The sequence below is a fragment of the Talpa occidentalis genome, unplaced genomic scaffold (genome assembly GCF_014898055.3).
Source record: "Talpa occidentalis isolate TD23 unplaced genomic scaffold, MPIMG_talOcc4v2.1 talOcc4.5, whole genome shotgun sequence".
NCBI classification, from domain to species: domain Eukaryota; kingdom Metazoa; phylum Chordata; class Mammalia; order Eulipotyphla; family Talpidae; genus Talpa; species Talpa occidentalis.
In genome coordinates this window covers 115,285,365-115,357,453 of record NW_023604861.1, presented here as the reverse complement: position 1 = coordinate 115,357,453, position 72,089 = coordinate 115,285,365, and the positions used below count along the sequence as shown (strand labels likewise).

Below are 72,089 nucleotides of genomic sequence, written 5' to 3'. Positions count from 1 at the left end.
TCATGTTTACCATATTTTTGATGACATGAAGCAAACAACTATGTTTAGACATACATCTGTTTCAAATAACACAAAATAGTGCTATTGCTAAAAATATTCTTTAAGAGTACACAGGATTCTGAAGAACATAACTGTTTCTTAGAATTCTCAACACAGCCATCTATCTTACATGTTATGACCTGCCATTCTGACTTAAAAAAACTTTTTTGACTTCATGCTTTCCCAAGCATAATAACCAATGACATGACTTTTCATGATTATCATCATATCACTTCACCTACAAGGAAAAAAATCATTACATATCCAGTTACTTTATTTTCATCATCAGATATGCCTAACTTAGCTTTATGATTCTCTGCTTTAAATGCCAATCAGGAATTCCCCTGTGATTCCTATATGAGGAATTTAGAGGCATAAGATCATGGCAAATTCTTTGGACTAAGTCATTTGGGGGTTAGTTACCAAATTCACTGACTTAGAAAAATTTTGTTAATTATTTATATACAGACTTGGCCTCATTTTCATTTTTAAGTGACTTCTTGGAGTACACACCTTTGTGATTTTTTTTTAATTTTCAGGATAATTGAAGACTCTCATCTTTATTCAAGAAGATACATGGAAGTTAGTGGAATTCTGCCATGGTGTACAAATGAAATTTAACCTATCACTATATAAGAAGAAACTTATTGTGAACCTATTTATTTAAAGTTCTCCAAAATTCTTTGTAAGATAACAAGAGTTCATATTTGTTTGTTTTTTAAAAGCCAGACAAGCCATAAATCAGTCCTCAGATTAAAAAAAAAAATCGTCCTTCAATAAAAGTAAAAAAGGTTTTAGCTGTACATTCATTCATTGGGGAATTTTTTCTTTTCATCGCTGCCATATTCTTATTTCAATTCACATTCTCCCACATTTTTCTAAATATTTCATAAGTAGCCAATCTTCAAGTTAAGGAAAGCTTCTATGTGTGCATTAGTTCACACCATCTGCTATTGGTAGCATAGAGAAGGTTAGGGGTACAGGAGCCCCTTCTTTACATGCCCTTTTGAAAAAGTATTAATTTTTATTACTATTAACTTCTATAAGTGTGATGTAACTGTGTAAATGACAGACAAAAGAGAACCACATTTTTATTGCTAAATACTGATTAGATTCAAATCTATATTTATAAACTATGTAGCTATGTATAAGGAAGAAAGGATAACAATATAGTGAAAGGCTCTATACCCACAACAGTGTGAAACAGAGGCCCTTGCCTTTACCTTTTAAGGGCACTTCGCATGCCTCTCTAACATCTACTTTCCTCCTTACTGCATGCAATCACTATAATAATTTTTATCACTCCCTTGCTTTTAAAAACATTTTGCCACATTTATGAATCTCCAATCAAGATTTTGTTTCATCTTTTAATGTTTTCATGTAGGATGGAATATTTTACTGCATTTTCTGCAACTTCCAAGAGTGTTTAATGTTAAAAGCAAAAAAAAAAATACTGTGACTTATTTTCACTATGACATAGTATTTTATTATACAAATAAACCAAAGTTTATTTATCCATTCCACAACTGATAAGTCCTTTGTAACTGTTCCAGAACTTGCTATTATAAACCACAGAGTTATGGATAATCCAGCACAGATTCCTGGCACACATATGCCAGCATTCTTAAACTATTTCATATGATGAGCCATTTGGCAATTCTAGAAATTGATCATCCTTTTTCCTAAAAATGTTTTGAAGAATTTATACATTTAAATATCAATAAAACATAATACATTATGGTTAAAATCATTTATTTGAAAATACAATTAAAATAATTTCTTAAATGTGTTATAGTAATAATTGTTTTATTAACCCATTCAATAATAAAATCTAGCAATGGTATCACTGCTGACATAATTTGAAAGACATGAGCAGTGTAAATTATATTTGTGAATTTTATAATAACTGAAATGTGATACGACTATAATTTCTTTGGTGAGAAATCCTAGCTATTTCTAATACTACTGCGGAGTGTTTCTTTTACCCATAATTAAAGAAATGCTAAATTTCAGTTAGAAGTTAATGAAAATAAAGATGAAATGTTTTTCCCATTTAAAGAAATCTATCCATGTACCTTTTGAGTATATATGAACCTCAGTTGCAAAAATCTCTATGAAAAGAATGTTACTAAATATTCTAAATTATTTTCCAAAATTATCCTTAATTTTATACTCTCACAATTATTATATAATAAGAGTTAAGAGTTTTCATTGTTTCATATCACTTCAACACTGGTTATTGTCAGACAAAATTTTTAACGATCTCACTGAAGTAAAAGGAATATTATGATGGCTTTAATTTTCATTTTTTATTTTTATGATATAGGGAGTTCTTATTGCATGTCTATCAACCATTTTTCTATCTACTCCTGTTCATGTTTGTGCTCATATTTCTTACTAAATTGTGTGAGTTCTTTATATTCTCTGGATTTTCATCCAAAAATCAATCATGGTAATTCACCACATCAATAAAAGGAAAGGTAAAAATGATATTTTCATACCAGTGATGCCAAGCAAATACTTGGTAAGATTCAACATCCATTTATGAACTACTTCTTGTCAAACTATTCTCCTATATATTTCTCTTTTTTTAAAAGTGTTAGTCTTTATTTTGTGAATACTCAGTAAAAAGTTGTTTTGGGCTTCCCCGGTAGCGCACCGGTTGAGCACTGGGCTGCGAAGCTGCCCGTAGCCTCTGCAGTGCCGGTTCGATCCCTGGCCACCAGCGAGGGTCCCACATGGTGCACAGACCGCTCCTGCCACCCGCTGCTCCCCTCAGCAGTGTATTTCGTCAGTCTGCCTGTTCTGCTCTCCGCTCTGGCTCTGGTGAATTCTCTCACACTCCTGCACTTCTGACTGTACCCAGTGCTTGTATAAATAAATAAATAAATCTTTTAAAAAAATTAAAAAATAAAAAATAAAAAGTTGTTTTGCTTCTGAAAAGTTAATGTAGTGTAGTTGTAAATGTAAATGAGGTTTAATTGAATGAATGTGAGGTTAATGGCTATAAAGTGTAATATTTAAAAATGACAGGTAAGCAGGCTAACTATAAACAATTCATTAGTTATGCAGTGGCTTAGAGTGGAATCAAAAATTTCACTGAGTAAAAGCTTACTTCTCAAATGCCAATTTCTGGCATAACAGCACTTGTTTTATTCCTGATAGTCCTTTTGCCAAATCATTTGCATATCTTTCATTTACCACTGTCCCCAAATGTAAGGCACTCTTCTAGAATAATGATTAGTCTGTCAATTTAGAAGACTACAGGAAGACACAAAGTGACTTTATTTACTTCTAATTGTACAGTCACACATGAAGCTTTGTGATGTCATCACCTTATGCTGTGCTACTCCACACATTCTGAAATATGCTATTTAAGTTAACATTGACAGTGTTATTCTATTCTTGGTATAATATCCCCTCAAACATTCTTTAGCTATGAGATTTCTAGTGCAATATATTCTTCTAAAAAAATAAATAAAGGACAATGCCCTTATATAAAGTTATTAAAGATATTCTAACAGTCTCTAATGGGCACAATCCTTTTGCACACTATTCCCAGAATCTCATCTTGCTTTGTACAAAATATAGTGAGATATTGTTCAAATACAAGACTTGGTTATATATAAGGTGTTTAAAAAATTACCTTCAGTGGGCCTCCCCGGTGGCGCAGCGGTTGAGCGCTGGGTTGCGAAGCTGCCCGCGGCCTCTGCGGCGCAGGTTCGATCCCCGGCTGCTCCCCGGCCACCAGAGGAGGGTCCCACATGGCGCGCAGACCTCTCCTGCCGCCCGCTGCTCCCCTCAGCAGTGTACTTCGGTCCTTCTGCCTGCTCTGGTCCCCACTCTGGCTCTGGTGAATTCTCTCACCCTCCCGCGCTTCTGACTGTACCCAGTGCATGTATAAACCAAAACAAACAAACAAATAATAAATAAATAAATAAGACATGCCTCTAGAAAATTAAAAAAAAATAAATAAAATAAAAAATTACCTTCAGTACTTGAATTACATAAAATCTAAGATGATTTATGACTTGCTGTATCTGTTCAACAATGTATTTCTTGTTGTATATTATAGTGATGTTCCTACTCTAAAATGAGGTTAGGAAATACTTTAGAGCACTTTATTTTTCAAAGATAATTGCTGACATTATATACCATATCAGCTATAGAATTGCCCTAGTTTAAGTATTTATTCCTGTGCAAACTTCTCATTGTGCCCATCGGATCATTTACCTTTGTCAATGATACCACATTTACATTTTTAGTAGCAGTATGGTAGAGTGTGTACATGTATTGAATTCTTGCTTTTTGGGAGTTATTTCATGAAATACTCCCAAGAGTCCTATGACAACGTACTCTCATTTTTTTTCCATAGCTTAAAAAACTGTTTCAAATCTAGTTCTCTTACACTACAGAGTCAGAGCTTCTTCTTTTTTTTTTTTCCTGGTTATTATTATTATTATTATTTATTTTTTTAAAGATTTATTTATTTATTTATTAATAAATTTTATTTTTATATTCCCCATACAATTGCAATCCCCCCATTCTGACCCCAATCCCTCCCCTCCCGCCCCCCACCCCACAAAAAGTGTCTCTGGTTCATAGTTTTTGTTGATTTTGATTTTCACTTTCTTATAGTTATTCATTTTCCTGGTCCCTTATTTAAGTTTTCTAGATTCCTGCTATGAGTGAGACCATCCGGTATTTTTCTTTTTCTTTTTGGCTTATTTCACTGAGCATGATCCCTTCCAGCGCCATCCATGTTGCTGCAAATTGCATGTGTTTATCTTTTTTGAATGCTGAGTAATATTCCATGGTATATATGTACCACATCTTCTTGATCCAGTCATCTATTTTTGGGCATTTGGGCTGTTTCCAAAGCTTAGCTACTGTAAATAGTGCTGCTATAAACATAGGGGTGCAGGTGTTCTTTGGAATTGATGTTTCTGTGTTCTTTGGGTAAATACCTAGGAGTGGAATTGCTGGATCCTGTGGAAGCTCTATGTTTAGTAGGTCAAGAAATCTCCACACAGCTCTCCATAGTGGTTGGACCAGTTTGCACTCCCACCAACAGTGCACAAGAGTTCCTTTTTCTCCACAACCTTGCCAACATTTGTTGTTGCTAGTTTTTTTAATATGTGCCATTCTCACTGGTGTGAGATGGTATCTCATGGTAGTTTTGATTTGCATTTCCCTGATTGCAAGTGATGTTGAACATTTTTTCATATGCCTGTTGGCCATTCGCATTTCCTCTTCAGAGAAGTTTCTTTTTAGCTCCTCTGTCCATTTTTTGACTGGATTATTTTCTTTGTTGTTGTTGAGTCTCATCAGCTCTTTGCAGATTTTTGTGATCAGTCCTTTATCATTAGTGTTGGGTGCAAAAATGTTCTCCCAGTTGGTGGGGTTTCTCTTTGTTTTTGTTATTGTCTCTTTTGCTGTGCAGAAGCTCTTTAATTTGATGTAGTCCCAGCTGTTGATCTTTGCCTTCACTATCACTGCTTTGGGTGATGTGTCTGTAAAGATGTCTTTGATGTGCAAATCCCGTAGTGTTTCGCCTATATTTCCTTCTATGTATTTTATGGTTTCAGGTCTTATGTCTAGTTCTTTAATCCATTTTGAGTTGATTTTTGTATATGGTGTGAGGTAGTGGTCAAACTTCATTCTTTTGCATGTAGTGACCCAGTTTTCCCAGCACCATTTATTGAACAAACTTTCTTTGCTCCAATGCATAGTCTTTGCTCCTTTGTCAAATATTAGTTGACCATAAATCTGTGGGTTTATTTCTGGATTTTCTATTCGATTCCATTGGTCTGTATGTCTGTTCTTGTTCCAATACCATGCAGTTTTGATGATATGGCTTTGTAGTAGAGTTTGAAGTCTGGGAGTGTGATACCTCCATTCCCTTCTCTTTTTTTCAGGAGAGCTTTGGCTATTCGGGGTTTTTTGTGATTCCATATGAATTTCATCAATAATTGTTCTATTTCTTTGAAGAATGACATTGAAATTTTGATTGGAATAGCATTGAATCTGTATATTGCTTTTGGTAGGATGGCCATTTTAATAATGTTTATTCTCCCAATCCATGAGCAGGAGATGTTTTTCCATTTCTTTGTGTCTTCTTCTATTTCTTTTAACAATGTTTTATAGTTTTCTTTGTATAGGTCCTTTACCTCTTTTGTTAGATTTATTCCCAAATATTTGATTTTTTTTGTTTCAATAATAAAAGGGATGGGTTTTTTGATTTCTTCTTCTTCAGATTTATTGTTTGTATATAGGAAGGCTACTGACTTTTGCGTGTTGATTTTGTATCCTGCCACTTTACTAGACCATGAAGGCATCAAACTAGAAATAAACCATAAAAAGAAGGCAAGGTACTCTCCTACCTCGTGGAGATTGAAACCCACACTACTGGAAGTCCACTGGACTAACGAGGAGATAAAAGAAGAAATTAAAAAATTCTTTGAATTGAATGACAAGGAGGACACCAATTTCCTAAATGTATGGGATGCAGCAAAAGCAGTAATAAGAGGAAAATATATAGCAATAGATGCTCACATCAAGAAACAAGAAAGAACTCAAAGAAACAACCTAATCTCGAAGCTCAAAGATCTAGAAAAAGAACAAGAAAAAAACCCCAAAACCAGCAGAAGAAAAGAAATAATAAAAACCAAAGCAGAAATAAATGAAATAGAAACTAAAAAAATAATCCAAAAGATCAATGAAACCAAGAGCTGGTTCTTCGAAAAAATAAATAAAATAGATAAACCCCTAGCCAGGCTCACAAGGGCAAAAATGGAGAAAACACAAATAAATAGGATAATAAATGAAAGAGGAGAAATCACAACGGACACAGCAGAAATCAAAAGAATAATTAATAACTACTATGAACAGTTATATGGAAACAAGTTCAACAATCTAAAGGAGATGGACAAATTCCTACAAAGCTAGATAAAGAAGAAATAGAACACCTAAACAGACCAATTACAATTAGCGATATTGAAATGGTAATCAAAATCCTCCCCAAAAACAAAAGCCCAGGACCTGATGGATTTACAAATGAATTCTACCAAACATTCAGAGACGAATTGGTGCCTATCCTTCACAAACTCTTCCAAAAAATTGAGAAGGAAGGTATAATACCTAACACGTTCTATGAAGCCAACATTACACTAATACCAAAACCAAACAAGGACAACACAAAAAAAGAAAACTATAGGCCAATCTCCCTAAGGAACACTGATGCAAAAATCCTCAATAAAATTTTAGCTATCAGAATCCAACAGTGTATCCGTAAGATAATTCACCACGACCAAGTAGGATTCATTCCAGGGACACAAGGATGGTTTAACATCCGAAAATCAATCAACGTTATCCAACACATCAACAAAAAGAAATATAAAAACCATATGATAATATCAATAGATGCTGAGAAAGCTTTCGACAAAGTGCAACACCCATTCATGATAAAAGCCCTTGAAATTCTTGGGATACAAGGAATGTACCTCAACATCATAAAGGCCATCTATGACAAGCCAACAGCCAGTATCATTCTCAATGGTGAAAAGCTGAAAGCAATTCCATTAAGATCTGGAACAAGACAAGGATGTCCACTTTCACCACTGCTTTTCAATATAATACTGGAAGTCCTAGCCAGAGCAATAAGACAAGAGAAAGACATCCAAGGAATCCAAATAGGAAAAGAAGTCAAACTATCACTCTTTGCAGATGATATGATAATATACATAGAGAACCCCAAAAACTCCACAGAAAAACTAATTCAACTCATCAATCAGTTCAGAGTCAGAGCTTCTAACTACAATTCAAACACTTACTGTGTATATGTAGTATGAATTTAGAGATTTACTAAGAGTTTTACATATGTGATCAATTTCCTCAAGAGCAACTACCATTTGATCCTTTCTAGGGCCTAAGAAGGAGAGAATTGTTATCCATAATTTAGAAATTAGCAATAAAAAAAGGTCAAAATCAAACAGGTGGGGGGATTGACCCACAACTTATGCTTTTGACCACTATCTTCCTTGAGTCACAGACTTTCTCATTAACAATTTCATTAAATGGAGAGTGGCATAATGGCAACAAAACTAGGAGCCAGCTTCTTATCTTTTTAGAACTTAGTTAATTGTTTATGAACTAAGGGTAGACCAGAAATCTCTAAAATAACATTTTAACACTATAATTTATACTTATAGGTTTAGATAACTTCAATAAAAATTAAATCATTAAGTTTTATGTATTTTCAAATGCCTTTGTTATGTAGTAGAAAGTTTGTTACTTTCCATTTTCTTTGTTTCAGTCACAATTCTTAGCTCATGTCCATCATCATGTCCTCCAGGAATTTGAGGATTTTTATCATACTGAAATAGTCAAAATTTAAAAAGCTTATCTGGATTATAAAAGGCTAGACAGAAACCATTGTAACATCAGGAACTTCGTTATTATAAATATTCATATGCCCTTTAAAATAGATACAGCTAATCATTTGTGTCCCAGTCATTTTCCAGCTCAAATTCTTATCTTCAATATTATTTAATTCATATTGCATTCTTTAAAGCATGAATTGAAGCTTTAGTGGCTTTCTAATCTAAACAAAAGGAATTTGGTATTAACACCTACAAGAACTCTCTACATTGTACTTGCCAATATCCTATGTTAGGTATAACCAGATAAAATTTCTCCCATCAAATTTATCAAAACTCATCAAATTTATGGCAATTTGTTACAGAATCCTCCAGGAAGCTGATAGATTGATAAGTCAAATTTCATTTTTGCTATACTTGTAGTTTTACAGCATACATTTTTCCAAATAATTTCCTGGTCTTAATCATACTTGTATCATTTAGGAATATTTACTGAAAGAGAAAGTATTAAAATTTTGATCATTTTCTCCACTTATTAGTTGACTCCACTTATTAATTTTAAGGTAAAATCAAGAATATATTTTTCCTCAACAATATATGATTTTTTCTTTTAAGAAGAAATTTAGAAAAAAAATTCATTTTATATTAAACAATAATGGTAAAAATGTAGTGATTTTTCTTTACAGTCTTTCTCTTGGTGTCTGACTGAGCCTGAGCATCAAGGCTTTACTTAGAAAGAATTGATGAGATTACATTTTAAACAAATCCTATGAATGGGATTAAGAGCAAAACTGCCCATAATTCACTTTGCCTCAGTGAATATGAAGTGTGATTTTAGTACAGATTTTCTAGGTTATCTATAATTTTACTTTTATCTAAAGCTATTTTTCACAAACAAATAACATTAGAAATGCTAGACAGGTTTTAATGGCAGAATAATTAATTTCTGTCCTATTTAAATGTTTTTTATAATTCACAGTTCCCTGGTAAAATGAGCCCTAGGTCAGAACTGGACCATCTACCATTTCTGAAAAGATCTAGTCAAACTGAAAGAAAAGTTTTCTGCAGTCCAGCAAGAAGAAATAAACCATTTACCCAAAGTATGTCTGGCTGGTTAATCAGAAATTAAAAAGTCAAAAGATACTGACCAGTAAGACATTTTGTAGTGTGCTAATGATTGAAAATTGGGGATTTTACACTTATATAAGCTGATCCTAAAAGGTTATAACTCATAATATAATATAATCCTAAAAGGTTATAACTCATCAGGGAATAGGTAGTAATGATATGATAAAACTTTAAGTTAGGGGGGCCTCCCTGGTGGCACAAGGGGTTAAGACGCAACCTATGAAGCTCACCACAGCACAAGTTCGATCCTCAGTCAGCCAGGGAGCAACCCACATGGCACAGCAGACCTCTCCTGTCTCACCCACTGCTTCTCTCAGCAGTGTATTTCAGTAGATCTGCCTGTTCTCCTCCCTACTCTGTCTCTGGTGAATCCTCTCACCCTCCCTTCCTCATACCTCTGGCCTGTACCCCAGTTCTTGTATGCATAAATAAATCTTAAAAAAAAAAAAAACAACTTCAGGTTAGGTTGCTGACTTGCCTGAGTTTGTTATAACCCAATACATCTTTAGGAGTCAGCAGTGCAGAAACACTATCCCATATATCATAGGTATATATTTTAGAGAAGAGCACATTTGTCTCATTTTAAGAACTAAACTCTGATTTATCTTGTCATCACTTCATAATCTTAAATCTTTGCTGTATATTTGCTAATCACACTTGAACTTGGTAAGGTAAAAACTGATCCTTTCTCCTTTCATTGCTTCAAACATCTGACCTTTCCTTTATTAAAGTCTTCTCTCTTGAAATGAAAAGGTAATGGTGACTTTTAGAAGCAAAGGCATTCATTATGGATTTGTTTCACTCAACAGTAGGTACTTTTTCATTGTTAATTACTGGTGTTTCAATAAATGACTGCAAACCATTCTGTGCCATTATATTCCCATGCCAACTGTGAGATCTGTAAGTGCTATTCCTCAATATTTTCTAGGCAAACAATTACATGTGCTCTCTTCTCTCTTTGAATCCAATGTTTTGTTTCTGGTTTAACAGGGAACATATTGAATTGTCCTCCACACAGGACACTTGATAATATTCACCTAACCTCAGGTTTCTGGTTTTTGCCATGGAGAGTGTTTTACTTGTCAATAGGCACCACTGAATTTACTGTTAAAAGAAGTTAAAAGGTTTGCTTTGATCCTGAAAGTCTGTTATTAAAAGTACTGCCAGTTGGAAGAAACTTGAAAGGTTTTCTCCTCAGCACTGAGCACTAGGAAAGTTTTTTTCTTCCGTTAGGCTTGGCTTGATTTTTTTCAACAGTATCAGCTGAGTTTTCTTCTATGAAAGATCCCTCCAATTCCCTCCCCCATCCCAGAAGAATAAATTAATAAGATGTCAAGGAAAGGGAAATTCAGATGTGCAGTGAAAGTGGACAAATGTATTATTGTACATAAAAGGGTCCTAAGTTTGTCTTAATTGTTCAGCCCAGCAGACACCAGGCCTGGTCTCTCTAAAAAGAGCAATGTCCTGGCACTTAAAAAGAATCTCTAAACCATCTCAACCCACTTCCTTTATCTTTGCCCTTTCTCCTTGCATGTGGCGTACAAACCAAATGCAGGTATTATTTCCATTAATTTTAATATTCATTAAGAAGCACACCATCCATATGCATTCCTGTGGATCTACCCCAAGAAATCAAATACCAATGTTAGCTGCCAGTGGCTCTTGTGACTGTTATTACTGAGCAGAAGTTAAGATTTGCAGGAAACTTTTTCCTTGGTTTTCAACTCTATGTTTTCACAGTCCCTTTCCTTGGCAGACTGGATAAATCTTAATGATATTTCTGTTGTAGAGACTGGAAAACGTTCTCAATTGTACAGAATACAAGAGACAGTGAACAGGAAAATGGAATAATTTATTGCCTATATTATAATAGGCTCTATAAATTTATTTATAATGTTATAATCATAAGTTGCATATGTTATGATAAAATATTATGATTGAGTCTGAACATGGTTCTATTTTTTTCCAATTACTGCAAAATGGCAACTTTGGTGACCTCTCAAAGTAAAGCTTAAAGAGGCATGTTCAAAATGTAATGCCTTCCTTCCATCATGCTTTATATGCCACTTAGTGCAAATACTTTTCTTCATCCACTGTAAGTCATCAAATCCATCCTTATTTAACTGAAAATGCTACAAATTTGCTGTCTTTTTCTTAAATTCTGTTATACAACCACATACTAACAAATCTACCTGGATTGCAGCAGCAATCTCCTAGTCTATCTCCTTTGTTTTTAATAGCCTGTCTTCAACTCTACACCACTACCAAATGAATGCAGTTAAGTTACTAAATAAAAACAAGAGTCTCTCAACTGTTAATGCCATACCAGAATGCTCAAAGATTTAACATTATCTGACCTTATTGTAGCTAAATTTTCTGCAATATCACTCTGTGAGTCTGCTGGGATCTTTTCTGTATGTTTCCCATACAGACAGTTTGGCAGTTTTCTAAAATTATAAATAAATGCCAAAGTATGTCATTCTACTCCTAGGAATTTACCAAAGAGAAATAAAACCCTATGTGTTCCCTCAAAAAGTATTTCAGAATGTATTACAGCAGTTAGAAAAAGAAAATTTCGTGTTATCTACTAAACAAGGCATCATTAGTCTTAATGACATTTATGACAATTTCTTTAAAGATTTCTCATCCATTTCTCTGAAACACAACTTTGGTTATAATAAATAAGTTTCTATTAACACTGTAGTTTTTATAGTTGTTGTCTCACTTATACTTGTTGGACCCAAATTACTAAGACTTTTGAGATTTAAGTACTAGAAACTACTTGGGAACTTCACATTTTAAGTCACTAGATTTATCCTTCCATCTTAGTAACTAAAGACACTGGCAAAAATATTAGGAACAACAATTTGTGTTCACAATCCTGATACATGAAAAAAGGATGAGTTGTACCCTATGACTGTCCCAACTTACTGCCTGGAGAAAATTTCTAAGCAGCACTATAGGGAGAAGGAAGCCAAACAGCTTTGCAGCCTCAAGTTGAAAGAACAGAGCAGAGAACTTTGGGAAGCCAAGGCAGAAATGAGCTGCATAGAACAGCTCTGTAGATCTTCAGACAATTCTTTTCAAATCTTTAGCTGAGTACCGATCAAAGTTTGTGAAGAAAATACTCCTAAGTAGAGAAGAACCACCACATAGGAACACACAAAACAAAACCTAGAAAATGAATTCAAAATTCATCACTGACCTAAGCGTAAGAACTAAAACTATAAAACTTCTAGAAGAAAAACTTAGAAGATCAAAGTGATCTTGGGATGAAGATTCTTAAAACATAAACCATAAGAGGAAAACATCAATAAATTAAAAAATTATAGAACTTTGCTCTTCAAAGAAGTTTACCAAAGTGAAAATATAAGTCACATATTGGAAGAATCTTGTTGGAAAATATATATTTGATGAAAGGCTTGTTTGCAAAATATATAAAGAATTCTTCAACTCAATATTAAGAAAACAAAAACTTCTGTATAAAAAATGGTAAAAAATGAAAAGATACTTCACTAAATATATATATGTGAAATTAGCACATAGAAACATTCCCATATGCACCAATTAAGAAAATGCAAACTAAACCACCATGAAATATCACTATACATGCACAGAATGACTAAGAATGATTAAAATTATAAAGACAAACAATACCGATTATAGAGGAGGATATGGATCAACTTCAACTCTCATACATTGGTGTGCAAATGTAAAATGCTAAAGCAACTTTGAAAGACAGTTTGGCACTTTCCTAAAATTATAAACAAACACCAAAGTATGATGCAGTCATTCTACTCCTAGGAATTTACAAAAGAGAAATAAAAACCTATGTCTTCCCCTAGAAAGTATTTCAGAATGTATTACAGCAGTTAGATATAGAAATGTCAAAAAAATTGCAGTGACCTAAATATTCATCAGCTGGTGACTGGTTCAACAAAGGGTGAGATAGCCAAACAATGGTATACTACTAAACAGTATGAAGGAAAGAACAAGTGATACATAAAGCAATATGCTAAGACAACACCAAAAGCTACTTGCTATATGATAATATTTGTGTAATTCTGGAAAATGTAAAACTACAAGGAATAAACATTTGAAAACTCTACAAGGAATGAAATCAGAACAATTGTTGCCAGGGACTGGGAGTGGAAAAGGGTTTTAACAGCAAAGGGAAATGAGGACATTTCCTAGAGTGATGGAGTTATTATTTTTCTGGATTATAGCAGATCACATGACAATGTAAGTTAAGACTCATCAAGTTGTATAACTATAAGGGGTAAATTTTACTAAATTTAAAGTAAAATTTTTGTGATTCTGGCGGTTCTATTTCTGTGAAGAATACCATTGGAATTTAGATGTGGATTGCACTGAACCTGTATATTGCTTTAGGTAACATGGTCATTTTAGCAATTTTAATTCTTCCAATCCATGAGTGTGGACTACTTTTCCATTCTTTGTGTCTTCTATTTCTTTCAACAATGCCGTATAGTTTTCATTGTACAGATCTTTCACTTCTTTGGCTGAATATACACCAACGTATTTAATTCTTTCTGATACAATTGTAAATGGGATTGTTTCCCTGACTTCTCTTTCTGCTAATTCAATATTTATGTATAAATATTTGACAGATTTTTGTACATTTTATAGTCTGCCACCTTTCTGGATTTGTTTATTACTTGCAAAAGCTTTTTATTGGAGTCTTTTGGATTTTCTATGTGTATTTTGTCATTTGCAAATAATGGAAGCTTTTCTTCTTCTTTTCTAACTTGGATACCTTTTATTTATTTATTTTTTGTCTAACTGTTCTAAGACTTCCAACATTATATTGAGTTATAATGGTGAGAATGGATATCCTTGTCTCATTCATGATCTTAGATGAAAACCCTTCAGTTTTTCCACCACTGAGTATTGTTCTGACAATTTGGAATCCTTTGAAATTCCACACAAATTTTAGGATGGATTTTTTTTTGTAGGATTTTACTTTGTCATAAATTTCAAAAGCAAAAAAAAAAAAAGCAGAGAACATCTGTTACTGATATTAATCAATGAATTATCTGGGATTTGTAAAATTTTAATGGTAAAAAGATTGTGGTTGAATTTTTGTATTAACTTTTAAAAAAATTCAGATACTACATAATATTATGTTTAGCTATTAAGGAAATTTGTTTTCTCTCCACAGGGCCATGACTTTTTTTTTCTCCTGTACCTCATAGCTTTATAATGTGACAGCCTACCGTAACTAAAAGCTGACATCTTTACCACATTAAAAGGAGAGGAGAGAAACGTAGATGTTTTAGAGGTATCATCAATTCAGGAAACAAGAAGAAGATGAAAATACATAAATTTTAAAATAGAGGAAGGAAGAATAAGGAAACCCTTTAATGGAGAAAATCAGGAAGTCAAATTTCCCAGTTAGGGACAGAAATATTTTATGTATTTACAGAATTCTAATTTGTCACTAAATGTTGAATCTTGTTTTCCTTCATGCTTTGTCGCTGTATATACCATTGCTTTCTATGCATTATTTATGGCCAGGAACTATCTTTGCATCACCTGCATAATCAATTAATATATTAAAAGGGAAGGACATGGCAATTTAACATTATGTTTAAATATCAGGTAACCAAGCCTAAAATACTCAGATGCATTTCCACAGAAATATACTTTTGATTTGTAAAATAATCCAGTTAGAAGAAAATCATGAAGGAACAAAGAAAAGGCCAACACTTAACTTTTAGTTTTAGGTCTTTTTCCTACAAGCTAAATCCAATTATTGCATTCTTGAAAGTGTGAAAACAAAATGTAGCCAGGAAAAAAAAAAAGGACTTTGCCTGAGTTAGCCATTATCCTAACCTTTAAAGTGCCCTTAAATTATTAGTTTATCAACTCGCCTGAATGGTCTTAAGCAAACCTTCAGCATTCCCCTGCTGAGTTAGTTTCTTTATTGACAAATGAATGGGAAGACAAGATCCAGACCTCCCCAGACACCAGGGAGATTCACCCAAAGGTATTAGTGAGTAACAGTGCCTAAATTCAGATTTTTTTGTTTGTTCGTTTGTTTGTTTTTAAGATACCTTTATGAAAACTCTAAGGCAAGCCCCAAGATGAGAAGTGGTTTTTCCAGGACAGGAGTCTGTCCTCTCCCAGAAATGTCAATTTTCTGAGTAAAGCTCTCTTTCCTAATCCCAGCTCCTGTCTCTCACATTTGGCTTATGTATGATTGGCAAGGGGCTGAGCGCTTAGGTTCAGTAAAATTCTGACATTGAAATGTAAATGAAGAACCTCTATTTAGAGCTATCACTGCCAACAGTGAGCCTCTGTTTAGAGCTATCACTGTCTTAGCAGATGGTCACCTTCTTCCTCCCTTCATCTTACACATGCTTGTTCAGCCCAGCAGACAACTATCACCTTGCCATGTGTGGCTGCAATTTGGATTCTGGTCTGTGCACAAGGGATGCTATCTGAGGTAGGGCAGATGGTATCTGGCCACATGCCAGTCCTAGAAACTTATTCTCTCTCCCTCTCTCTCTCTCTCTCTCTCTCTCTCTCTGAGATGTCTCTTATGACATCTCAATGGACTATGTACTAGGCAAGTATTACTAGGCAAGTATTAGCACTATATTAGGGCAAAAAAAAAAAAAAAAACCCTGAGGTTCAGGGAGAAATGTTGCTTGCCTAAATGAACTCAGCTAATTGGTGTTAGAGCTGCAATTTGAATACAGATCTGATTCTAGATCCTGTGCTTTTTCAGTAAATGCAATCAAAGTGCAGGCCTTCTCAACCTGCTCACTTCCAAAACAGAACACTTGTTTTGTGGCTAATAGGAACTTGAAATGCTTAAAATGAGTCCTATGGAAAATCAGACATAAATATTTTTACCAAAGCAGTTATATTGATGCCCCCTCAGTCTCTGTGTGGGTCCCATCTGACAGGCATTGTTGCTGGCTAAGCTAATTCAATGCAGTTATCATTAAAATGTAAAATCTAATAGCTAGCAAGACTGTAACTCTCTCCGGGATATAGATTCACTCACATTACTGAAATCTTTTGGAAACGTGACACTAATGATAAGTAGGAACTTTATAGCTCCCATCTCCCTTTGCTGACATTACAAATGTAAAATCTCTCATTTCCCCAAAAGTTCATCTACTTGATCTATGCTGCTAAGGCTACATATTTAGTATCTTTCTGGCAGCAGGAAAAATTCTGGCAGAGACCAGTGGGCCTGTTAATCTTAGAGAGGGAGAACTTGTTCCAAGACAGAGAAGCACCCCCTATTTCTCCTGTACACCCACCCAACATGCACTCCTCTGCAAAATCCAAGGTCACTAGCTGTGGATGAGTCACTAAGCACACCATTAGGATTGCAAGAGGATGAACAAGACTCCCATGAAATTATATAGGGGAAATGGACTGGAATACAATTATTCTATATGCTAAAATTGAGAAAAATCTGGAGCATTAAAAATAAGGGATAACATAAAAAGAAATCACCATGGCTCATTATAACATACTAACTGAGAATATAATTGTCAATGAGAACTAAGTAAGTTTATATTATGCCAACCATCATTATAAACCCTGTTGAGGTGACAGCTATGTTGAGTGAAGAGTGGTACCAAAAAAAATAAATAAAAAAAAACACAACCCCCCTGCTTTCTCCTTTGTTCCTTTTTTCTTTTTTCCCTAATAACCTAGCGACAATGCATTTAAACTTAAAGACCCATTTCAACCATCATCTCCTGTATGAAAATGCCTCATTCCTCCAGGAATAACTATTTGCTCTCATAGATATAGATGATATAGATATAGATAAATATCTTCCTTGCTGCTTTATCTTCAACATTTATTAGATTACCAGTCAAAGAGTAGAACTCAATAATTAGAATTGAATTAACAATACTTGAATTAATAAGTCATCAGTCTCCCCTCTATGTTCCCATAACAGTTAGTATCAGATCAGACTTTTTCTCACATTTTGGCTCTGGATTTTGTTCTTTCCTTCTCACCAGATTGGAAACTTTTTGAGAGGTGAGAAGAATCAGGATCTACTCATCGAGGCAGCCCAACATTTATCACAGGACTTTTATGGAAAACCACTTCTACAGATGTTTCTTGAGAAGAATGGAAATAAATGGCCTATAGAGTAATTCAATTTTAACATTCCATTATATTAGGAAAATAAGTTCTTATAAAACATGGTGCTTGAGAAGTGAATAATCTAGTTGAGAAGCAAGAAGAATACTAATTACATGATTAGAGATGTTATGCAATGTAGGCCATTGAACTCTAATTAGATACTCAGTATTATATGCTGGCATATTTAAACAAAGTCAGTTGGAAACAAAACTCAGGGCAGGTAACTATTTTAAATAAACTGGACAAGTATGCTTTCCTGAAGGGAATTTTTAATATAGAGTATTTCCCTATATCTTAATCACAGCACTCCCCAATCTCTGGTCTGATTAAAAGTTCAAGTACACTTTTACTTTAAATTATCTCTGTAGTCAACAGGAATTTTTTACTACTGCAGAGGTCACCTGGCAAGCTGCCATCCACATTCAGAGGTGAGAGGCACAACTCACAATGAGTAGCGCCAGTTGCACTGCATCTGAGAAGGGAACCCAGTTATCAGCAAAAACTGAGTGGAAGATTACAAAACTATTAGCAATTCTCTTGCTTTTCTATAGCCAATGTGCTACATGTTATGGGAAATATACTAAGAGGTCAGGTCCCACAAAGCGATAAACCTTCCCAAATAACTTGGAGTGTCAACACTGGAGGAGAAGTTATACACCTACTTAAAAGGAAGTTTACTGTATCCAATAGTCCCTAGGATTGACTCAGAGCCTTTTCTCAAAAACAGCTACCAGAAGGTACTGGTGTTGGCATTCAAAATCCAACCCAGGTGGTCTTGAACTCAGAACCCAGCATTTCTTTCTGTCCAGCTGAGACACACACAGCATCTAGGGGGCGTGCACCTTGCCAAGAAAAAGGCAGCATCATGAGCACGTGACCTGTGCAGTTGCCTAGACCCCTCACTTGGTTGAAAGCACCACTGTTATCATCTTCAAGATCTTAATATATTGCTTTGAACAGGAGGCCCCCCCAAACTATGTTGTGAATCCTAAACAGACAAACTATGTTTTTAATCCTAAAGACAAACCATCCTGGCTTTTTCTGAGAACTGTGCAAGCCCCTTATTGTCTAGTCAGAGGGTTAAAGTTTCTGTTAGCAAACAACTTAGACAACAGCACACTTATTTGGAATTAGAAAGGAAATTAATCACAGCAAAGATCTAGATGAGCTACTAGGGACTTTTATACTCTCCTCTCCTGTACTCTGATCCTGCAGAGATTTATTTATCAGGATGGCTACTGCTACAACTGTGAGAGGGTTGCTTTTTGTCACTACGGTTGGTTTGCTCATTATTACCTTCAGAATAGTTCAAGAAAAATTATAAAATTAACACTGTGCTTGGTCCCCACTCATTTTCCTATGCCCTGCTATCCCAGTAATGCCCTCAAGTCCCTTTTGCCCCTCTTTATCCACTCACCCCGTGTCCACTATTTTTCATTTTCTTTTACTATCACTGTCAAATTGCACATTCAGTAAAGTACTCTGATAAGTTATTTTACACACAACTGATAAATAAATGAGCTAATACAGCTACAGTATATAAAAATATCTGACACAGAGCCAGCATTCAGTAAGTATTAACTGTTATTTTTATTCTAATTAGTCATGTTTTGGTTATCAAAATTTTAAGCCTTGAGGGACTCACATATTTCTTAAGGTAGAGTGAGTATCAGGCTGTCCTAAGAAGATGCTACAAGGCAGGCAGGTCCGAATTTAAATCATGCATTGGCAGATTCATTTTTAAGCTTGTTTATTCAATTATACAAAAGAGGATAGTACCCACACATTGAAATTACCAAGAAGTTAAAATGAAGAATATAAAGAAAGTGGGTAGCACATACCACATCTGACTCGTGGAGGTGGTCAACTTAGGTGAGTCTCCATGAATTGCTACCATCAATAAGAGCATTAGCATATTTATAGGAGTCAAAATTACAGCCCTGAAAGATTACAATGGAGAATATTATCTAAGTGGTAGAGAAGTCATTAAACCCACTCAAACCTAAACTTCTGACTCATACTCTGCTTTTAGATCTTGGCTTGACTGTCACTTCCTCCAGGAAGTCTTCAGAGTCTGGATCCACAGAGTCCTGCTCTTCCTCGGTCATATGAGTATACCATCACAGTGACTGTTCACTTGTCTAAAACTCCAACTTGAAAAGAACCTCCCTGGTGCTATGAAATGTGTCTGTCTTTGTAATCTATCTGGCTGCAGCAGTATTTCCCATCCCACGCAGTTTTTCACAACCCTGTCACTCATCAAAAAGTGGAACCTTTGTTCCCTCTTTCCCTTAAACCTGGGTGGGCCTTTGTGACAACTCAACTTCTAAAGTAGAGTAGAAAATAATTCTACATTTTGAGGTTGGGTCATAAAAGATGGTATAGCTTTTACCTGACTCTGTCTTGAAATAAACTCCCACAAAAGTGGGAGAAAGATCAAATCACATGGAGAGGCACATAAGAAGGGGAACCAACTAAAACTGAACTCTCACCAATGATCAGCATCACCTTTCCAGTCATACAAATGAGCCATAGTGGAGACAAAGACTTTGGCCATAAATCAAATCACCTCACCTAGTGGGACAAAGAAAAGGTATGCCTTCTCCTGACGCCAGTGTGAACTGCATATTTGTGAACAATATAAATGATAATATTTTAACCCACTAGGTTTTGTGTAACTTGTTTAGGAGCAATAGAGAGAGAAAATTTTGTTCATAGTTAAATAGCTTATTGAATAGTTAAATTTTCACTATGTAACTTAACAGGCACAAAATAGGTGGGGGACAAATAGATGGGTAGCAAATATATGGGGGAAGGAGGAGAGAAGGAAAAGCAAGAGGAAGAAAGAGGCAGTGAGGTGTTAATGAGTTTCTGGAGCCCTAGGAACTTCACCATATCTATGTTTACTTACTGTAAAATCCGCACTGTTGATGTCAATTGGTTTGAGGCAATGGATATAGGTCTTCAGGTAGTTTCTCCATCTTATCACTCAGTAGTGTCCCAAATACATGTCCTTGTCCAGAATGGAGAACAGGGGAGAGTGCTAGGGAGAAAGTAACATGGTGTGCATATTTTATTGTTGGATCATTATAGCTTTTGGGGGGGTATAAAAAAGCCATTTCTCCTATGCACTATGTGAACAAATTCCTAGGACAGCTCCTTTTATCAGTGTTTGTTATGCACCAGGTAATTTAGCACATATTTTAGATGAGGAAGTTGGATCTCAGTGAAGTAATTTTTCCAAAGTCACACAGCTTGAAAGTTGGTAAGCTGGATACTAACATTAAACAACTTTGAATTATTGCTTGTTATGGTTCTAGTTGTGGCAAGTCATCAAAGAACCCTACCAGGTAAAGGACATCTCATCTGAGAGTCACCCGTGCTTCAATGAAAGGGTAAAGGAGCTAGCCTGTGACAAAAAGGATGAATCCATTCAAAGTCTTATCAGTAGGTAAGAGGGAGGTAACCTTGGTTTGCTGTCAAAATGGAAGAGCACCCCAGGGAGTTTTTTGATTGTGGAACACTTAAATACCCCTAAGATGTCTCCTATTTGGTAGGAAATAAGATAAGGCCACCACAAAGGAGCAGGAAGCTTGTTGAAAAGCTGGTCTGATAAGACCCAATAGAAATTGTTAAATTCCTTTTGGGTAGGGGGTACTTTGGAAATTTAATCTATCCCTATTCTGTGTATGCCTTCTGTAATGATTTACCCTTTTTGTATTTGTTAACATTTAATAAAGTCTTTTGAATATATCAACTTTTGTCAATTGCACTACAGAGTTGTTTTATACAAAGCATCTGTTCTTTTTCAAAAGGAGCTAGTGTGGAGCGATAAAAAATAATATTAAGTCCTCCATATTAGGAATGAAAGTAATTAATGTCTAAATTTAATAAATCAAGACACAAATTATTATCTAGAAATGATTAATAGATTTATAAATAGATTTAATTATTAATTTAAACATAATTCTGGGCCTCCCCGGTGGCGCAGCGGTTGAGCGCTGGGTTGCGAAGCTGCGCGCGGCCTCTGCGGCGCCGGTTCGATCCCCGGCTGCTCCCCGGCCACCAGAGGAGGGTCCCACATGGCGCGCAGACCTCTCCTGCCGCCCGCTGCTCCCCTCAGCAGTGTGCTTCGGTCCTTCTGCCTGCTCTGCTCCCCGCTCTGGCTCTGGTGAATTCTCTCGCCCTCCCGCGCTTCTGACTGTACCCAGTGCATGTATAAACAAAACAAACAAACAAACCAGCAAACAAATAAATAAAGCATGCCTCTATAAAAAAAAAAAAAAAAAAAGTCTTTAGACTTAAAAAAAAAAAAAAAATTTAAACATAATTCTGAAATTAACAGTGTCTTAAAAAAGTGGGACTTAGTTTTTTCCTCATCTATGAAAACTCCAGACGCTCTAAGTACAGGCCTGGACAGTGGTTCAATAATGTAAAGGCCAAGATTTCTGTGAACCTCTATCCTTTTGCTCAGGTCAATCACAAAGTGGCTACTACAGCTTTAGCCATCACATCTGCATCCCAGGCCAGAGGAAGAATGAAAGCAAAAAGCCAGTTAAGTTACCCAAAACAAATTTTAAGACTTAATTTTCTGAACATGAGATATTCTGAGCATTCTCTTTTTTTTTTTTTTTAGAGGCATGTATTTTTATTTATGATTTATTTATTTGTTTGTTTGTTTGTTTATACATGCACTGGGTACAGTCAGAAGCGCAGGAGGGTGAGAAAATTCACCAGAGCCAGAGTGGGCAGCAGAGCAGGCAGAAGGACCGAAGTACACTGCTGAGGGGAGCAGCGGGCGGCAGGAGAGGTCTGCACGCCATGTGGGACCCTCCTCCGGTGGCCGGGGAGCAGCCAAGGAGCAGCCAGGGAGCAGCCGGGGATCGAACTGGCGCCGCAGAGGCCGCGGGCAGCTTCGCAACCCAGCGCTCAACCGCTGCGCCACCGGGGAGGCCCTCTGAACATTCTCTTTTGCAAGAGAAACTAGAAATGTACCTTCTTTTTTTTTTTTTTTTTTAATTTTCTTTGTTTACTTCTTTTTTTTTTAATATTAAATTTTATTTTTATATTCCCCCATACAATTGCAAACGCCCCATTCTGACCCCAATCCTTCCCCTCCCGCCCCCCACCCCCAAAAAGTGTCTCTGGTTCATAGTTTTTTGTTGATTTTGATTTTCACTTTCTTATATTCATTTTCCTGGTCCCTTATTTAAGTTTTCTAGATTCCTGCTATGAGTGAGACCATCCGGTATTTTTCTTTTTCTTTTTGGCTTATTTCGCTGAGCATGATCCCTTCCAGCGCCATCCATGTTGCTGCAAATTGCATGTGTTTATCTTTTTTGAATGCTGAGTAATATTCCATGGTATATATGTACCACATCTTCTTGATCCAGTCATCTATTTTTGGGCATTTGGGTTGTTTCCAAAGCTTAGCTATTGTAAACAGTGCTGCTATAAACATAGGGGTGCAGGTGCTCTTTGGAATTGATGTTTCTGTGTCCTTTGGGTAAATACCTAGGAGTGGAATTGCTGGATCATATGGAAGCTCTATGTTTAGTAGGTCCAGAAATCTCCACACAGCTCTCCATAGTGGTTGGACCAGTTTGCACTCCCACCAACAGTGCACAAGAGTTCCTTTTTCTCCACATCCTCGCCAACATTTGTTGTTGCTAGTTTTTTTAATATGTGCCATTCTCACTGGTGTGAGATGGTATCTCATGGTAGTTTTGATTTGCATTTCCCTGATTACAAGTGATGTTGAACATTTTTTCATATGTCTGTTGGCCATTTGCATTTCCTCTTCAGAGAAGTTTCTTTTTAGCTCTTCTGCCCATTTTTTGACTGGATTATTTTCTTTGTTGTTGCTGAGTCTCATCAGCTCTTTGCAGATTTTTGTGATCAGTCCTTTATCATTAGTGTTGGGTGCAAAAATGTTCTCCCAGTTGGTGGGGTTTCTCTTTGTTTTTGTTATTGTCTCTTTTGCTGTGCAGAAGCTCTTTAATTTGATGTAGTCCCAGCTGTTTATCTTTGTCTTCACTATCACTGCTTTGGGTGATGTGTCTGTAAAGATGTCTTTGATGTGCAAATCCCGTAGTGTTTCGCCTATATTTCCTTCTATGTATTTTATGGTTTCAGGTCTTATGTCTAGTTCTTTAATCCATTTTGAGTTGATTTTTGTGTATGGTGTGAGGTAGTGGTCAAGCTTCATTCTTTTGCATGTAGCGACCCAGTTTTCCCAGCACCATTTATTGAACAAACTTTCTTTGCTCCAATGCATAGTCTTTGCTCCTTTGTCAAAGATTAGTTGACCATAAATCTGTGGGTTTATTTCTGGATTTTCTATTCGAAGAAATGTACCTTCTTAGATATAGTGTCAACTTCAACAAAACTGAGATTTCATTACTAAATAAAGAAGAATATTATAGAGACTCCTTGTAGTCTTCCATAGAAGGCAAAAACAAAGAGATTTGGAATTGGGTCCTGGGATTGGTAAGAGAATAACAGAAACTGCAATTATTATAATTCTTATAATTCATTTAATCTTTTAAACTGCAAACATGTATTAAGATGAAAAAAATTAAACAAGAGTACTGTCATTAATATGTTGAATAATGTATTTATGACAAATCAAGTATAAATAACATCAAAGCATGGCAATTAAAATAAAGTCTCTTAAAATCCCAAGTAGAATAAAGAAATGAGAGAATTGAGAAATAAAACATGTAGGCACTCTGAACACAAGAGTATGAGCTTTGGCAGTTTATAGCATATTCTCATTGACAATAATTTCTACAAAATATAATCTAGCACATTATAACATGTTTCTAAATTGGGTGTTAATGGTTTGTAAGTTTGATAGAACTTAGTATGTGTATTTGGTATGGTTGTAAGTGGAAAAAGCAGAATAAACATAATGAACTTATACTTCATTTTAATTTGTGTGTTTATAACATTATGAAGTAAATTTAAGTCGATATAGGAATACCATAAGCCAACTTTTCCCTAAAAGAAAATTTGTATACATTATTTTGTCTAGAGAATTATTGTCCTACAAGTACTGCCTTTATAGAAGGCAGTTTCTTCTCACTAATTAGACACATTATTTCTACCCATGTTATTTTATATTCAGAATCACTTTATCCTGTTTTTAAAGATGGACAGAAAAAAGAAATATGACCAAAGATAGATGTAGGTATAATCTTTGTAGTTACATCACCTTGCACAAAGTGCTAACCTGAATTTAGATTTCTCATCTAGAAACAGGAAATAACTATGTCCACCTCAAATATCTGTGAGTATTAAAACACCAAGTTTGGAACCATGAACAAAACAGGGGCTTGATTAATTTTTGCTCACTGAAGTTAGAACAATGTATACATATAGGTATACATAAAAAGTCTACTATGAAATCCATTTATGAAGTTAAAAAGTTTATAATCTTTGGTCAACATGAAATAGGGTGTTCTCAAATACATTCACAACTCTTTTTATATCTCAGAGATAATCAATGTCAATTTAAGCTAGTCATTTATAGTTTTCCTCTTCAACATTTCTTGGATCTATTAAATTATAACTCTTCTCATTTTGCTGTCCTTCAAAAATCAATATAAACATATTTCACACTGTCTTATTAAATTGGAAACTTTCTAGATAGGACACTTTGAAATTGACCCAGAATCTGGCTGTTCTAAAGTAGTATTATCCTGTTTTACATAGATCCCATGAAAAATGTCATGGATGACAGAGCACCAAAAAATAAAAATAAATTAAAAAAAAAAAACAGCAGGAAAGAAATCTGAACCATTTGTCCTAGGAAGTAAAGCAAAAGTTTAATGTGAAAGTTCTCTGGAAATTTTTCACCAAGAGAGGGCTTGCCTACCATATCCATAAACATCTTAGCCTTCAAAATCATCAGTTACCTGCAATATTATCATCCAGAATCCCTGCATAGGTTTTTATAATTTTTACAATTTGTGCAAAGCATTTTCATATACATAAATTGACCCTCCATTTATAGAAAATAGCACAATTAATACACTGCAAGCCAGAACTCAAATCCATTTAGCCACATCATGGCAACTTAGTGCAGCAGCCACGGTGAAAGAGGGTGGGAAGTCACCAGATCCACTCGGCTGATGAGGTCAAATCACAGATAGGATGGGACTCTCGGTTCTGAACACAAAGGCATGGGGAAATGAAAGCAGCACAGATAAAAAGATAGATATATTCCATCAGCAGAACTCATGGGCTATAAGCACTTTTATATCTTTGAACGGAAGGAAACACTATAATTCATTTATTGATTGGATTTGGCAACTTTGATGAGCAGCGTATGTGTTCCAATCTGTAAGATGCCGTTTCCAGTTATAGCAATAGAGGAACATCAGAATCAAGCTAAGAAAAAGGACAGGTACTCTCTCCAAAGCATAAAAGATCATGTACCTCATAGGAATATAAAGCTCAGGTAATGGGAAGGTGTTGAAGTGTTGCAGCCTTCCACAGAAGCATGGTTCCTTAATGAAAAGGGAGTAACAGATTTCTTGGGAGAGATTAATAGACTGACAAAAAATCAGTGAATGACAGTTTAAAGAAACTTAAGGACTACCAAAAGTTAATCTGGATGGTTCAAATGTATTTTTGATAACAAATGTTGCAAAGGATAGTTTATCTTTGCTTTGGAATAAACCAACACACAAAATAGTGCTACACATAATCCATAAATAAAACTTGGATGCATATTCCAAAATACTAAGTCAGTTACCACAAAGTGAAACAACACTTAACTGTATTCCTCATGAGCTGGAAATACCATTCCCTGTAATTCTGTCACTTCTTTACAAATTATGATGGTGTAAATGACATCTTAATAAGACAGTTAATCATTTCATAGTATAATTTATGTACTAGTCATTGATTTATTGCTTCTAGCTGAATGTACCCTTCACTTATGCTCTGTGATAAACAAGGAAATTCCTAGAAGTCTTTTCCTATAATGTAAGTACAATGATAAGATTTCTAATAGAGGATTGTGGAGAGACACTGTGGAGGAAGAAGCTTTCCAAAATAACCTTCACAGGCTAGGAGGCCAGCCTTGTAAGGGGGAAAACATTTGGCAAAATTTGCCTCATCACCAGCCTAGAACACGGTTCCACCATGGCCTGGCATTCTACACCTATTGATAATCTCTCTTCAATTCCCAACACGGAAAGCAGAAACCCCCCTTGCTACACCTCTGAGACACACACACACACACACACACACACACACCATAGAGTGGCAGCAATGGAGATCTACGAATTGCATAGGGTATTGTTCTCTCAAAGAGGACATCACACTGGGAAAGAGTGTTGAACAAAAGAAAAATCTGAATATCAGTAACATAGTATAGAAGAACATCTGGAAAATCTTTTACAAAGAATATGAGATCCCTGGAATTTTCATGAAACAATTCCTTGTCATGAGAAGCACCAGTGATTTAACAGTAATATAAAAATCCTAACACTTGTTTAAGAGAGCCTTATATACCAAGGTAAGTATAAGAGAAGATTGCTATTTGATATCTCTATACATGCAATGTTTTTGTGTTGTTTTTTTCCCCCTATTAGTAAAAGGGCTGGAAGGTTTTCCTCTCCTTAGCACAGCTGCAGATGAGTAGTCTCCTCAGGGCCTGCTTGCAAAGCTCCAACAACTCCTTGGTCACTCACCTTCACTGCCCAAATATGGATGTCAACTCTGGAACCCAAAACTGTTCAGACAACTGAAAAATTCTGTGTTACTTGGAATTACACTTCACAGAGAATTGGGAGAGCAAAACCCTTTCATCTGTTTCTTCTGGTATTCTTTAATGTTTGTTTGATTATCATCATAAATGATCAAAGTATTACCTTTCCCAGAGAGAAAAGATAACCTCAATTTTGGTTGTTCCAAATACCGGATGGTCTCACTCATAGCAGGAATTTCAAAAATCTAAATAAGAGACTAGGAAAATGACTAATCAATACAAAGTAAAAATCAAAATCAACAAGCAACTATAAACCAGAGACACACTACGGGGGACGGGGGTGGGGGGGAAGGAGGGGCAGGAAAAGGAAGGACTAGAGTCAAAATAAGGGGGGGGTGCAATTGTATGGGGAATATAACCAAAATGAAAATGCATATATTGTGCAAAAATGAAAAATGATGTAAGAATTATATAAAATAAAATATTTAAATAAAAAAAGACAAATGACATCAGCCTTTAAAATGCAAAGGTAGAGGTAATGTACAGAATTAAAAATAGAGTATAACAGAGAATTTCTCTACCTTTTTTTTTGATGGAATTCATGAAAATAATAATGTAAAGGAAAATAAAAAGAAAAATTGGGTACCGCAGAAAAAAAGAGAAGAGAGATGACTTTATCGACAGACGTGTTTAATGCAGGACATAATAATCATACTACAATTTTAGGGTAAATGACCAGTAGGAAGAATTCAGGAGACTGAGGGCTCATCTAAACAGAAATTACTGTATAACACAGTAAAGCCGGAGTTATAAAGAAACATGTAATTGCTCCCATTCAAGTCCTCCATTTTATAAAGAAAACTGAGCCACTAAGAGGCATTTGTTATCTCTGTTACTTTGGTACTTTTCCAAAATATACTAACAGAGTCTCCAGAGAAACAGAATAGAAGCAAACATAGGTATTTCCTATTGGTTCTGTATATATAAAATCTCGATGTTATTATATAATAGTGTATATATACACACATATTGAAAGAGATTCATTATAAAAATTGGTTACTATGCTGTGGAGGCTGACTTGTCCCAAGATTTATAATTGAGTAGATAATTTTACAGAATTATTTCACATTCCATTTATTTTTGAAAAACAAGCAAAAACCGGCAATTATACTTCAAGTCTTCATTCAAAAAAGAAAATCTTTATTTGTCCATCACAGCCACAATGAGGAGCTTAAACAGCAACAGCTTATGGCAAGAAAGTCCCACAGACTCATGGAGAGACTGCAAATGTGTGCAGTGAGCAAGAGATGAAGAAAGGTTTTAATTCCTGTAACTTTATACACAACAGGTATGGCCAAAACTGTATTCATCCCACTTACCATTTGTCCTAATTCTTGCTGAAAATTTACATCTTATTGGATAATTCTTTGCAAATTATTTCATCATCAAACTGTCTACATACTACATATGTTTTACATGTAAAAGGAAAATGCCAACAAAAGCAACATAATATGCTACATTATTATTAAAGCTCCAAGATTGGTTTAAGTAAAAGCACTCGATTAGTAGGATGTTTAAGTGTCACTTTTCAACATATGGTAATGCAGTGGTTAATATTTCATTCTCTATGGACTCCTTCTGCTTCATCAGTGCTTATTTTCTAATAAAACTTATTTTCTAGAGGTACGACTCAATACTAATTTAATTTCTATTACAAGAGACTTTGAGTTAATGCTAATAAAGACCTTAAAGGAATCACATATATTTTCTATTTGCCTTTTGACTATTATTTTTATTTTATTGTTTCTAATCAACCATTTCCTTCCTTTCATAACAACTTCTGCTGAATTTACTTCCAAATGTGCATGCCTGGAGTTTCACTGTCACTAAGAGAAATATAATAGCACCTAACATTTATGAATAGTTTTCTATACACCAGAACTGTATTACTACCAAAAAAATATTTTTGCATGTAAATGAATGCTGGGTTTAGGCTTAGTATTTTCTCATATAAGTAATAGCAAAGCTTAATTTAAACTCATTTGATAGGAGAATCAAATAAAACTCACATTATAATAAAATTCTATGCACAAAGGCACACTACACTTCTTAGAGTCATTTCAATGTTTAGCTGAGAATGATACTAAATCTGTATATTGCTTTGGAAGTAACAACATTGTTGTAATATTAAGTCTCTCCAAAGAAATGCATTGAATTTATTTCTTCATATAAAGTTTTGTAATTCTCTTCTCATGTCTTATAAATTTCATCGGTTATATTTATTGCTATCAATAAATATGATTTTTCTATTATATTTTATAATTTACTTTTACTAATTAGTTTTACAATTTGACATGCTATACTGTGCACCTTATAATAACTACCTTATTTTGATTTATAGAAACCAAATGTGTTATGAATTACTACCTTCTCCTTAGAAAAAGGGAAACCAATACTCAGAAAAGTCAAATAAAACATTAGAAGATCATAAAATAAGACTGGTAGGTTAAGTATCTAGCCATTCCTAATTTTAACTTAGCAATTTTACAAAAGATAGTGATTTGAGAAGAAAGTTAACAAAAACCAATAATTTGAGGAGCCTCACACCTGTATTAAATTTCATGTTTTTTTTTTAAGATTTATTTATTTTATACAAGAACTGGGGTATAGGCAAGATGTGTGGGAGGGTGAGAGGATTCACCAGAGACAGAGCAGGGAGTAGAACAGGCAGACTGACGAAATACACTGCTGCGGGGAGCAGCGGGCAGACAGGAGAGGTCTGCTGCGCCATGTGGGATTCTCCCTGGCCAGCCGGGCTCGAACCTGTGCTATAGAGGTTGCAGACAGCTTCACATTGGGGCACTCAACGGCCTGCGCCACAAGGGAGGCCCGAATTTCACGTCTTTAAGGAGGGAGAGGTATCTTTTATATTGGTCAGTTTCATTTAGCCACATGGACAAGGCAGATACTGAACAATAAAGACAAAATAAAGTTTATGGCCTAAGGAAGCTTAAATACTTTAAAGTATTATGTCATCAAAAACTAGGATTTTTTTTGGGCCTCCCCAGGTGGTGCAGGTGGTTGAGTGCCATGCTGTGAAGCTGTCAGCAGCCTTTGCAGCACCGGTTCAATCCAGGCCGGCCGGTGAGGGTCCCACATGGTGAAGCCAACTTCTCCTGTCCTGCCCGCTGCTCCCCTCAGCAGTGTATTTTGTCAGTCTGTCTGTTCTGTTCCCCGCTCTGTCTCTGGTGAATCCTCTCACCCTCCTGCACATCTAGCCTATACACCAGTCTTGTATAAATAAATAAATAAATAAATCTTTAATATATATATATATTAAAAAAAAAAACTGAGGATTTTTTTTCCCTGACAATGTGTTTTTTTAACCCATTCATAATACTTATTGGGGGAACAAAGTCACTTGCACAGCTGATGGCACACAATAAATACTCAATATTTGTGGAACATGTTCCTATTTTTAACAACAAATTTAAATAAAAAATTATCTGGCAAGATAAGTTTGAAATAGAGAGCTATGTTACCTCCATCACCATCTTTTGAGAGTTTGATCATAAATGGCAGTTCAATTTTGTAAAATGCTTTAGTCTGCCACTATTGATACAATTATAAAATTTATACAAGTAGATTAAGATGTAGTATTTGTACACATGAAATTACTACTTGGCTATTAAAAAAAGATGAAATCTTGCTATTTGCGACAACAGATTAGAGTTTAGGGGATTATGCTAAGCAAAAAAAAAGGCAAAAGAGAAATACAAGTATTGGATTATTTCACTCATATATGGAATATAGAGAAACACAACAAAAGAGGTAAAATAGAACCAAAACAAACCCTAGAAATCTGACTACAGAATTGAAACTACCAGAGAGGGAGGGTGGGTAGTGGGAAGCAAAAGGAGGAAAGGGTCCAGTGGACTATGATGGAGGATTAGGAATGTTTGGGTGATAGGTGTGGTGTAAGAAATATGCATGTAAAGAAATGTGAATCTAAAAACCATACAGTGTTATAAACCAACATGCTGCAATAAAAAGTAATACAATAAAAAAGGAGGTCAAAGGATGAACAGGTACATTTACATAGAATAAAAAGGACTCCTGGGCAGGATCATAGGTCAGGAAAAAAAGCGGATGAAGAGAGGAGGTAGTAGAGCAAGTTCAAGTTAGAAAAAGAACAACATAAAAAAAATTAGGAGAAGAAAAACGGAATGATGTTCCAATTTGTATCTCTAAGTGCTTACTAAATATTTACTTACTTGTTACTTATTTACTTACTTGTTAGAACAAAGAAAAAATACTTAACTTTCATATCTATCTTCAATCCAGACATTTCATTAAATCTTGTATTAAGTTTTATTTTTTTATAATAAATTTTATTTTTATATTCCCCATACAATTGCAACCCACTTATTTTGACCCCAATCCCTCCCCTCCCGCCCTCTACCCCTCATAGAGTGTCTCTGGTTCACAGTTTTTTGTTGATTTTGATTTTCACTTTCTTATAGTTATTCATTTTCCTGGTCCCTTATTTAAGTTTTCTAGATTCCTGCTATGAGTGAGACCATCCAGTATTTTTCTTTTTCTTTCTGGCTTATTTCGCTGAGCATGATCCCTTCCAGCGCCATCCATGTTGCTGCAAATTGCATGTGTTTATCTTTTTTGAATGCTGAGTAATATTCCATGGTATATATGTACCACATCTTCTTGATCCAGTCATCTATTTTTGGGCATTTGGGTTGTTTCCAAAGCTTAGCTATTGTAAATAGTGCTGCTATAAACATAGGGGTGCAGGTGCTCTTTGGAATTGATGTTTCTGTGTCCTTTGGGTAAATACCTAGGAGTGGAATTGCTGGATCATATGGAAGCTCTATGTTTAGTAGGTCCAGAAATCTCCACACAGCTTTCCATAGTGGTTGGACCAGTTTGCACTCCCACCAACAGTGCAGGAGAGTTCCTTTTTCTCCACACCCTCGCCAACATTTGCTGTTGCTAGTTTTTTTAATGTGTGCCATTCTCACTGGTGTAAGATGGTATCTCATGGTAGTTTTGATTTTCATTTCCCTGATTACAAGTGATGTTGAACATTTTTTCATATGCCTGTTGGCCATTTGCATTTCTTCTTCAGAGAAGTTTCTTTTTAGCTCTTCTGCCCATTTTTTGACTGGATTATTTTCTTTGTTGTTGTTGAGTCTCATCAGCTCTTTGCAGATTTTTGTGATCAGTCCTTTAAGTTTTAAAAAGACTCTTTAAAGTAGTTTTTTAGGTTTACAGCAAAATTGAGCAGATGGTACAGAGATTTCCCATATACCCACTACCCCTTGTACAGAAGCATAGTGTCTTTCACTATCAACATCCCCCACCAGTGAGGTACATTTGTTACAACTGATGAACCTGCACTGACACATCATTATCACTCAAACTCATTGTGTTCTTGGGATTCACTCTAGGTGTTGGACAATGAAGGTTTGAACAAGTGTAATGATCTATAGCCACCATTATGGTAACATACAGAATATCATATTTTCACAGCCCTAAAAATCTATGCTTCTGTATTCCCCTCTTCCCTCCAAACCCTGAGAACCACTGATTATTTTACTATTCTCATTCCCACATTGTCACATTTCCTTTTTCCAGAATTACATATAGTTAAAATCATAAAATATGTAGTCTTTTTAGATAGGCTCTTTTCACATAGTAATATGCAATTTAAGGTTCTTATCTTTTCATGGCTTGGTAGCTCATTTCTTTTAGCACCTGAATAATATTCCATTGTCTGCATGTGCCATGGTTTATTTATCCACTCACATTCTGATTAACATCTAGGAACTTCCAAGTTTTGCCAATTACAAAAAAAGTTTCTATAAACATCTGTGCACAGTTTTTGTGTAGCCGTACGTTTTTTAATAATTTGGATAAATACAACCAAGTCATTGTTAGATCATATGGTAACAGTACATTTAATTTTGTTTTAAAACATTTCCATTTACAATCCCCACAGGAATAAATGAGAGTTCCTGATGCTCCACATCCTTGTCAGCATTTGGTATTGTCAATGTTCTTTGTGTGCTGTCATTTTCAAAGTAATCTCCCCAGTTCTTCAAACTGTGATTCCATTAAACTTAGGGCATTTGACTATAAGGAAAGCAATGTTCATTCTCATTGGTTCAATTATTTTCTGTAGATTTTTGCTGTGGTCACCAGTTTATTATGTACATATGCTTTTTCAGAATAGCATGAAAGCACTGTCTTGCAAACCACAGGAGATCTGAGTATTTTAGTCTCCCAGAACCTTATCATTTTAAGTTCTTGAGTAGAGAAAGCAGCTCAGTCAAGTGTTATTCCTTGCTATATGGAGTATTTTAAATTAAACTAACCTTGACACCTCAGTTAAACTTTTCCCAAAGAATCCATTACTGACCATTGCTGAAAAATGTAAAAATACTAAAGAAGGGGAGGATGAGGAAGAAAATTCTCATCAAGTGATCAGTTTCTATCACATTTTTACCAAAAAGAAAAAAAAGTACACATTTGACAATACCTTTCAGATGAATAATGCAGCAGAAGCAAAGTCATACCAGCTTTTCTATTTTAGCTTGAATTAACTCTGGAATATTTTTTGTATTGCTACCATATAAACATCACATTATAGTTAAAAATTAGACATTTTAAGAACAAGAAGCCTCCAATATAGAAATTGCTCATGGTTACAACATTTGGGTCCATGTAATTCCCATTTTTGCCTTATTGATATTTTTAATATTACACACACACACACACACAATGGGCTGTGGAACATTAATTAGATTAAATCACCATTCCACATATAGGTGAATTGTCCATGCCTTCAATAATAATACATACATTCTACAGGTGTGAAACCTGCATGCTTTTCCTTTCCTTCCATTATATACAATATAAAGGAGTTTATTTTCATCATTCAGAAGAATAACATTCTTCTCACTTGGAAGCTGTGTTCTGCTTTACAGCATAAGTAGCCTTTTTCAGAATAAGATGACTGTTTTAAATGGTACTTCTTAAAAGTTATTCTCTCAGCAGGTCACTGAAAGTAGGAAAATAAAACTTCACACTAAGCTTTGACAAAAAAACAATTGTTTGGGACACAGTTCCTTCTAAATCTCTCTCACCCACACAAGGCATAATGAGAAATGGCACTTAACAAAGTTCCCATTGTTTATACAGTTACTATGCCTTGGATTTACATTAGTTAGATGCAAGAATATGAGAAATGTCAACAAACATATTGGGGCGGGGGCTTTAAGTTGCAATAAGGATGAAAAACAATCAAGTAGTGGTAGCCACAGAAGAGGAAAGGGTTGGAGTAAATAAGATAAATCAAACAGGGATAGGGATTGTGACACCTTATGCCTATTATAATATTGAGAGAAAATTTAAAACTAATACACTGCAAGGAAATTTTGGATTCAATTTTTAAACTATTTCCTTACCAAGAAATGAGGAACAAAACATTTTTTCTACTTAAAGCTCCTACTTTTAAAAGCTTAATTCCCTGCTCTTACCAAAATGAGTCTTTAGTTGTATTTAATCATATCTACATAAGCCACCTTTGCAACATTGATAATCTAATCTTTTCCATAAAATTCTTCTAAGGAAATACTCTTAAAATATTTTAGCACATGTGTAAAGTGACATACTAGAGAGATTCATTTAGCTTTAGTTTTAATAGCAAAGGAAAAATGCATCAATTTAAATGTTGATCAGTAGTGAAATATTTATGGTTCAACCACAAAGTATCATCTTACATAGGCACTAAAACAATTTGTACTGATCTGAAACAATATCTAATGCATTTGAAATGAAAACAACTACTTAAAGTAGATGCTGGTATTTTTAATTGAATGTCTATGGAATGATACAAACCAAATCAATCACAGTGACTGCCCCTGCAGAGGGAAAGCAGGACTCAGGGATAGGATGCTTTCTTTTACATACATACTATATCTAGATTTTGTACATGTGTATATACTACCTCTTTTAAAATAGTTTAACTTTATTTTAAAATAGCTATAAAGAATTAGCCAACTTTATATTCTGTTAGTTTTACCTAAAATAAATTGTACAATGTACAGTTGAAATAAAAAAAGTGAACAATATTTGAAAAATATGTATAAATGGTTTTATTGCAAAGTGCATTTTGACCCAGGCACCTTGCATCCAGAAACATCCTGAAAATGCTCAGAAAAATAATTATATCTGTATATTTCAGACAAGAATTCTAACTATTAATTGTTAAAAGAATCAAAGTAGTAGGAAATAAAACTATGTGCAATCTTTGCTTGTGCTTCAGGGAAAGAATGGAAAGATGATTATTGAAATAAAAATCTTCAGATTTTATTTCATGATAGAATTTACAGTCCAGAGAGACAATGCTATCTTGAGTCCATGATGTGCGTTAAATTTATTTTCATCCAAATAGCAGTAACCCTTTACCACAATTCTTTTGAACAAGGATTAATATTTGAGAGTTATTTTTTCATGTCCTATGATACCATGCATCTTGTCACTTCTTTCAACTATAGGTGCAAACTTAATCATTAGGGTATTTTAAATACAGCTTAAATAGAACACTTGCTCTCCATTTGACTCAATTTTGGCACTGAAATTCCAGAAGGGAGCACTGCCTTTCAGCAAGTTAGTCATAGGCTATTTTTAGCAGTTTGAAAGCTGCAGTGTTTCCAGTGATATGAATGAAGTTTGGTTAACGGCAGACAATTGGTCTCTTAGTCTGGATGCCCTTGCGATTTGTACATGAAGCAGTGAATCACACAATTTAAAAAAAAGAACTGTATTTATGTATAGGAATAGCATCTAAGATTCTGCTTATATACTGACAGACTTGTGTTGATGGTAATAAAGCCTACTATTATGCTGCCAGCATATCTGATGCTGGGGAGCCCTTTCAGTAGAGAAAAAGACTTAAAAATACTAACTGCTCTTGGCAGCATTTAGTACAACCTGTAATAGGCTGTCAGTTTTTCTGACCCTTATGTCATTACCACCAAAATGGATGTCCATTGAAACTGAATCCATAACAGTCAACAATCTAGTGAAACTATTAATGCAACAATTATTTAATGATATTTTAATGATGTTATATGAAGCTTCTAAATATGCTCTAAGAGATGGTGAATAACTCAAAGTCCAGCATAAATGTGCTTCTTATCTCAAAAGGCCCCAAAATTTTATGCTGTGGCATATTATTAACTACCCACTAGATAGGCAAAATACATTTTGTATTCTATCTTTTATCATATCCCTTTCCCACTACCTCTTCTGGACTATGCACATGAACTTTTATTTTTAGAATATAGTTACCACCCTGAAATACATATTGCTGAAATACATATTGTGGATATAAGGAGAGAGAACCAGGTCAAATGCTTATATAGCCCTAAAGAAGCTTAAACAGGGGGCCCCAGTGGCACAGCGAGTTGAGTGCCATGCTTTGAAGCTGTCTGCAGCACTGGTTCAATTCCCGGCCAGCCAGGGAGATACCCACATTGCGCAGCAGACCTCTCCTGCCTCGCCCGCTGCTCCCCTCAGCAGTGTCTTCAGTTCGTCTGCCTGTTCTGCTCCCTGCTCTGTCTGTGGTGAATCTTCTCATCCTCCCATGCCTCTGGCCTGTACCCCAGCTCTTGTATAAAAATAAATAAATCTTTAAAAAAAAAGAAGCTTAAACAATGCTAGCTGTTAACACCTTTTTGAATTTTTCTCTGAATTTATTAGACATCTTTCCTTATTTATGATCATGGGCAATGAGTAAGGTTAAAATTTTAAGTATCCAGAGCTATAATTCCATATATCTGTTAACTAAACTCAATTACAAATTATGCATTAAAGGAGGGATTCAAGTAAGATTTTCTTTCTATTAAATGAGATAATCTTTAATGAATCTATTGTTACTGTGTATTCATAATTTAAAAACACTAAGGGTGAGAAAGGCATTAGGAGATTTTATATATATTCACAATGTCCACATCCAATCTTAGAAGTAGTCATATAGAACATTCACCAGCAGAAGAATAATTGATAGTTTAAGAGAACAATTTCATGCAATCACTTATTAGGTTCTGCATTTTATATTCTCTTAATACCTTCTAAGTAATATCAAAAGGACATTATACCCAAAAATCTATTCCTATGTGTTCAATTATCCATACTTTTCTTGCCACTTTTACATTTTACACTTAAAAGTGCCTTGAGCATTTCTTTACTCTTATTCTGTCATCAAAAGTCTTCAGCTATTATGCCAGGAAAAAAAAAAAAACAGTAAAAATGATCATATTATAGTCTGTAGACCTGGACAGAAAAGTATCCCAATTGCATGATAAGGTCCTTTTTTATTTTTTTGCAAGAAATAGTCCCCTTGATTACTGAACATATAGACAGCTAAGGAGCAAGAGCAGAATGGCAGAGAGAGACACTGCAGGTAGGTCCAATTAATCTCTAAAAGTTAGAAAACCTATCTTCAATGAAGAAGGTTAAAACTATTCTTCATCATGAATCCTGATAATGACAAGCAGCAATGAGTCACTTTTTTTTTACTGCAGTTAATGATTTGAGTAGAAATGAAAAAGAAGAGGCTACGCTGGTCACTTCCTCTGCTGACTCAAACATAAAACATGCACCATGAAGAAGCATTTTGTTTCCCTGAAAATCAAAGAAAACACTGAAAATGTTTGTCCCTTTCTTACAGTGCTATGCAGTCCAGACTTATTTTTGATATTTTTACAATAAGCACAGTGTCTGCTCAAGAGATTAAGTTTATATCTATAAATAGAAAGCCAGAACCTGGATAGGGACATCCTCAACTTCCATCATCCTTTTAGAACACTACATAATATGCTATCACACCTGTGCAATACATGTAGACTTATCATGACAGAAAGATGATAGGAACTGCTAAGTGTGTGATTTGTGATTGTCTCTAATAATAGTTACAACTTTGGTACTGATACTGCATAAAACACTTGGAAAACTAGCATTGTTTTTACTAAGTTGGAGTCATCTATGAAGATAATGACAATGGTAAACATATCCCTTTCCTCTAAATTGTATTTTCCTAGAAAGCAAAGGTCTAATGAAACCATGTAAGTCTTTATTTCTTGAAAACAGAAACTCTGGCCTATGAAAACTGTGATGCAGGGAAAGGTCACCAGTTCAGCCTGCCATGTTCTTGTCCACAGAGCTCCAGGCCACGGTGTGGGGCCTCATCACCCTGTGGGGAAGAGATAAAAGACAGCTGTGCAAGATAGAGCTGGAGGAGCCTTAACTACACACAGAAATACTCTTGAGAATAACCCAGTTACTTCATTGGATTGCACACCAGAAAATTCTAAGAGGATTGAGCAATTGTAAAACTATTCAGAAGGCCATGAGGCAGCAGTCATGAGTCCAGTTTCAAGTTTAGTCCAAAGACAGAATACATAGTTCCCTGTCTCTGCTATGAACAAGGCTGTAGAAGTTTTATAAGTACCTTCAATGAGAGCAGATGAAATAGCAACTTTTTATACTATGTATAGTTAAAGGAAAGCTGGAAAATATCACATCACATTCAAGTCTGCACTACTACATCTTGCATGCCTGGAAACTGATAGCATACTGGAGGTCACTCAGAAAAAACTTGGAATACAGGTTGGGGAGACTATACCTGACAAACCTTTCACTCCAACAAAGGTATAATATTTAGGAGCCTGTGTAAATACACCAAATGTTCCAATAAATGACAACTACTTTGAGGATCTGACATCTAGGGATACTGAAGAAATTATTGATGGGATCAAGATGGTAAAATTCCAAAACTTGAGCCAAGGAGTGGACGCTTCTTTTATGAGGGTCTAATCTCTTTTACTGAACCAACCAAAGGACCTGGCTTTGGTGTGAAAGCAGGTCTTTAATTTATAGTCAACTCTGTGTCACTGGAGAAATAAAATATGAATCACCGACTTAATAGCAAAGGAAAATTTGTGATATATTAGGAATACAACTAGTAGAATTTTTAAAAATACAGCAGAAACCTATTATAACAGATTTATATTACAAAACTGTTACAAGGAATAAGTAATTATTCCTTACCTGAAATACAGATTGTGTTAAAAGGAGGATAGGGTGACAATTTTTCTGATAGGAAAAATTATAAAGTTACTTACTATTTTTAAAGGATTCTGGTAATTTCCATGTTGAAAATCTTTATTTAAAAAGAGGATGACAGAGTCCTAACTGAATTTCTGAATACACTTTCACTCTCTGAGATTGCTTGAGTTAGGATTTTTTTATCTACCATGGCCTGTTACAGTTACTGTTTATAGGCCACTCAAGAAAGATAAGGAGCCCAAAGTTGTAATACACTGCATGACAGTGACCATGAAGCAGCTCATCTCTTACAGACTCACGGACATTATAAGTCATCTGTGGATGAAAAACTCTCAACTTTCTCAGTCATCAAGCCATGATCACCTCAACCTTTTCCTATAAATGAACCAAATTACTCCATTAATGGCTTTCATGAGTAAGAAGCTCAGGGCTTTATAGTTTTCTTCACACCTTTGGTTCTAAAATCACAATTGCAGATAAGCCTTCTATAGCTACACGATGTATAATAAAATATATAAGCTTAACTTTTATGTTCAATTAATCAAAGGAAAAACAATTGTCAAATAAATGATGTATTTTATTTTTTTTAAAGATTTTTATTTATTTATACATGAACCAGGGTACAGGCCAGATGCGTGGAGGATAATAGAACAGGCAGACTGACGAAATACACTGCTGAGGGGAGCAGTGGGTGAGACAGGAGAGTCTGCTGCGCCATTTGGGACCCTCGCTGGCAGGCTGGGATCAAACTGGAGCTGTAGAAGCTGTGGACAGCTTCACAGCATGGCACTCAACCACCTGCACCATGCCACCAGGGGAGGCCCTAGCTGATGTATTTTAAAGTACAATAAAATTCTGACTACAAAGAAATGAGGAGGAAGATAGTTCTCAATAAATACAAAAAGTATAAGTAATCTAGATTTATAAATTTTTATATTATAGCATGAATGTCAGTGAGGCAGTTTAATCTATTCTTCAATTGGTGTTTAAAAGTCTAGATGACTTCCACTAGTCCAACCCTCATCACCCCTGTGTTACAATAGGAAAAGGGGGTGCTAGTGGGAGTTCAATTTCTATTTTTGTACAATTTCTTGCCTCCATTTGTTCTGCCATCACAACTTTTACTCCTTTTACTTATACTCTCACAGAAAACTAAGAAATCTTGGCTTTTAGAAAATCATTACAACTCTGAAAATTGACCAAATGGTTCTCTGTATCATGAATAGTTGTTAGGAAAGCATGTGTAATTTGAAATATTTTAATCAACTCTTTGGCAATTTCATATTATTCTTTACTCTCATTTCCCCCCTTCTTAAACCAGAGAGGGATTTCTCTTCTAATATTCTCTTCCAGTATTTAAAATAGCTACTTGAACTGCCCACATTTTTTTTTCTTTTTAGAACACTAAAAGAAAATCTTTGAAACTTAAATGGGTCATTTATCTTACCTGACATTTCCTGGATTTTATTGATGAGGTTTCCTTGTAATACAGAAAATCATTAAACATTCTAAACTTAAGGCTCATGAACCTTTCAAGTATACCTTCCTTCTATTGAGGGTTATATGGCAAAGGTCATCTGGAAAGCACTGATTATCCATACTCAGAAGGTTAATAAGTGGCAAACGTGTCATTCACCACTATTATTGTGGCAAGAAGGACTGAATAAGGATAAACATCTCCAGCTTGTTGAGTATCAGTTGTACTTCAAGTGAAATATAATATTCAATAACTCCAGTTGCAGGAGAAGGATTTAATTTGGTCTGATTCATCCAACAATATGATGGATGATTAATTAAATATACATTAAAAGAGATTGCCAGGAATAACAATCAGAAGAAACTATTGACAAAAGATTTAGATCCCCAGAGATAAAATATTTGAGGGATCCAATACAGAATGCAAAATAAAAAAGATTAAATGTTAAAATAAAAATCTGGAAAAATGAAATAGAGGCCATAAAAACTTAAAATACCAGGTATGTTTGAAAAACATTTAGAACTGTGAAATAAAATTTTTGAAATTAAAAAAATAACAACAGTATAGACAAAGCTATAGAGTCTTAGAGAACAGTGTGCTAAGTTTGAAAAATTATTCAGTAGAGAAAGAGAGTAGAGAGACAGGACCCAGCGTACATGCCTTTATTAAAGTTGAGTTCATTGGGGTTTCTGAATTAAGGTGGACTGACCAATTCGAACCAAGAGTTTTGGGGAGCCCCACAGAGGTCTTAACCAAGTGGAGCATAAGGAAAGGTGTTGGGAGGTAGGGGAGACTGTTGATTACAAGGGATATTGAATAAATCATATCAGGAATTTATATTTACTTGTGACTAGGCAAAATGCCTTTTAGGTCATGTTGTATGTTAGGAGTTAGTGTCAGTCTAAGGTCCCTGCAGGCCATTTGGCCAAGCAAACTGGATGCTGAAACAGCAACATCATAGACTAGCTTAATTAAAACTCTTGACAATTATCAGTGAAAGGGGTGTAATTGGGTGGAAAGTAAGTTCAAGGACTGAAGCTTGGGTTGGTAATGAGGAATCAGGAAAGGAAATTGAGAAGAGGCAGTTAGGATAGGGCAAGAAGAAAAGTAAAAGGGTATGATGGCCTAGAGAGTCAAGAAAAGTTTTTTGAGAAGGAGAAAGAATAAACTCTTACATCAAAAGTGCCTGCAGAGGTCAAGAAGATGAAATCTGTGAGAGAACCTGCAATTGGATTTAGAAGTGTAAAAGTCATTGTATCTGTTGGTAAAATTTGTTTCAGGGGAATTTTGAGGATAAAAGCCTGATTGAAGTGAGGTCAAGAGAACAGGGCAGGTGAGGAAGTGGAACCCAAAATAATAATGATTGCACCCAGAGGGGGAGTGAGAGTCAAAGGAAGTTATGGTGTTGTTTTTGGTGGTGATGGTGGTGGCTGTGATGCTACTGTTGCCAAAACAGGAGAAAGAAAGAGAACAAAAGTGGCATCAGAATTTTCCCTCTGCCACTAACAGAGATTCCAGCTACATGGTTTCTCTTATTCACTTTATATTCCTAATTGCAATGATAAAAATCTGTAGGAGGTTTGAATTTCCTGTAGAACTCCCTTGAAATGTCCTAGATGCCTTTGATTGCTTTTGCTGCTCTGGTGGAATGAATTCCATAATTGGACACATCTAGGTTGAGCCACTGACTCCCTCCCAATCCCAGGCCTCTTCCTATTGAATCAAAGCTTACAGGGGTGGAACCGAGGCAGGTACCTTTTAAACAGATTCACCAAGTTGAAAAGTGCCATTCTAGCTCTTCCCTAAAAGGCAAGCTCAGAACATTAGCAAGCTCAACTGTCTGTAAAATGGGCTATTAATTCCTCCAATGCTAATCTCCCAGGGGTATGGTGAGGGTCCAGCCACAGAAGAAATATTTGTGAAAGCATTGTAAATTGTAAAACACAATAATAATGTAAGATAACTTCACACTGTCAGTTAATTTGAATATCAAATGAGGATTTAAAGGAAACAGAAATGCACCATCTCCTATAGATGTTCTATATAAAGAATCACATTATTTTCTTTTTAAAGTCATGATTATGCTTCCCTTATTGTAGTTGTGTTTCTGTGAAGTTGTGTATAGATTAAATTTTATTTTAAGCACATTAAGGAAATTAGCTATTTAAAGTAATTCCCTGTTGAACCTTTTATGAAATAAAGAATGCTTCTGAAATGAAATAGACAATCCCTAAGTAATCATTTTTTAAAGCTTGGGTTTTGTGTATGATGTTTTCTGGAAGTGGGACACAGCTGTACTGTTGTCAACAACATCTGGCAGTTTCCCAGTGAAGCTGCTCGAGCCTCTCTTGGGTCACCCTCACAACAGCAACTCCAAGGACCTCAGAGGAAGGATGAGACACTCAGGCCCTTCAGCTGCCCACCAGATAATGAGAAACAAACACAGGAATTACCTCATATTCCAATCACAGTTGAACTCCCCTACTTCCCACAATAAACCCTGAAGTCAAACAGAAGACTCCCCTACAAAAAGTACTCAGTAAAATATATCCCATATTCCCAATGCTTAATATTAATTTCTCATACACCTAGTTCCCTCACTTCCTCCCATACAGTCTAAAATATTTCACACAAGGATTTTCTAACAAAATCCCCTACATTTTCTTGGCTTTTACTAGGTTGTTAATAATTCAGGTGTTAAAAATAAGACTTTTATACAATTTGGTTTCTCAGAAACTCAGGATAAAATGATTTTTTTCACAATGAATTGTTTTTGCAAAAAAAAATTAAATAGTGATTCAAGATCAAGCTCAAGTCACTTCCTGTTTGAACCAAATCTGTTTCAGTGTTCAGTTTTGCTAAGAACCGATATCCAGTTCTGCTGACTGACCGCCAGTGTGCATTGTAGTCATTAAGAGAGATTGGGGGTTAAAGGAGAATTGATTGGAGGGCTTGAACCATGGAATGTCTACAAGTAAAACTTTTCACTTATCAGATTTAGAACTGACAAAAGAGAACTTTCTGAAGGGCGTTGACTAGTTTTAACTGAGAATTTGTAAGGTTAACCAAAGGGTTCAGTGAGCTCTTTCACCATTAATATAGTTGTGCTTATGATTTATCCAGCAGGAAAAATATCAGAGCACTGATAAGTAAGGAAAAGGAGTTCAACAACCACATATTAAGAAATTGGGAGCTGTAAGGACTAAAGCAAGAGCAATGTCACAATGAAGAATAAATACAGTAACATGAAGAGCATGGCTCCTGGAGCCAGACTAGGTTCCAATGATAACTCTGACATTTACTAGCCCTGAGACTTTACAAGTTAATTAGCCCATGTGGAGCTAAGTCTCCTCATCTGTAAACAAAAGAAACAATAGTACTTACCTATAATAGTTGATATAAAGGAAAATAAGTTAATATATAAAGTTATTAGGAGAGTACCTAAAAATATGGCAAATACTAAAAGGTTGTTTCTTTTGTAACCATTAAAAACAGCATGCAATAGAATAAAAAATCTGGCACTATAAGAAAGGAAGGTCCAAGAGGATGAGTGAACCAGACTATATGGTTCATCAATAATACACACTCATCAATAATACACAGTCTGACAACCCATCTCCATTATGTTATTAGCTTACTAAATGACTCTGAGACAGTCATTGAAATGGTTATTGTCAGTTAGAATGATAACAACGCTGAGCTTCTCTGTATGAAAGGTAAGAAAACATGAACAGTAAAAAAAAACAACAAAAAACCAAAACAAAACAAAAAAAGAACACCTCTATTTTGCAAGTGAAAATGCTCCAAACAGAGTTTCAGAACATATTCTCATTTCCCAAAAGCACATTTCTGTTTTTAATCACACTTTTTGAAGCTGGTGTCTCTAGAGAAATGTAGACTATAGCCAGAGGGCTTGTTGAGGGAAGGTTTTAATAACAGAGAAAATGAAGTACTCTGAAAGTAACATTTGACTTTAGAAATGTGTGTATCCTGGTTTATTAAATAATGCTCTAAGCAGGAAGTATAACCTCAAGTACTTGATTGCAACTCATATATTGTGTGGCCTTGAGAAATTTATAGAATCTCTCTAAACTTCATGTTCTTCATAGAGGAAAGAGACAGAAATGCTGATGCATTCCTAATGGTAATTATGTTGATGGTGATTGATCAAAGAGTAAAAAGTCCTTCCAATTTTTAAAAAATGTTTGGATGGAGGGCAGGTCATTAATAAAGTAAAAATGATGACTGATGGTACTAATATTATCTACTCTGGTACATAAATTGCCCTGCATAGACAAAAATTAAGGTGGAAATATTAGTTCTAAAACTTACTGTTAGTGTGTGAGTGATTTAGGTATCTGATAAGCCATACTTAGAAAGGGTGAGAAGTAAGGTTTATCTGCTCTACTTTAGCACCTTATCCAGGGCAGGTTCACACCTTTGTGAGTCTGAGAGTCTGAGATTGTGTGGATTCTGAGATTCTGAAAAAATTCATGTGTACCAGTAAGGAAACCATGGTTCCGGATACAGATTACAGAACTGGGCAAAATCAAACACTTTTTTTCAACGTTAGAAATTAACGTTGCTTTTTCTGTCATTTCAACACACCCCAGGCAGAGACAAAAAGAAAGTAAATGATTACTATAACAGGCATCCATCAAACACAAGTGTAGGACACTGCATGCCTTGTTAATTAAGGAAATACTTTTCTCAACATAGGCTTAATCAGTATCATTTTTTTCAATTAAATGTATGTTAAACTATATAACCTTCAATAAGTCAATTCACTAAAAAATATCCAGGTCCACAACTCCTACTGGTGGGAATATTGAAGAGCAAAGTCAAGTTGAAGGGCTTGTGAAATAAGATAATGGTCTAAAGTCTATGCTACTCCCCAAATGTCAAGACATGGCAAAGGACAGAAAAGAACAAGGATATAGGGAATGAGATATTTTGTTCACAGTAAGAGATATCAGAGAGATGTTTGGAAAGAATAGAGATAAAACTCAGATCAAAAGAACAAGGTTAACACTGGCTGGAAGGGTCTAGTTTCCTTGTAGATATTAATATTCAAGGAAAGATTTCAAATTCTCTAGAACTTCAACCTTTATCCTCCCTGTTACTCCCACCTGAAAGTTCCCTATTTGCCAGCAAAGATCCTTCTTCAGTTTTGTGAACTAGTTGAGAGGAAATTGCAAGCACAACATGGCAAAGAGGAATGAAAACAATGTGCTACCCCATAGTTTTCCAGATTCAGTGGGAAATGAAAATAATATTTTAATGAACTTATCAATCTCTTTAAGTAAAATGTCTATATTTCTAATATTTAAAAAACTTGTTTAAAAATTCTCCACTTAGAATTGGGTTCCAGGCAAAAGAAATGTACCTTCAACAAATTTGGGAGTTTATGTCATCAAAATATCCCAAAGCCCCAACAGACTATAGATAGAAATAAACTTATATTCATACTTCCTAAGAGACTATCAACAGACTTAGGAGGCACATTCTCATAGTAACATAGGGACTCACTAAAAAGAATGTTTCAAAGAGAAAAAATATTATTGAACTTAAGTTCTCTTCATAGGATGGAGAAGGTGATATTCAGGAAGAAAAAGACACTGAGAGCTACTGGCTTGCAATGAGAATCTGCTCTGCTAACTTGGAATCAACAAATGGTTTCATAATTTTTTATTTAGAAAGTATTAATGATAACCCTAGCAAAGGCTGGTAAAAGGGATCCAAAGAGAAAGGAAGAAGAGGGAACTTGACAGCAAGTCCGAGGAGTAGTACTCTAAGTGAAAGCCTTGCTACTCAGAAGTGTAATCCCTACAACAGCAGCATCAGCAGAATCCTAGGCCCTGCCTGAGATGTACTCACCAGAACCTGTATTGTAACAAGATCTCCATGAATTTCATATGTATGTTTCAGCTTAAGAAGCATCAGTGTAGAAGGTAGTACTGGGAGAGCAAGGAAAACTTAGATCCAGATGAGAATCATAGGTGATGAACTCGGTGGGTTGGGAAGTACTCCAGAGGGTGAAATATTTCAGTGGACAGTCAATATCAGATCTAACTGGCCATGACATCATGTCCACAAGGGTTCATTCACAGCAGAGGTGAAAGATGGGAGAAGTACGCCCCCGCAGAGACTAGGCCTCTACAAGAGCTAATCAAATGCTACTAAGATTATCGAGACACAAGGCATGAAGAGTGAGGCTAGAAAGAGAAATCTCTAGTTCCTTCAAAGAACAGAGCAATCAAAAGGTAAATCAAGGCAGAAGCGTGGTTCTCGATTTAGTCACCAGGGTATAGGTAAGGAAGTGATATGACTTACAGATTACCTGAAAGTCCTGAGCTCACAATTGGCACACTGGCATCTCAACCTCCCAGCAGCAGGCCTTCTTCTAACCAGCCCCAGGACTGAGGTTCATGTCAGTACATAGGAGCATTTAGCAAGTAGAACTTCTTTTCACACTAGTATGTTTTCATTTCTACCTAAAGTCTGTTGGGGCTTTGGGATATTTTTATGACATAAACCCCTAAATTGGTTGAAGGTAAACTTCTTCTGCCTGGAACCAATTCTTTTTTTTTTTAATATTTATTTTTTATTTATACAATACTGGAGTACAGACCAGAGGTATGGGAAGATGAGAGGATTCACCAGAGATAGAGTGGGGAGCAGAACAGGCAGATTGACTGAAGCACACTGCTTAGGGGAGCAGCAGGCACAATAGGAGAGGTCTGCCGCACCATGTGGGAATTTCCCTGGCCAGCCAGGAATCGAACCCACGCTGCAGAGACTGCAGACAGCTTCATAGCACTGCACTCAACCTGATGCACCACTGGGGAGGCCATGGAACCCAATTCTAAGTGGAGAATTTTTAAATGAGGTTTTTAAATATTAGAAACATAGATGCTAATTAAATGTCTAAATTCAAAATTAGTGTATTTTGTACATAAAGTGTATTTTATACAAAAAAGATGTTTATCTCTCAAGTAACTCAGCTTAACTGGTTTGCACCAAATTTGCATACCTCACTCCAGCTCCCTGCATTCCTCAGTCTCATCGATGAGAACCAAACAGAACAGGGGATACACTGTTTGGGTGGCCTCTTAGACAACACTCCTTCATACTCCTGCAAATACCGGACAGATGCCTCACACTGAACTCAAAGTCTGTGCTAACCAAGCACTGCTATCTGCCAATAGGACTCAGCATGGCATCCAGTGTGTATGGTGGGCACCTGCCATGCCCTACCAGGCATGAAGCCCTCCTCCATGCTCTGCATTGTTCATCAGGGGATTATCTCTTCACCCAGGATGTTTCCTGGGACGCACGAATTAGAAAACACACAGGATACGCTTATATGATGATCTTCTTTTAGTCCTCATTGTGCCAAAACTAGGATGTATTTGAAGAGGATCTGGAGAAAGATGTGCAGATTTTGTGGAACACTTGGGGAACTAGGGTCACTGTTTTTCACTCTTACCATAGATACCAGGCACAAAATATCCATCCCCACAGACTATTCCCAAGTCAAAGGATGGATGTATGGATGTGTGTGTGTGTGTGTGTGTGTGTGTGTGAATACATATGTATATACAGAGGCAAGTTTGTAAATGTGCATAGAGAAGTCATCATGACTCTTTGGCCCTACAAGATAAATTTTAACTTAGACCAAAAAATGATCTGTCTGTTTTTTTTGTACAAAAGACCAAAACACAAAATACTGCCATCTATCATCTGAAAACCAAATAGTGATTTTCTTCCCCCCAGTGGAATATTTTATGGCTATCTGCCTCCAAAGAAGACTAAGCAGGCTAGATATGAAATCATATAATAGATTGTAGAGTAATGAAAAAAAAAGATCTTTTAAAAGCATTTAAATACAACTGAGTCTTTTAAGCAAACTCTCTAAGCTCAAGAACTTAGAGGAGCTTTACTTTTTTTAATTTTACTTGCACTGGCACCTAAAGTGGTTTCCCACATTTTGTCACACATGATTGTCAGTCAAATGCCCAAGGGAAATATTGCAGCAGTCTCCTCACACAGCTCACTGCTATGCTGTCAGCCAACCAAGAAAGAATTTTTTATATCGCTTGATTTAAGTGACAACATTGAGCAGCAGTCTTCCGTGGTGTATGTATGTTAAACCTATCTATCTTCAATGTTTTTTTAGACTAAAATCTGTGTTCTTAATGATGGAAAGTGATAAATATCTGCAGGTAAAAAGAGGTAAATCACCAAAAAGTCAAGGCTTCCTTCAATTAAGAAGTCGGTGTTTTCTGGCAAGGATGAATTAGAAGCATAATTTATTGAAAGCTAGATTTTAGTTTTTTTTTTTTTGTAAGATCAAGTAAAGGCAATTAAATAACTTTAGAATAAAGAGGCTTGGGGGGGGGTCTTCTTTCAGGGACATCTGGTGCTTTCCTGGATTAAAAAAAAAAAAGTAGATACCTGTATTATATGATCTGATACCTAACGTGTTCAGTCTCCTTTGGAGTCCAAGCAGCATTAAACTAAATGATTTATTTGTTGATGTTTACAATATAAAAATAATTGTGGGGACTCAATGGCAAAGGCATTAAATCTCTCAAAGTGCAGGAATCACATTCTCTGCCTATTCAATTTGTTTTTATGTTTCTATAGGACTGTCATTGAAAAGGACACTGAGTGTTTTTGTGCAGTCAAATACAGTTTTTACAGTTTTTTCTTACCTCACTGAGATAAATTAGCTGACCTAGGGTAGAAATGAGGGCATTTATTCAAAACTCCACTTTGCTCAGCTATGTAATGCGTGGGTTTCTTAAGAGTTCAAATATTTAAAACACCAAAGAGTTGATTGAACATTTTAAAGAGAAAATATTTGTTCTCCCTCCTCCTCCTTTACCCAAGAAAAGAATTTGTGCAACACCACAGTGAGGTCATTATCACAAATAAAAGTTACCTTCAGAGGCGCTCAGAGATTCATCAAATAAAAATTTGCAACCTTCCTGTTTATACTTGTCAAAGTTCTCTCTACATAAAGCAGACATTTAATAATCAAGTGCGTCTTTCAGTTCCTGTGGTGCACTGAACGTTGCTGATGCAACATTCAGAAAATCTTTGATTCTTATATTTTCAATAACAGAAACAACCCCCCCCTCAGAAATTTAGCCTAAACTAGTAAAACTGGTGTGCGATGTGACTTACTAAGCTGCACATTACCACAAGAATGAGGTAAAATATAAGATTATGACATTAAAGCCCTTCCCAGCAGCTTTAATCCCCTGACTGTCCTCTTTGCTACTAACCAAGACCTATTCTGCTCTGCCTGATAAATGTATTCCATATTCTTCCATTAATTTCAGTAGTTATCCATTCACCTGCCTTTCTTCTCAGGATTAAAATTTCCCATCGCTTTATGTTATAAGGACCTCTTTCTCCGTGCTCTTGGAAATTCCTTTGTCTTCCACAAAACTCTTCTCAGGCATTCTAACCCATCATAGCTATTTGTAGCATTGTAAATAAAAATGTTTTTACTTGTTAATCTCTTGGCTTTTCTGTTGACTTTATCTGTCTAACTACCTTCAGTAGCAAGTTAGTAAGCTGGTTATCTTAATACTTTAAGGGTAAAGCCCCTTTCAAGATTCTCTGAATCTCTGAATCTCATCTTTTACTCAGTAACCACTCAAAAAATGATGTGCTGTCCTCTTGAAAGAGTTAAACTTTAGCAGAGGAGTCACAAATGGGGCTAGCTCTGAGCTATCTGAATTGGATAATGTACTTATCATCTGTCTGTGAGGATTTAGTTGGTACATATAAGCCATTTTATAGTCGAGACAGAGCTAGACACTTAATGTGTGTCAGTCATTATTTCTATTCAAATTGAGTCTCTTTCATGGGGTACCTTTGCATTAACTTGAAGAATCCCCATTAGCAATATCAGAGCAGCTCCTATGATTCAGCTAATATTTCTCCTATCCAAGAACCCCAGTAGAAGCTTCTGTATCTAACAGTTCACCTCTACCTCCATCTAAAGCTCTTTTGGGTGATGCCCTCTTTTTTAAAACATGGGCACTGCCTCCTTCTCCAATGCAGCCCTCATCTGATGCCCTCAAGCCAAATACATCTGTCCTCTATTCCACCGGCACCTAATGTGTCATCTATTTTTATTCCTATTACTCCTAAGTAACTAACCTGGGACAATTTCACCTTATATTCTCAGTCCCTTATACTCTGCCAACCTTCAAAGGAAAAGATCAAGCTCTGCACATGCTCTCCTTTTGCTGGGCTTTAGGGGATGAGCACCTTCCTCATCTCCTAACTCTCCAATAACTTGGTCTAAAGATTTCTTTAACCTCATCCATAGAATGCAGAAGAGTGGGTGTTTGGATAAGGATTACACACCTGTTTATGGTCTCTTTATCTGTAAGTTCTTCAGGTGGTCTAGCTAGCTAGGGTGCAGAATTTTCCCCTCCCATTGTTCTGTCTTGACCTTTAAAGACTCTAATAACATCTTTGCCTCAACATCAACTCCTTTATATGATTACTTCTCATTTATTTCAGATTCATGACTTCTGAACCTTATACTCAAGAAACTATGCCTAGATAGTAGGGAAATTTCAGATGCTTAGAATGGGTACAAAAGTCACCTTTGCTGGGCTTATTAGATTCTGTTTGCTTCACATCTAAATTCCCAAAAGACTGACACTTAGAATGGAAAACAATTCTCCTTTTCTCCAAGTTCCTTCCAAGAACTCCCATTCCCCAGTATACAGCAAAAATCTAGAACAGTGCCTATCTGAAAGCAAACCTTCTAGTTCCTCTGCCAGATACCAAAGTCCTATGACAAAGAACCTGATTTAGAGATGCCACTATTTGTCTTTAACCTAAGCCATTAATGCCAAGATGACAAACCTGATTTTGGTCCAAACATTTCCTAAGAGAACCTATATCCTCTCTCTATAATTAGGTTGCAGAATCAATAAAGGTGGCACGCTTTGATATGGCAATAGCTGCTACAATCACTGAAAAGTAGAAAAAAATATGGATAAGAGGTAGGAACAAGGTAGGAAGGGAATAATGGATTTGCCATCCTCTAATGGCCATGCCAGAGGAGATTGGAAAATAACTAGCTAGGTTACAGAGTGCAATGATGTCTACTAGCCAGTGCTGGGTTTACCAGTTCTGGGTGTCCTGTAATAAAATCTACGGCTTGGGAACTTCAAGGGAATATACATCAATTTTTCAAGGTATTTTTCCCTAGGATGTTTTAACAGTTAATATTCAGTTTCAGAAAAAAGGGAAACAGCTCTAACTATTCTAAGAATACAAATATTTAATACAGAGAATAAATTATTCTTATGCTTCTATACTGACTCCCAGAATATTCTGCCATTTGTAACAGGACTGACGAAACTTAAGCACATTAGGACAAATAGGATAACTCAGAGAAAGACAAATACTGCATTATCACCATACATAGAATGTAAAAAAGCCAAACTCAAAAACAGAAAGTAATATGCAGTTACCTGGTGTTGGGGGAGTGGGGTCAGAGGATAGGACAAATATTGTTTAAGGGCACAAATGTACAAAAGTACTAAATGAGTCCTAGAGATTCCATAGTGAATACAGACAACAATATTGTACTATAAGCATCACACTTGCGAAGGGTCTAGAAGTTAATTACCCCAACCACTAAAATGTCATTGTGAGCATGATAGAGGTGCTAATTATTGGTCCTGGTCCAATGACAAAATATTGGTCCATTTACAAGCTATAAATGTATCACATTAACATGTTGTATACCTTAAGTCTATATATTAGATGTATAGCTATATTTTAATAATGTGTTTAATGTTCAATATTGTTCCTTTTACTTAGTTATCTCTAATTGTCTTTGGTCATGCTCTAATAGATTCCACAGCAAGGTCTGAGTTCTTCATACTTAGCATATTTTTCTACAGCATTTGATACTTGAAGAACAACCTCAAGGGATATAAAATGCTTACATTACATTTTCTTTCCTTTGGTTTTGTGACAATGCTGTTCTACTTCAGTCTTGTTTTATGCTGTATCACTGTCAAAAGCCTAAAGCCCAGTGAGATTTTCTTTGTTTTGTAAATGAGTTGTTCTTTTATGCTGTCAAAAAGTTTTTTTAAGACTAATGGTTTCACTAGAATATTTCTCAGGGCTAACAATTTATGGTCACTTTTCCAGGTATATAGCAGGCCCTCATAATACGTAAATGTCACTATACTTTCAAATTTCTATATTTTCTATTGAATTATACTTTTACATATTAGTTCTTTTTCCTTCCTTAGGTTATTGCAATCACATGTATATTGGATTCTCTTTGTTATCTTCTACAACTTGCTCTTTCTTATCCATTTAACTTTTTTTACCTGGTTTTCCTACTCTGTGCTATTTATCCCCTGCCTACATATTTTTAGCTCATCTATTTCATTTTCCTTGAGTAAGCTGTAATTTTGCATTCATTTCCAGAGTAATTTTTTTTAATTTTCTTCACTTCCCACCCTTAGTTTGATCAACACTTGTCTCACATCTTCCTCTTTTTCTTTTGTTTTTCTATTTTGTTGTTGTTTGCCTCCATTTTGAATTTCTGACTCAAGATGTTCTTTTATGTGTGAAAATACTTGTTTAGTGATATTTAGTGAATATTGGGATACTTTTCAATTATTGTCTGCTTCATGTTGTTTTCTTGGTAGTATGTAAAGTGATATATATTATTCCTAGCATGTGAAAAACTTTGATTTCCACTAAGTTGTCTTTTAAACTAGTTTTGTGTGAATGTTACCTGGCATTTTCCATTCAATTTAAAATGTTTTGGATTTCCCTGAATCAGAAGTAGCAGGTGTTTATCTATGGGAAAAGGTTGAGATGAAGATTTTGGATGGATTAATGGCTTCTAAGTTGGTTGCCATTTCTTACTATTCAGTAATACTTTTTTAATTTAAAGTACTTGATTTTTATATCCAGTTTTCAGCTCCCTTATTTCCTTTCCATTCAATCAGACTTTGAAAAAAATTTTCTTCCTTCTAAATCTCTACCTAGTACCCTAGGTACTAGGTAGCACATCTGGTCACATAAATGTTAAAGCCTGTTCACGTAAGTTGTAGCATTCCCTGTCTCCTAGTTAAGCTATGGATGCTAATAAGGGGTACTTTTTTTTTTCTCTCCTGGCTTACCTTAATATTTTTAGAGGACAAAAGAGAGAAGTTTGGCTTTAGGTAGTCACCATAATCCTATAGGAATCTGGAATTCCTATTTCATATTTTTAAAGCTATCTAGATAGCATCAGTCCATCCATTCCTAATACATAGAACACCGGTATATTTTTCACATTAAGTTTGTATCCAAGAAACATGCTAAACTCTTATTGTAATAATTTATACATAGATTTTGGCAATAGATTTTATGTGTCCAATCATGTCAGCAATGAATAGGGACAATACTTTATCTTCCTTTCTAATCCTTACACCTTTTGTACCTTTTCTTCTTGCTGTCTAAGGCTTTCAAAAATTCTGAAGAGAAGTTTTGATTAATGGCACCTCTTATTATTCCCAGTAACAAAGACAAAACTTTCAGTGTGTCACCACTATCAGGGAGGATATTTGTCCTTTATGTTCTTATCCAGTATATTTTCAGTGTTCTAGAAAGGTGTGTAATTCTTAGTGAAATATATTCTAATTTCCAAAGTTAATCATTAAAGCTCATAGCTATCAGTGAAAACTTCCAAGTATCACAGTGGTTGGAGCTATCCACCTCCTGCAGGGCTCGCTGTACAGAAATGTAACTCTTAAGACTGAACAATGTCAAGTCATGAGGCATAAATATAACGAAATTTTATGTTCACCAATAATTGTCACCAACATGCTGTATTAGATTTCCTTTTATGCTTGGCAGTGGGTTTCATTATGACAAATTAATCTGACTTTTTCAAAAGTTTTAACATGCTACAGTAAAGCAGTGCCATTTTTGTTTTTAACTGAATTCTGTTCACTTAAAATATTAAAATGCACAATGACAAAATGCTCTGACACTAACATTATACCCAATTTCTGGTTCCCAACACTGTCATTTGGCAAATTTTTGATACTATATGAGAAAGGAGGGAGAGGAAAACAGACATTTGTTTGCTTTGTTTTAAGTACTCCATGTTTTTGCATCAAGCACTGTTATTCTGCTACATGTGCATTTATACCTTGTTATAACAGTCCCTAGCAAACTTTCAACTCAAATTTCAAATACTTAGCCAGAGTCCTCAATTCTGGGGCCCAAAGATATAGATGAGTCCATTTTACCTAACTCTGGGAACGTAAGTGGCAGTACCACCTTGCCAGGGCTCCTCAGAGATCTTTGCCTGATTCCCATCATCTATACAGGTAAGAAAATTATACCTGCAGGTAAAATTATATCTTACAGGAAACTCGATGTCATTTCCCCTGTAGCAAATGTGTCCAAGCTCTGTGAGTGATTCTCTTAGCTCCTCCCTTTGCCTTGAAAGAAAGAAGCCATTTAGTACCCCTCTCTCCCTCACAAGAATGAGAATGAAGGAGAAAGCCTCTTCATGAAGAGTGTGCTCCCCAGAAAGGCATAACCAGTTCACTTTAATCTTTCTCTCCCATGAGAGAAAATGAGAGGACCCGTGCCACATTGTGAAGGCCTCCCTCTGATGAGAAGGCCCTTCTTAGCCATCCCTCTTGGCTCTCTATTTTTAGAACATAAAGTAGGTAAGTCTTTTGTTCTCTGCTGTGGACTTTAGTTAGCAGTTTCTGAAAAACAAAGATACTCCATTCGGCACCTCATAATTTCACCATCATAAGCCAGTTTCTTTATCTTCAACTTATATATTCTATATCTGTCTCAGGATTACTTCAAACTATCAACATATGAAAATGACAGATGCTACTGACTGTTTTTTTCATATCCACCTGATCATCTGACCAAAACTTTTGTGCAGAAAAACTATGCATCAGATACCTGATGAGACTGCAAAAAGAAACAAAAAGCTAAAGTTTTCACATTAGGACACATTTATAGAGAATGACATCATACCTTATTTCCTATACTGTAAGAAAAAGTAGCTCACTAAAGCAGTCATTCAGCAACTTCAGGGTGAGCATATATAATTTGGAGAACCGTGCGAGTTCCTTGTACCATGCATTTAGAACAATCTATATTAACATTTATTAAATAGTGACTTCATAATAACTTATTAACACTCTATTAACATAACCCAAGATAATAAACAAAATTTATGAGAGGATGTTTCCTCTAAGGACAGGAATCATTTCTCTATTTGTTCCTCCTTTTTTGCATCTTTTTTCTTTTCCTTCCTCATTCCCTCTCTCCTCTTTTATCATTCTTTCTTCCACTGGTTCCTTCTATCTACTCTCATTATATAGTGTAGGTCTTTACTGGAAATGCTCTGTAAATGTTTGCCAAAAATAAACAAAAGTGAAATGTACTAGTTTAGTAGAAATAAATATGATATAATAAGCCCCCTGGACATGACTGCCCTTAACCTCCAAATAACTGCCTGGCCATTTGCAATAAAAACTACAGTGGTCACCTTCTAAAGCTGTGTTATCTATGTGCACTGGTACTCTGGATTATTGATGGATAGATCAGTTGATTAATTGATTCTGAAACCACAGTTCCTTCTCAGTTCTATAGGTACACCAGACAGGCAATAAATCCACCCCATGATGTCATTAAATTTATATTTCTTCTTTTCCATCTTTTTAATCTTTGCTCTCTCAGACAAAGAATTAGCCTCTATAGTCCACTCAGCACCAGCAGTCCAATTCTGCTACTTTCCCAGATGCACTTTTAATTTTATTGTCATGTAATCTACTGTATCTCTCTCCAGGGTTTACTATAAACCCCTCTCTTTAATCTCCCTATACATATCATGAGTTAGCTGCTATACCACTATTGACATAACAGTTCTCAATCTATTGAATTATTTTGTGGTTTTAGGACATTTTGGATTTTTGAAGGGAGAAAAGGTACAATTTGTTCAAGAAGTAGGAACCCATTGTAAAAGTAACAATAAGCTTAGAGGGTTTTATGTTTAATGAACAAGTCAGACAGAGAAAAATACACATATGATTTCACTCAAGTGGTAATACAGGGAAACCAAACAAATAGATGAACTAAATAAAACAACAATAAACATATGGACTATAAAATCAATTTAGTGATTACCAGAAGAGAGGGGTCAATTGTATGGTGAAGGTCAGAATTGGACTTTCAGTGGTAAACTTGATGTGTATACACAGATTTTGCTTTATAAAGACACATGCCTGAAATGTACATAATGTTTTAATGCAATGTCCTTTCAGTAAAAGGAATCATTTTTAAATTTCAAATTTCATTTTACATTAAGAATGACTTTATATGCCCTTAAGATCAGAAAAGAAACAGATCCAAATATGTAAGAGAAAGTGACAAACAAACATCATACAATACTGTGGGCAAAGCGAAAAAAGAGAAGACCTGACCGGGACATAAACTCAAAGATAAAAAGAAATTTTTTGAAGGAAATAAATGATTAAAAATAAAAGATTCTTGGATGAATAGGACTGAATGTGAGAAACTGTTGGAGAATAAGGCCCTAGAATTGAGTCACAAAATCTCAGTCTCCCAAGTGACTTCTATCTTCATTCATGTTGATGAGCTTTGCCTTTTAGCCTCTCTAATGTTATTAGGTCAAAAACCTTAATATCAACTTGCTTCTTCCTCTGCAGACCTGCAGTTGCCATTCTGTTCTAGTCTCAGCTTCCTTGTGGACATGTCTGTGATGGCAGGTTAAACTGTAGTTGCATTTTGTGGTCATGAAACTGACTGATCCCACTAGCATTTTTCAGAGATATGTATTCAGCTGAGTGAGCGCATCCTGAGTCATCCATTGAACCTCACTTAAAAAAAATCAAAACTAAAACAAAAAATCAAGTTTTGTACACATTTAGGCACAATTTAGAAAATGGTGCTTAGGAAAGCTGGAAAGTGTATGCTTTGGTATTGATGTTATGTACGCCAAGTCTTATTATTGTTCCATGGGAATACATGGTGCCATTACAAGCAACTATCACTTTTCATTATAACAAACAGCTTCCACTGATGATTGGTTGCCACGGTATTTCCTTAGTTGCCATTATGTTTCCTTAGTTCTGTTTTGAAAAAAAGAAAATGGCTAAAAGTCCCCAAAAGTAACATTTGGTTTAAAACATTGCAAAATCATTGTCAAGATATTTTTAGTAAAATTAGTTCCATCGCACGAAAGGTGCAAACCCAAATTCTGGCACATAAGCAGATGTGTGTATATATGCTCCAAAGAAATGAAGGAAAAAGCATTTCCATACCTAAAAGGCCAAGCTACTCATAACACCCTACTTCTTTTTATTCCTTCATCTTCACTGAAATTGAAGTTTGAATTTTAATTGATTTATTGTTCTACTTGTCTCATGGACTACAGATAAGGAGTGACTTATCACAAAAATATCTAATTCTAAAATTTGACAACACTGATTGAAAATAAATATTTCTCTTAATAATAATAAGAAATTTTGTACTAATTTTTTAAAGATATTGCAAAGCCACAAAAGCATTTACTAAACACCTGCTTTCATCAGAAACAGCGAATTTTTATCTTCAGAGAAATTTAATCTAGTTGGAAAAATCCAGAAAAGTGTATCCAATAAACCAGCTACATTTTTATATAGAATGAACTGTAGGGAAGGGAGTATGTACATTTCATATGTCCACAAGAGAAAGCAATTAAGTTATACAAAAATGTTGGATACATTCCTATAGATACAGAATTTAAAATGGATCTCAAAAGATAAGTAGAATTTGTTACATCATGTCTTAGAAAGGAAAAAAGAAAAATTTAGGTCCCCTTGATGAAAGAAATAAAATAAAGATGACTTGTGTCATTACTGAACAAATACAGGAGCCATAGGATACTACAGGACATTATTATTCTTCCCTGTATTCAATCTACAATGACTTAATCTCTAAGGATATGTCAAACTTTGCATAACCTCACTCTCCACTAGTTGAGGGAGAACTAGTCAGAAAGACTACCTTAAAGAAAGAAGTTACCATGGAAATATAGTCTAGCATGGGGCTACTTTACCAGTTTAAAAAAAATTCAGCAATATAATTGATTATATATCAATTAAGGAGTAACTTTCTTAAGGAGTAACTTTCATTTGCTCTATAAACCTATCCTCAAATTTTTCATACATCATGTTGTTGTACAGTCATTGCAAAGAAGTCAGCTTCATTTGTTCCAATTCAGATAGGTAAAACTCCCATAGCTGCAGCTGAGTGGAAAATTGAAGCCATTATGAGAATAATTTGGTTGCAGCTGAGGTGGTAAGTCACTCTAGGCAAGTGTAGGCAGCAAAGGGAATGAAGTAGGCAGGAGTGCTCACTCTCCAAAAAAAGATAATCAAGTTGATAGAACATAATAAATTGCTTTTAGTATGCATTAGGGTCTGATTATCTTTTAATTCCATGTACAGGGTATTTTTATTTTGTACTTAATCCTATTATAAATGCTTATGCAAGAGCACCCAATCAAATCTTTATCCTCACAACTATTTACACAGGGAAGAAAAAAGGATACAATCTTAGTTACTAATCAACAGAAAGATGGCCTAACCAAGAAGAAAACATGTGGGAGACCTTTTGGAAACCAGCATCAACATTTCAAAGAAATTCAAATTAGGCAATTCTTTGAAATCTCTCAAAGAAATTTGAACCACCCAAAAGGGTAGGAAGAGGGATAGGATGGAGCAAGGGAGGGAGAGAAGGGGATATTAAATAATTATTTGATAATAACTTACAATGGCCAAAAACTTGCCTAGTCTGAAAAAGGAAATGGATATTCAGATACAGGAAGCTCAAATATGTGTTCCCAAATAAAAGAACACAAAGATATCCACATCAAGACATACGTTTAGGAAAGGCCAAAGTTAAAATATAAAGAATATCCTTTTTAAAAGTGATTATTTTAATTGAGGTAACACTGGCTTACATTACTGTTGGTATTTTGGAAGTATAGGCTCCCATCCCTCAGGTATTGCCACCATAGTGCATCCATCACCAAATCACCCATAGTCCACCACCACTGTTCTCCCTTCCCTCTTTGTTCTCACTCGCCCTCCATTCCCTTCTGCCTCTGGATGCTTTAGTTCTATAGTCAGCTCAAGGGTTAGTTTTTAAGCTTGTCTTTATCATACCCTTGGGTTGGTTTCTCTTTGCTCCACAGATAAGTGACATCATGTGGTATTTCTCTTTCTCCTTCTCATTTATTTCCCTTAACATACATGATCATGATCCACGTCTAGCCCCATCCATGTTTCCACTGATAACCATGAGTTGATTTTTTTTGATCCTGAGTAATAGTTCCTTGCGCACATATAATACATCTTGAGCCACTCATCTGTTTGGGGGCACTTAGGTTGTTTCCAGCTTGCCTGTCACAAATAGTGCTGCAATAAAAATGGAAGTGCAAGTTTCCTTTCAAATTCAGATATTTGAATTTTTCAGAGAGATGCACAGGAGTGGATTGCTGGATTTTAGATTCATTTTTGATCTTTTGAGATACCTCTACACTACTCTCCATAAGCGCTGGACCAGTCTGCATTCCTCCCAATAGTATAGGAGGGTTCCCTTTTCTTCACATCCCCTCCAACACTTACTGTTGCTGGTCTTTTCAATATGGGCCATTCTCACAGAGATGAGAATTAAATAGAAATTAAATAGAAATTTAAAGAACCATAACATACATCTGAAGAGGTATGAACTTACACCCATAAGTCATACATACTGTCACCTCAATAATAGACAATTTTCTTAAAAATTCAATTAAAAAATAAGTAAAACATAGTTGGAGATAGTAAAAGATACATAAAGTTTTGCAATATGTTCAAAGTCAAAGAGTTATCAATCCCAAATATCACAGTAGACATATAAGTTGTTCTAGGTGAAATAGAGAAATACAACTATTGTATAATCTCACTGACATGTGGAATGTAAAAAAACTGAACGCGTACAAACAGAACAGATTGGTGTTGCCTAAAGTAGGAGGGAGGTTGAAGTTCGTCTAACAGTAAAAACTTTTAGCTGTAAGTTAAATAATTCTGGAAATATAATGCACAGCATGGCAACTATAGTTAGCAATACTGTTTTGTATATTTGAAGGTTGCTTGAAGGAGTAAATCTTAAAGTTCAACCACAGGGCCTCCCTGGTGGTGCAAGGAGTTAAGCACCACACTATGAAGCAATCCACAGCCTCTGCAGCACAAGTTCTATCCCCAGCCAGCCAGGGAGCAACCCACATGGCGAGCAGACCTCTCCTGTCTCACCTGCTGATCCCCTCAGCAGTGCATTTCAGTCACTCTGCCTGTTCTGTTCCCTCAATGTCTCTGAATCCTGTTACCTCCCCATATCTCTGGCCTGTACCCCAGCTCTTATATGCATAAACAAATCTTTAAAAAAAAAGTTCAACCATAGAAACAAAAATTTTAACTATGTGGTGTGGTAGATGATGTGTAAACTTGGTGTAATTGCAATATATGAAGATATCAAATCATTATGCCATTCATCTTAATACTGTTTTATATACCAATTATAACACATAAAGCTGGGCAGCGAAGAATGATCAAATGCAGTACAATATATTTAACTGGATTGAGAACTATTAGAAAAAAATCACAAAAAATAAATTTTCAAAAATTTAAAAGATACAAAAAGGGGATAACTTCCCTTCTTCCTGTGTAGACTTATGCAACCATCTGATCTACTTGTGTTTTCAGCTACCACCTATATAAAATTCAATCTGTAGATACCTGTATGTTTGTAGCCCAAAATACCTTCAAGGTCACCAAATCCTTTAGTTCAACTACTTATTTCACAATTCCATCTGGGTATGCTAAAGATTAAGTTTGATGAGAAAAAGCAACTAATTATCTACCTGCCAGACATGCTCCTTCTGTATTATCTATCTTGTCCAAATCAGAACATAAATAATTCTACATTTCATCCTGAATCTTTTCAAACTTTCTAATCGATTAGTCACCAAGTGTTATGACACATATTTCCCCCCATGCAATTAACATAATTCAAATGATTCTCATCACCTCTGGAATAAAATTCAACCATCCTGCCAAGACATTCAGGAAGCCACAAGGTCCCTGTTACCTCTGAAGTATCATTCTATGTCTATTATATGGACAATCACACCTCTGTCCATAGTTTACCTTCTTTTCCCCCTTTCTACATTCCTTCTTCTTCATAAGGCCAGTTCCTGAGAGTTATACAATAAACTTAAGTATTACTTCCTTTAAGAAATTAAACCACACATGTTAGCCTGGTCCTCTCCCTCTGTGCCACCACAACATCATGTACAATTACATCTCAAAACCCATCACACTCCCATGGTCTCTTTATTGGTCTCTCTCTCATGGCCTGCAATTTCTGTGAAGCTAAAAGAGGTATCTTTTACTATCACCAAGGCCTAGTACAGTGTCTGGCACAAAAAATCAATAAACACTTGCAAAAACTCTACTCCCATCAACTTAGAAAAGAAACTACACTTTTTGAAAAAAATTGCATTGATGGAAACAATAAAATTAACATAGAAAGTATGGTACTAGTATGGTAAGAAGTAATACAAATAAATAGTTCATCAACATTTTTAAATTCCTTTTCTATCTTCTCTACTCTCTTCTTTTCTACCAGATGGTGTCCATTCCCAGAGAAGCAGATGTTTAATAAAATATTTCAACCATAAAATGCATTTACAGAGGGCAACTTCAATGAATATGATCACGTCGTCTTTAGGTTCCATAAAATGCCTCATTTAGTGCCCTTCACCCCAGAGGCGCCTATTATTTAGTGATTAGTGATCACAATTTTCAGGAAAGCATTGGATCATAAAACTTACAGTAAGACTGCTCTGTCTGATGCTTACTGTTGTTGAACAAGATAAGTAAATATCAGAAAGCAGTGTTTAGAACCATTCCAGGTTTAAGAAAATTTCAGTTGTGGAGGCTCATGGAAAACCTCTTTAGTCCTTGAACTTCTTAATAGATGATTTCTGCTCATAATAGATACTCTTTCTTTATATTTTTATATTTTTAATATGCCTCTCTTTTATAATTTTAAGCAATTTTCTTTAGAATATTTCCTTACTTTATGCAATTATCATGTTCCTTTATGAATTTAATCTTTTACTGTACCAGGTATTCTTTCCCCTTGAAATAAAATGGAGAAAAAAATTAACTTAAGGCTTGTTCTTAAATGCCTACATTCTAGAGAGGAAATGCAGTCATTAAGTAAATAATCACATGCAAATTTACAAAAACAGAACACTGTCACATGCTTTCAAAAAAAAAAGATACAGATTTCTACAACAAACATCTGATATTATGGGAGAAAAAGTGAAGATTTCCTTCAAGAAGAGATGCTGGAACTGGCATCTGAAAGTGAAGGCAGTTGACCAGCTAAAAGAAATTAAAGAAATTACTGTGCAGCTAAAAGAAATTAAACTAAGAGTAAGCAAAAAACATCATATGCAAAGGTCAAGCAGGAAAAACATCATATGCAAAGGTATTGAGATAGGAATTAGCAAGATATATTCAAAGAACACAACAAAAAATTAATGTTAAATTCTCACTAGGCACAGTTTTTCAAAAATGGGAAGCAAACGGATCTAGTAGAAGAAATGTGGGATTGAAATTCTATAAACATGAATTTGAATCTTGTTTTTCCTCTCAGTTTGTTGTTTGGCTCTGGTAAAGTACAGTTTTTATAGTTCTGCCTTTCCAAATCTGCAAAGTATATTAAACTAATTTTTTTCTCCACAATTCTCAGAGTGCCCTGCCATTCAAAAATTAATGGGAAATGATCCTGGACCAATGTCAAGGATTAGTATTGACTATATTCTGTACTTATTGACTTTCAATTAAATATAGCTTCACAAAATTTCAAGTGTATAATCTTCCTCATATCAACAAATAAAGATTCACAAAATAATCTTTAAGATCTAAGGGATCTTTTTACCGACAGCTAAGTTTTCCTAATTTTATTTTAAATGGCAAATGGCTTATCATGTGATGTGAGTAATCAACAATAGAATATAAACATGAATCATGAAAAGAATATCAGTATTTATTAGGGATCAAAATTGTAATTTGCTGAGAAACAAGATTAACTAGTAGATAAATATTGAATTATGATTTGTGGACTTGTGGACTTTGCCTTTGAAAGAAACTGGAAAATCAACTTGTATGAAAAATAAAGGTCAGAAATCAATTTGGGAAGGGATAAAATATTAAGTTTAGTTTAAGGCAAGGAACGAATGAACTCAAAACAGAATTTTCTAGTAGGAAATTGGAGTTGTAGGGTCAGAGTTGCTTGAGAGGGCTGGGCTGGAGTTATAAATAACAGTCATCAGTCCATAAATAGAAGGTAGTCAATATTTAAGGGTGAATATATTGGCCATTCACTGATTTCAGTAAAATATCCAAGTAAGTCCTAATTGCTACTAATCCACTTTGAGTTATGCCAGTGGAGAAATAAATTATTTAGAGAACACCAAAAATGAATACATAATTTTAAATGGATGTAATACTCTTGAAGGAATTGGAGAATAGCTGGTTTGGGTAAGAGTTTACTTTGTATAAATGTCACTAATGGCAGAAGTCACTGGACAAGACACAGGATGGAGAGTGTTATAACAAAGGTAACATAGCTGGACAGTTCACTGTTACTGTGCAAGCCTCTATGGCCTATAACTCATACAATATTTCTGGGGAAAAGAAAAACAAGAAAAAACAAAAAGTGGTCCCAATAGCATTATGGACTACATGCATTTAAAAGTTTTGGATTTGAGAAATCACTACTCTAGACTTGCCTATTCTAGGCTTTTTGAATGTATAGTAAAATTTGTAGACTCCTTGACACTGCTCCTTATTCTAAGTAGCCTACTCTGAATGCATGATTTACTTGCTGAAATAATACAGACACAGTTACTGGACAGCCCACAGACAGGTAAACCTGGTTTGAGTATACTAACATCACTAATATTTCTTGAGTTCACTACTATACAAGAGATTGTTCCAGGTGTTGGGAGAAGAGTTAATTTCACAGCAGTTTGCTACCTTTGTGGAGCTATAGCCTACTGATAAAGTTTTGTTTGTGATGAAATTAAATTTTAATGTTCTATATCTGAGGAGCTTTTAGCTCAAACGTCGCCAGAGTTGTTTAAAAATAAAATCAAAAAATTTTAAGTACATAATGATAATACTCAGATAGAACACTCAAGAATTTAAAAATACTTTGCTCTTTAAGAACTCAAGAGAAAAAAAGATAGTGATTAATTTTATATTAGCATGGAGAAGAAATCTTCTGCAATACTCTAAGGATGAATAAGATTTAATCAAATAAAACCTTTTCAGTTTTAACAACTCCTCCTCCTCCAATTCCAAGAAATGTTGTAACAACACATTCTCTCTTAGTTCTATCTGTTCACTAGACCCTTGAAATATCTGGCATGAAGAACCACACTGACATTTCTTCTTAGCTAGCTACCACTCAAGTTGATCCAAAGACCTTGGGAGAATTTACAGTTGAAATCAAGTTTTATCTTTTAATGAAAACAAAACATATGAATGTTATTTACCTCCCCAAAGAAGACAATAAATTAAAATTAATATATTACCAACAACATCTCACTTGGAGGTAAAAACAAACAGAATCCCTTGTAATTTAAGTCACTCAACATATCTCACTTACCTAACTTATTTAACACAAAATGAAGATACAACATATTAGATAAGAATTTCTCAATCATGACTTTGATATGTTGGATCAAATGCAGTAGGCCCCCCAATCTATGGTTTGGTTCCCATATTTTCAATTGTCCATGGTTTCAGTTACCTAAGATCAACTGCAGTACAAAAATATTACAGACTATAAGTACTCTGACAGAAAGAAAGAAGTTCTACTACAGTATATTATTAGAATTGCTCAATTTTGTTATTAGCTATTTTTATTAGCCTTTCACTGTGCCTAATTTTTAAGTTAAAGTTTATTATAGGTAAGTTTATATAGGGTTCAATATTATTTGAGGTTCCAAGCATCCACTAGGGATCTTGGAACATATTACTACTGTAATATTTTTTTTTGGGGGGGGCAGAGGTGGGGCAGGCACTGTCCTGTGCATTGTAAGACATTCAGCAGCATCACTGGACTCTACCCACTAGATGCCAGTAGCACCTCCCAACTCTGACAACCAAAATGTCCCAGACATTACCACATCTCTTTTGAGCATGGGGGCAAATATTGCATCTGATTGAAAACCATTGCCCTAGATTATAAGAATTTTATTTATTGATAGCAGTATAGTTTACAAGACCCTCCAATAACTGAGGACCTAAAAGTCTGGGGTCATCGAAAAAGTTTTGCTCCAATTAAAAAGTTTGAGTATTAAGATTTATTTACTATCCTACTCCTTTAAATCTGTGTTACATATTAATTATTGATGATAACAATGCAGAAGAAGCTTGAAAAACTAATTAGGATTTATGGAACTAATGTTCTGTAAGGTATTGGGCTGTGAAAACAGTACACCAACACAGTGTTGATGGCAGAAATCTTTTTTCGTCTCTAAGCAAAGAAAGAAACATTAGAGTGGAGATCCAAATATGAACAGCATGATTAGAGAATTAACACTAGGTGCATTCATTTGCTAACTAGTTGATTAAATTTTAATGTGTTTTATTGTGAGTGGGAAGTAATATTATATGAATATTAATAAAAGTCATTTATGTTCCTTCTTGCTTAGAGCTTTGCTCTTGTTAAATGTAGAAAACATAATGTGTAACTATAGAAACCTGCCATTTCCATTATTGCAATTTTTCTCATAAAGAGAAAAACTGATTAAACTTTTATTCTCTATAAAGTTTTGAAAGCCTAGCAAAGAAACCAAATCTTGTCCTCATAAAATTTTGTTTTTCCAAGGAATACTAGATTCAGAGTAGTGAAAAATTAGCACAAGAGGATGAGGCATGGACATCAGGTTAGAAATCTGAAATATTTAATCAAATATATGAATTTTGCAACTCTAAGGAGCATCAATCCCTTGGGCATTGTCTCAATACTGAGGTTACTAGCTCACATTGTGGCTAATGGTGGCTAAAATCAAATGTTAGGGACTATTACAGCTTTTACAAAGAATACTTAGTGAAGCCCAGACTCATTCTAAACTCAAAACTCAAACTTAAGGAAACAGTCTGTTTTAATTATAAACACTAGTACAAATGGGAGCTGGAAAACGTGTCCATGGTTCACAAGATCCCTCATCAAAACACTGGTGGTCTCTCTAATATTCCAAATTTATGTTTAATTCTTAATTTCCTCCATTTATATATGTGACTAGGGATATTGACTTAGTCCTGGATAAAAATAATAACGACAAAAATGTCCAGAGATAGAAAGAATTCAGTGAGGGCCTCCCCGGTGGTGCAGCGGTTGAGCACTGGGTTGCAAAGCTGCCCGCAGCCTCTGCAGCGCCGGTTCGATCCCCGGCTGCTCCCCGGCCACCCTAGGAGGGTCCCGCATGGTGTGCAGACCTCTCCTGACGCCTGCTGCTCCCCTCAGCAGTGTACTTTGGCCCTTCTGCCTGCTCTGCTCCCCGCTCTGGCTCTGGTGAATTCTCTCAACTTCCTGCGCTTCTGACTGTACCCAGTGTTTGTATAAATAAATAAATCTTTAAAAAAAAAGAAAAAAGAAAAGAAAGAATCAGTGAATAAATTATATATACATGTGTGTGTGTGTGTGTGTGTGTGTATATATATATGTATATATATATATATATACACATATATGGCTATAACCCATCAACAAAAAGATAGTCCATCTATAAAACTACTTTCAAATAGCCCTACTGTGCTCAAAAGGAACAAGTAAATGTTTGATAAAATAAACTGATAAGACTCCTATCTTGGGGGCTGTGTTAGTTGCCCATGTATGGTAAGATTATTGAATAATCCCCAAGTCCAGTGAGACTGCATTTACTTAATAGCAAGACTGGGAGGCATTTATGTAGATTTAGGAGGAGGAGAACACGAGGAAGGAGCAGAAGCGAAAAATTCTCAATTTGCTTATGAATTTTCTGACACACTGGACAAAGCTTAAGTGCATCAATGACTTGCCTTACTATAATGTGCATATGACTCTTTCCTAAGGCCAATTATCTTCTTATTTTATTGCACTGAACTCTCTGCCAAGTAATTAATTCTTCCATTATCTAGTTCACCAATACATTAAACAATATGACATATACTTTAGAATTATTGAATGATCCATTCCCTTTTACTTCTCGAAAATGACTATTTGCCTATTTCCCCTCTAGCATAAAAATATGGAAACCCTAGAGCATTTTTAAGTAATTAAAGTATATGATCAGCAATTTGTAATCATTAAAACATCCAAAATGTTTTCATTACAGCTGACGGACTGTTTTGGGTGTTGTCCCCTTTGGACTAATTTAATGCTCACTAGTTTATCTAAGGACTTAAACAGTTTAAATTTTTGGTGATGAAAACAGAGATCTTCTGCAAATTCATTGGGGAATCACTTTACTAAGGGCATTGGAAGTTTCCTTGTTTACAAGATATTAAAGAACTAGCAAGTTAAACAACTTTTGGGGGTCATCAAGCTTTCCTCCTATACAGGTTAGTGTGAACTCCAAACTTCCTGTTGCAAACCAAAGCTACTCCAAGATGCTGCAATAGCCCTGAGAAATGTCATTTTGCTGCCATCTAAAAGGGAATGAGAAAGGATTTGTCCTAAACTATTACATCAGTCACACCCCAACCATGCAAACCATAGCATACATTTTTCTCAAGTCTACTCAAAGAGAGATCTCAAATCATTAATTTTTCTGTCTCTTAACTGTTCTGTTGCAGTTTTTCAGGTAGCTAAATAAAAGTGATAATTATTTGTAGAAACAAATACTCACTGCTCTTTCCCTCCCTAATATCACAGATAGATGAAGGACCATCGATAAGTGCTTTGTGCCCATTAAGGAAAAGCCAAAGAATGTTACTGACATTTCATTTAGGTATTCTCCAATATTTCCAGACATATTTTCTCTAAATACTATTTCAATAGTAATCTCTTTTGATCCACTTTGTATCATTTAATTAATCTGGACATATTTTTCCCCAATGCAAACATAATGAAATATATTTTTGGGGGGGGTGAAATTTGAGTGCAAAATACTTAGCAATATTTCACATAGTATCACTGTAGCACAGAAACTCAGATGGAGTTCATCTTGACCCCAAAACAGGGGACACCAACATAAATGTGGGGTGGAGAGATTAGATTTCTTTTAATTTCATATTTAGAGCACAGCTTCAGGAAAGCAAAGCTCTATCTCTTCTCCATATCACCCAATTCTCCAGTCATGCCATAGAGGCTTCACACAGGGTCAGTAATGTGATAGGTGAGCCTTTATATTTACACTTCAATATTGTTCAGAGAGATAATAATTAAAGAAACATTGGTTTACATTTCTGAAGCAGTCCTGGAGAGAGGAATTTTGAAATCCTGGAAATACATACTTAAATATTGTGAACTTAGTCATACTGGGATTAATGCTGGCAGCAGATAAAATCAGTTCATACCACTGTTCTTAGCAGGAATTAAAACACTGGCATTGCTAGTCAATCTAATATATCTTTGGTCCTGTATCACTGATTTACTTGAAGTCTAGAATGTTTACACTGGGTACATGAACAATATAGATAAAAAGGCAGCTCTATATATGGGCCAAAAACCATAACAATTTAATTATTTTCGCCCATAGCAAACAGAGAGAAATAACTTATGGAGCCAGTAGAAACATCAAAATCAGCTTTTCTCTCTTGGCTAATAAATCTATGAAAATACCTCACCACTGCCAGGGCAGTATTCCTAGAAAAGCTTTCCTAAGCCCAAGTAAATTTAACACTTCTTCAAATTTCATGGTGTAATCATGTGCAAAGACTTTTCTATAATCCTTAATTCTCCAATGAGGATCAGAAAATAATACTTTTCTTTGGTCTGTAAAAACTGGAGGTTTAACCCAACCTAAGGATCAGTTATGGAGAATCATCTCCTAGTTCTTCCACTTCCACTTACAATGTACAAAGTTTTTAATACTATCACTGTCTTTGGGAATAGCTAAATGACTTTCCAAAGGCCATAAATACTAGTTAGGGAAATTTGTATTCAGAGTAAAAAAAAAATGGAAATGGATTTGAGAGACATAACATCTGCTAGGTTTGGAAAATATGATTTTCCTTAAGTCATTCTGTGTAATTCATATCCAAATTTAGAATAATATTTCAAGTTATTAAGCTATATTGTTATAGTTATATTTTATTTTAAAACTATAACTAGTTTTATATATAAATATACTCCTCTGTACACAATTTTTTAATCCCCTCAATAGAAATCAATAATTTCACTTTGGTACTTCTCTTGTGAAAAAGATTTAATGAAAAATTTCCAACTGTAAAAGAACAGGTAGCGATTAGCCCATGGTCAAAATATGACTGAAGATCATGTGAGTCATCATCATGAGTACAATGAATCAACTGAGTATGGGTTTCCCATGCACAAATAACCAAAAGCCTTAGACCAATACCAAAAATATATACCATATACATGCATTTGGTACAGATGTTAATGAATGTTCTGCTTATAGAGCTTTCTATCCTCCTAAACTATGACCAGATATTCACATAATAGAATAAACTTCACTTTCAAACTGTTCTGGGACCATGAAAGGAAGACAAGGGGTGAGAACCATATTGCTGGTTTCTAGTTCCAGCTCACCCATCTGCATAACCTCAGAGTAGTACAGATCTCTCTTAAGTTTCATCATCTGTGAACATATGAGTGATAATACCTAACTGGGTTGAGGAAATCAAGTATATAAGCTATAATTAAGCTGGAGAATATAAAAAACAGTAACTAAGATCAAGCATGCCCTATTCAAGCAGCTATTCAGAAATCACATGTAGGTATATGCCTTAATTCAAAATATTAATCATATACTGGGAACAATTCACAACATAAGAAGCCCTCTACAGTAAGTACTCAATTACTGTTTTCTCTCTTCTTCTCTGCCTTTGGATGGTTTTACCTAATACATTGTCTGCATTGTCAAAGTCTCCAAAAATATAAATAACCCTCAAAACTCATGGTAAGGAAACAAACAATTCAACCCATTTAAAATGGCAAAAGACTTGAACAGATATACTCCACCAAAAAAGATACATAGATGGATGGCAAAAAAAACCACATGAAAATTAGAGAAACGCAGATTAAAATCAAAATGAGATATTACTGCAATTCCATAGGAATGACTAACATTTTTCATTGAAATACCAAGCACTGGGAAAAATGCAGAGCAACTGGAACACTCATACATTGCTAGTGAGAAAGCAAAATAGGAAAGTTACTCAGAAAAAAAAAATAGGCAGTTAAATTTTTTTTTTAGAAAGTTATATATGCACTTACCAGCAATCCCACTCCTGGCTATACCCTAGAGAAATGGAAACTTATGTTCACAGAAAAATTTGTATATGAATGTTTTTAGTTATTCACAATCACCAAAACTAAAAACATCCAAAATGTGTTTCAGTAAGTAAATGGATAACTAAATAGTAGAACTATTGAATACTACTAGTGGAACTAGTAGAATACTACTCAGCAAAAAGATACAGTCTATTGATACAACAAAGAAATTATGCTTAATAAAGGAAGTTCATAATTAAATGTTACATGTTGTGTGATTCCATTTATATGACATTCTCAAAAAAGAAAAAGACGATCGCTGGGAATAAGTCAGTAGAGATTCCAGGGCTTCGGTGTGGGTTATAACATAAGGGAGTAATACAAAGTTGTTTTGGGGGTGATGGAATTGTTCTGGAATCCTGATTGTGGTGATAGTTACATGAATCTACACATGTGT

At 35.2% G+C, this 72,089-nt stretch overlaps 1 pseudogene; it reads left to right on the top strand.

Moving 5' to 3' along the window:
- The first annotated feature begins 20,478 nt into the window (after positions 1-20,478).
- On the top strand, positions 20,479-39,425 carry LOC119258659 (NADH dehydrogenase [ubiquinone] flavoprotein 2, mitochondrial-like; annotated as a pseudogene).
- Positions 39,426-72,089: the final 32,664 nt, after the last annotated feature.